General features: G+C 38.0%; 4 protein-coding genes across 5 annotated transcripts; all 4 read right to left on the bottom strand.

Annotated features, from left to right (window-relative positions):
• Positions 1–43,699: 43,699 nt before the first annotated feature.
• On the bottom strand, positions 43,700–44,008 carry LOC142172142 (secreted RxLR effector protein 161-like). Its single transcript, XM_075235925.1, has 2 exons — positions 43,857–44,008; positions 43,700–43,805 (listed from the first exon to the last, which is right to left on the bottom strand). Exons 1-2 carry the CDS (start codon positions 44,006–44,008, stop codon positions 43,700–43,702), a joined length of 258 nt encoding a protein of 85 aa, XP_075092026.1.
• Positions 44,009–44,047: 39 nt separating this feature from the next.
• On the bottom strand, positions 44,048–51,515 carry LOC107784790 (uncharacterized). Its single transcript, XM_075235924.1, has 8 exons — positions 51,420–51,515; positions 46,199–48,227; positions 45,964–46,078; positions 45,622–45,771; positions 45,171–45,376; positions 44,750–45,066; positions 44,528–44,623; positions 44,048–44,398 (listed from the first exon to the last, which is right to left on the bottom strand). Exons 2-8 carry the CDS (start codon positions 47,214–47,216, stop codon positions 44,048–44,050), a joined length of 2,253 nt encoding a protein of 750 aa, XP_075092025.1. The 5' UTR covers positions 47,217–48,227; positions 51,420–51,515.
• On the bottom strand, positions 47,268–47,888 carry LOC107784793 (uncharacterized). The gene has a single exon (XM_075235923.1). It carries the CDS (start codon positions 47,886–47,888, stop codon positions 47,268–47,270), a length of 621 nt encoding a protein of 206 aa, XP_075092024.1.
• An 8,940-nt stretch (positions 51,516–60,455) lies between the features above and the next one.
• On the bottom strand, positions 60,456–61,570 carry LOC107784792 (uncharacterized). Of its 2 annotated transcripts, none has more exons than XR_012701013.1 (3): positions 61,232–61,570; positions 61,060–61,142; positions 60,456–60,828 (listed from the first exon to the last, which is right to left on the bottom strand). XR_012701013.1 is itself a non-coding variant. In XM_016605974.2 (3 exons), exons 1-3 carry the CDS (start codon positions 61,381–61,383, stop codon positions 60,658–60,660), a joined length of 375 nt encoding a protein of 124 aa, XP_016461460.1. In that variant the 5' UTR covers positions 61,384–61,570; the 3' UTR covers positions 60,456–60,657. The 2 variants fall into 2 exon arrangements, 1 of the variants encoding a protein (XP_016461460.1); XM_016605974.2 differs by having other exon boundaries at positions 61,060–61,111.
• Between the last annotated feature and the right edge of the window lie 10,519 nt (positions 61,571–72,089).

The following is a 72,089-nucleotide window of genomic DNA, read 5'->3' as shown; positions in this document are numbered from 1 at the left end:
GTTGGGAGCTTTTGCGTACTAGCTTGTATCAAATGAGAACCTTGTAAATTAGTCTTGTCATCCTTTCTTTGTCTTAATTTAGAATAGAATTAGATCGAAAGGGATTGAAAGAAAAAACAAACGACAGAATGGACGAAATGAATTTAGACAAGAGGTATCCCTTTCGGGGAAAGGAAAGAAGGACTTATCTGGAGTGTATGTGAACTTTAATGAACATGGCATGCCTCTTGGACTGGATGCCCGATCTGTGCGATTCGTCCAACTCTCAGAAATCCATCATAACTTATACCTCAAGATTTGAGAAACCTTGCCTAGCACTGTGTCCATGTCAGTGACCAATTATCCTCTTTTTCGATCAGTGGTGCCCTTTGCGGGGTTTCACCCGCTAACCTCTCTCATTTCTCTTTTCACCATAGTCTTGTAGTGCTCTTTGCGAGTTTTCACTAACGAGACTCTCTCATTTTTAATTTCTCTGCTTACCATCGCCTCACGGTGCCCGTGTGGGTTTTCACCGATAAGACTCTCTCATTTTATTTCTCTCATTTTGTCACATCAAATTCAAGTCACTGTATTCTCCAATTTTGGACATCTTTACCGATTGATCGGAAGGACTTGAACAAGATTTGGGTAGAAAGAATTTGAATTGAATTACAACATTGGAACCTTTTGGGCGAAACCATCGCCGAACCATTATAAATTCTGCCCCGGTTTCATTTTTGAGGAAATTTGGATTTTTATTTTGGTGTGACTGAACCCGAGAGTCAGGCTGCCTACATATCCTTTCGGAATCAAGTCGAATGTAGTTCAAGGAAACATTTTGTTTTTGTTTTGTTTTTGTTTTGATTGATTGATTTTTTTTTAAATTGAACTTTCAAGTTCCAAGGAGGGTGATCAAAGAAGAATAACCGACTCAAAGGGTTTGCAAAAAGTTGATAGTGTTTGGGCAACGAGAATGAAAGCCTTCGTCATCCCGATCGGAGAAATAAATTTCTTACACTGCCAAAAATAAAACATATTATATAATGCAAGATGTAACATAAAAAAAAACTTATGAAAAAATCAAACAGAAAATCTAATTAAAATAAATAAAGCATTCACTACTTATTTAGTTTTAAAAGTACATAGTTCTCGAGGAAAACCTCTTTCAATCTAAGAGGTGAAGTTAAATGCTCATTTTATAGTGAAAAGCTTATCATACAACACGGATAAGTGTTATGGTTGTTAATATAGTTCTAATTGTTAATTTTATCGGAAACTAAAATGGGATGCTAAATCCATTACAGTGTAAATATTCTATAAAATTAAGAGGCAGCGTATAACTGTTAATCTGGTCATTGTTTTTAGTTATTGTGTTTCCTTTGAAGTCTAAGAGACCAAAAGATTTAAGGGAAGATAAATGCTGCTAAACAATTTTTACAATAATCTCGTGCGTAATTGTTTTTTCTTCAGCATATGGAAATTGAATGCCAAGTGAAACAAACTTTTAAGTAACACATTTGATAGACCGATGAAAGAAAATCCCCTTCTAAAATTAAAAAAATGTATTTCGGAACTTTTTTGCAACTTTACCTCACATTTAGCTACTACGTAACATTGAAAAATTATATTATAAGCAAACAAACATACCATATGATGAGAGGCTTCATATTCCTATTTCAAAATTGGTTAAGACCACTACTTTTTTTCTTCTTCTAATGAAACATATATTGTATCAAAATATTAATGCTATAAAGTCAACATAAAATTATCTTTCCAGTTCCAGATTGTGCGTGTTGATTAACATCAAGACCTTTGCAAAAGAGAAAAATAGCCATATGTTGAATAGCAAATGAATTCTCAAAACCATAGGCATAGTAAACCTCATCATATGATGTGAACAATTCTTGTTCCATCCCATGGCTCTTTGGTGCTGCAAGCTGGCCATGACTGATACCCATGCAATATATTAAAGAGAGACTGAATGAAAAGATTTGAGGATAATAGCTTTTAGGGACTGTTGCTTTATCCAAAAAGTGCTGAGATATACTATATCGCAGAGTTCAGGAACCCAATATGAGAGAGGCAGAGAACTACTGTGATGACCCAAAAGGTCATCTTATGTTTTAGAACTCGAATCTGCTCTCTTAAGCATTAAAAATCTCATTTTTATCCTCCTCGATTTGTGTGCATAGTCTGGGTATGTTTCCGAAAAGCTTTCATGTTGAAAATTGATGAAAATAAGAATTTATGACTTAAAAGTTGATTTTTGTTGACTTCGGTCAACATTTTTAGTAAAAGGGCCCGGATCTGTGTTTTGACGGTCCTGGTGAGTCCGTATCGAATTATGGGACCTGGGCATATGCCCGGATTCGAATTCGGAGGTCCCTAGTCCCTTACAGAGTTTGCCTACAACAACAATTACCAGTCGAGCATTCAGATGGCTCTCTATGAGGCATTATATGGTAGGCGGTGTCGGTCGCCAGTTGGGTGGTTCGAGCCGGGAGAGGCTCGGTTGTTGGGCACAGACTCAGTATAGGATGCCTTGGATAAGGTTAAGATTATTCAGGATCGACTTCGCATAGCTCAGTCCAGGCAGAAGAGTTATGCCGACCGTAAAGTTCGTGATGTTGCATTCATGGTCGGAGAGAGAGTGTTACTTCGGGTATCACCCATGAAGGGTGTAATGAGGTTCGGAAAGAAGGGCAAGTTGAGCCCTAGGTATATAGGACCTTTTGAGATTCTAGAGAGAGTGGAAGATATGGCTTACAGGCTTGCGTTGCCACCTAGTTTAGCAGTTGTTAATCCGGTATTCCATGTGTCCATGCTTCGAAAGTATCACGGCGATCCGTCCCATGTGTTAGATTTCAGCCCTGTCCGGTTGGACAAGGATTTGACTTACGAGAAGGAGCCGGTGGAAATTCTAGCCCGACAAGTTCGTCAGTTAAGATCAAAGAGTTACCCTTCAGTTCGAGTGCAGTGGAGAGGTCAGCCTATTGAGGCAGCTACTTGGGAGTCCGAGTCCAATATGAGGAGTAGATATCCCCACCTTTTCACCAGCCCATGTACTTTTCTATGTCCGTTTGAGGACGAACGGTTGTTTTAGAGGTGGAGAATGTGATGACCCAAAAGGTCATCTTATGTTTTAGAACTCGAATCTACGCTCTTAAGCCGTAAAAATCTCATTTTTACCCTCCTCAATTTGTGTGCATAGTCCGAGCATGTTTCCGGAAAGCTTTCATGTTGAAAATTGATGAAAATAAGAATTTATGCCTTAAAAGTTGATTTTTGTTGACTTCGATCAACATTTTTGGTAAACGGGCTCGGATCCGTATTTTGACGGTCCCGGTGGGTCCGTATCAAATTATGGGTCCTGGGTCCTTAGCTATAGTTATGAATTTTTGATGAAAATTAAAAGTCTGAAAATTAATTATTTTTAAGAATTGATTAATGTTTAGCATTGTTAGTGCCGGGTCCATATTCTCGTTTCGGACTCCGGTACAGGTTCATTATAATATTTAAGACTTGCCTGTGAAATTTGGTGAGAAATAGAGTTGATTTGACGTGATTCGGACGTCGAGTTGAGAAGATATGAATTTTAAAGTGTTCTTGAGAATTTTATTTGATTTGGTGCTAAATTCGAAGTTCTAGGTGTTATTTTGGCGATTTGATCACGCGAGCAAGTTCGTATGATATTTTTAGACTTGTGTGCATGTTTGGTTTGGATCCCCGAGGGCTCGGGTGAGTTTCGGGTAGGGCCACGAGATGTTTTGGACTTTGAAAATCTGGTATTTTGCTGCAGCAGATGTTCTCGCAGGTCCTTCTTCGCATTCGCAAAGGTATTCTCGCGAACACGAAGAGTAAACTGGGCAGCTGGAGTTTTCTTCTTCGCGAACATGAAGGCTTGGTCGCGAACGCGAAGCGATGGGGGTGTTACCCTTCGCGAACGCGACCAGCTCCTCGCGAACGCATAATGTTAGGCACACCTGGGGGAGGGTTGGTCGTTCCTTCATCGTGAACGCGAGCAATGTCTCGCAAACGCGAAGGCCAGAGGGAGTAACCATCGTGAACGCGAGCAGGGTCTCGTGAACGCGAGCAGGGTCTCGCGAACGCGATGCACACTGTCACCCAGTGCATAAAACATAATCAAACACGGGTTTAAGCCATTTCTTCAACATTTTTCAAAAACAAAACGGGTAGAGGCGATTTTCAATAGTCATTTTCTTCCCCAAAGTATTGGTAAGTGATTCTAAACCATTTTCTTTCAATTACCCATTACATTGCTTGAATTATCAACCTAAAATCTAGAGTTTTCATGGTAGAATTAGGGGTTAGGGTAGAAACTAGGGATTTCAAAAATTTGAGGATTTAGACCCCAATTTGAGGTTGGATTCCTAAACTAATTACATATTCGGGCTCGGGGGTGAATGGGTAAAAGGATTTTGATCCGAACCTCAGGTTTTGACCAAGCGGGCCCGGGGTCGATTTTTTGACTTTTTGGAGGAAATTTTGGAAAATTTAAATTATGAAATATAATTGATTCCTTTAGGAATATTTGATATTATTGAGTCATTGTTTAATAGATACGATTGGTTTGGAGGTGAATTCTAAAGGAAAAGTTATGATTAAGAATTATACGATGTATAGGTGAGGTGACGAGCATCTATGCGTCGTTTTCAAGTTATAGCATACGAGTGAAATTCTATTCTTGTCTATTTTATAGCCTTAAATTCTACTATCCATGCTTAGCAGGTTATTTGAAATGTTGGGTGACTCATATCTGATTTCACTGAGATTTGGTAACTTTCGAATATTGATTCAAGGTTGAGATTACATTGTGCTATTGATTATGAGTAAAATATTGGTTTCTTTGTGATACTCTTATCTATCCGTTGTTATTGATTCTGTGATTGGTGAGAAGGAGTGTAAAGCACGAAGGGTGATGTCGTGCATGCATTATTTATATTGTGAGGAAGAGTGTAAAGCACGAAGGGTGATGTCGTATATATTATGAGAGATTTAAAGCATGAAAGGTGATGCCGTGTATATTATGAGAGGATTAATGCACGAAGGGTGATGCCGTGCCGTGCCGTTCTATTTATTTATTTGGTGAGATTGAGAGTAAATGCACGAAGGGTGATGCCGTGCCGTTCTATTTATTTATTTGGTGAGGTTGAGAGTAAAAGCACAAAGGGTGATGCCGTGCAGTTTTCGTTTGCTGTTTTATTTGCTCAATTCGTTTAAGGATTTTCGGTTTAATTCTGTCTTTTCATTATTTTCACTCTTTATATTGTATTTCCCCATTGTATGTCCCCTTCCCATTATTTCTGCGTTATTTCTTTATTTACTGTTGTTGCCACTAGCATGATTATACTGTTCAAGTTATATGTGGGTGTCTTGTCCTAGTCTTGTCACTACTTCGCCGAGGTTAGGCTCGACACTTACCAGTACATGGGGTCGGTTGTACTAATGATGCACTCTGCACTTTCTGTGCAGATTTTGGTACCGGCTCAGGTTGATCGAGATTTTGCTATTGGTCCGCTGTCCGGAGACTCAAAGGTAGATCTGTCGGCGTTTACAGACCTTGAAGTCCCCGTCTATCTTTTATGTCCTACTATTTCCTTTCATTCAGACAGTTGTATTTCTTTCAGACAGTTGTATTTCTTTCAGACTATTACTTGTAGTAAATTCTAGAATGCTCGTGAATTGTGACTCCAGATCCAAGTGGTAGTAATTATTACAGTTTTATAATATTCCGCACTTATTATATTTCATCTTAGTTAACTATTGTTATTTACTGAATGGAAATAAGGAATTGGTTTAACAATTTTCTAACATTGGCTTGCCTAGCAAGTGAAATGTTAGGCGCCATCACGGTCCCGTCGGTGGGAAATTTCGGGTCGTGACAGTTGGTATCAGAGTACTAGGTTGCCTAGGTGTCACGATTCATGAGCAAACTTAGTAGAGTCTGGAGAATCTGTACGGAGACGTCTGTGCTTATCTTCCAGAGGCTATGAAGTTTAGGAACAAGTTTCACTTATATTCGTTTCCGTCGTGCGATTTTGCTTTCTCAATACTAATTGAACTCTTCTACTCATATTCTCTCAAAGATGGCGAGAACACGTACCGCTTCCTCAGCTGAGCAGCAGCCAGAGCCTCCAGTGGCAGCTCCTACGCGAGGCAGAGGTCGAGGCCGAGGCCGTGCCTGAGGCCGAGGCAGGGGCAGGGCTCAGCCTAGAGCCCGAGCAGCAGCCCCAGCAGTAGAGCCTCAGATAGAGATTGACGAGGAGGTTCTAGCCCAGACTGTTCCTGCCGGACCAGCTCAGGTTCTGGAGGGGTTCATTGCTTCCCCAGTACTTAAGGACGTTTTGGTCCGTTTGGTGGGCCTTATGGAGAGTGTGGCCCAGACTAGCGCATTTCCCATGGCACCAACAGTCTCACAGGCTGGAGGAGGAGCCCAGACTCCTACCACTCCCGTTCCAGAATAGATAGCTCCACAGTATCAGGCTCCAGCAGCTCAGCCAGTCGGTTTAGTTCAGCCGGTTATTGCGGCACAGGTCGGAGATGGGCCAGCTATGTCTTTTGAGGCTTTACGGAGATTAGACAGGTTTATCAAGCTCTTTCCTATTCACTTCAGTGGTGATCCTTCAGAGGATCCCCAGGAGTATCTTGACAGCTGTCACGAGGTTTTACGGAACATGGGTATAGTGGAGACCAATGGGGTCGATTTTACTGCATTTCAGATGACTGGTTCCGCCAAGAAATGGTGGAGAGATTACTTGTTGACCAGACCAGCTGGGTCGCCTGCTCTTACTTGGGACCAGTTCTCTCAGCTCTTCATAGAGAAGTTTCTGCCTATCACATTGAGAGAGGAGTGTCGCCGTCAGTTTGAGCGTCTCCAGCATGGCAGTATGACTGTTACTCAGTATGAGACCCGTTTTGTGGATTTGGCCCATCATGTTATTCTTCTGCTTCCCACTGAGAGAGAGAGATGGTGAGGAGGTTTATTGATGGACTTGCTCAGTCTATCAGATTGCAGATGGCTAAGGAGACTAGGAGTGAGATTTCTTTTCAGGCGGCTGCTAATGTCGCTAGACGAGTTGAAATGGTTCTTACTCAGGGAGGTCAAGGGTCTGACAAGAGACCTCGTCATTCCGGTGAGTTCAGCGGTGCCTTATCTAGAGGCAGGAGTACTTTTGGCCATCCTCCCAGGATGTTTCATTTAGCGCTCCATGCATCCCACGGCGCCTCAGGTGGTCGTGGTCCTTAGATGCATTATTTCGCCCAGCTAGCCTACATTGCACCACCAGCTCCTATTAGTGCACCTCCACTCCAGAGTTATCAGGGTGGTTATTCAGGTCAACAGGGTCAATTTCAGGGCCAGCAGTCACAGCAGCCGAGGTTATGTTATACTTGTGGTGATCCGAGGCACATTGCTAGATTTTGCCCTCGGGCAACGGGCAACTCACAGCATCAGAGTTCTCATGCCATGGTTACGGCACCAGTTGCTGCACCACCTGCTCAGCCAGCCAGGGGCAGGGGTCAGGCAACCAGAGGTAGGGGTCAGGCCGTTAGAGGTTGAGATCAACCAGCTAGAGGCCGTCCCAGGGACGTAGTTCAAGGTAGTGGGGCCTAGCCCCGGTGTTATGCTTTCCCAGCCAGGCCTGAGGCTGAGTCATCAGACGCTGTTATCATAGGTATTGTTTCAGTTTGCAGTAGAGATGCTTCAGTTCTATTTGATCCAGGATCTACTTACTCCTATGTGTGATCCTATTTTGCTTCCTATTTGGTTGTGCCCCGTGATTCTTTAAGTGCTCCTGTGTATGTGTCCACACCAGTAGGAGATGTTATTATTGTATATTGTGTTTATTGTTCGTGTGTGGTCACCATTGGGAGACTTGAGACTCGTATAGATCTCCTACTTCTCGACATGGTTGATTTTGATGTCATATTGGGTATGGATTGGCTGTCACCTTATCATGCTATATTAGATTGTCACACCAAGACGGTGACCTTAGCCTTGTAGGGTTATCACTTATGTGAAGGCTCGACATATGGTCGAGAAGGGGTGTCTAGCTTATTTGCCAAATGTCCGCGATTCTAGTGTGGAGGTTCCTTCCAAAGATTCGGTGTTGGTTGTTCGTGAGTTTCTAGAGGTATTTCATGCAGACCTGCCGAGGATGCTACCCGAAAGGGATATTGATTTTTGCATTGATTTGGCTCTGGGCACTCAGCCTATTTCCATTCCGCCATACCACATGGCCCCGCCAGAGTTAAAAGAATTGAAGGAGTAGTTGCAAGATTTGCTTGATAAGGGCTTCATTAGACCTAGTGTCTCGTTCTGGGGTGCACCTGTGTTGTTTGTGAAGAAGAAAGATGGATCGATGAGGATGTGTATAGATTATCGGTAGTTGAACAAAGTCACCATCAAGAACAGTATCCATTTCCGAGAATTGATGATTTATTTGATCAGCTGCAGGGTTCCATGGTGTTTTCAAAGATTGATTTGAGATTTAGCTACCATCAGTTGAGGATTAGGGCATCCGATGTTCCTAAGACAGCTTTTCGGACTCGGTATGGGCATTATGAGTCTCTAGTGATGTCATTTGGGCTGACAAATGCCCCAGCAACATTCATAGATTTGATGAACAGGGTGTTCAAACCCCACTTGGATTCCTTTGTGGTTGTGTTTATTGATGATATCTTGATCTACTCCCACAGTCGAGAGGAGCATGAGCAGCACCTTCGAATCATTTTTCAGACTCTAAAAGACAGCCAATTATATGTTAAGTTCTCAAAATTCGAGTTTTGGTTGAGTTCGGTTGCTTTCTTGGGTCACGTTGTATCAGCAGAGGGTGTTCAGGTGGATCCTAAGAAGATTGAGGCAGTTCAGAACTGGCCTAGACCCACATCAGCTACAGAGATCCGTAGTTTTCTGGGTTTGGCGGGCTATTGCCGTCGATTTGTGGAGGGGTTTTCATCCATAGCAGCCCCCATTGACCAGATTGACCCAGAAGGGTGCCTCGTTCAGGTGGTCAGACGAGTGTGAAGCGAGCTTTCAGAAGCTCAAGACTGCTTTAACTACGGCACCGGTATTGGTGTTACCCACAGGTTCAGTATCTTATATAGTATATTGTGACGCATCCCGTATTGGTTTGGGTGCGGTATTGATGCAGGGTGGCAAGGTTATTGCATATGTTTCGCGGTAGCTAAAGGTTCACAAGAAGAATTACCCTGTTCATGATCTAGAGTTGGCAGCTATTGTTCACGCACTAAAGATTTGGAGGCACTATCTTTATGGCGTGTCATGTGAGGTATTCACTGATCATCAGAGCTTGCAGTATTTGTTCAAGCAGAAGGACCTCAATTTGAGGCAGAGAAGGTGGTTGGAGCTATTGAAAGATTATGATATCACCATATGGTATCATCCCGGGAAGGCCAATGTGGTGGCCGATGCTTTGAGTAGAAAATCATCTAGTATGGGTAGCCTTGCATATATTCCAGTTGGTGAGAGACCCCTTGCATTGGATGTTCAGGCCTTGGCCAACCAGTTCGCGAGGTTGGATGTTTATGAGCCCAGCCGTGTTCTAGCTTGTACGATTGGTCGGTCTTCTTTGTTTGAGCGCATCAGAGATCGGCAGGATGACGATCCTCATTTACTTGTCCTTAGAGACACAGTGCGGCACGGTGGTGCCAATCAGGTTACTGTTGGAGATGACGGAGTTTTGAGGATGAAGGGACGTATTTGTGCCTAATGTGGATGGGCTTTGTGAGTTGATTCTTGAGGAGTCCCACAGTTTTCGGTATTCTATTCATCCGGGCGCCACCAAGATGTATCAGGACTTGAGGCAGCATTATTGGTGGAGGCGAATGAAGAAGGACATAGTTGCCTATGTAGCTCGGTGCCTAAATTGCCAGCAGGTAAAGTGCGAGCATCAGGGACCTGGTGGTTTACTTCAGAGGTTAGAAATTCCTGAGTGGAAGTGGGAGAGTATCACTATGGATTTTGTTGTTGGACTCCCACGGACTCAGAAGAAGTTCGATGCAGTTTGGGTCATTGTGGATAGGCTGACCAAGTCAGCGCACTTCATTCCTGTGGCAGTTACCTATTCCTCGGAGCGGTTAGCAGAGATTTATATTCGGGAGATTGTCCGTCTTCACGGTGTGCCCGTGTCTATCATTTCTGATCGAGGTATGCAGTTTACCTCGCACTTTTGGAGGGCAGTATAGCATGAGTTGGGTACGCGGGTTGAGTTGAGCACAACATTCCATCCTCAGACGGGTGGGCAGTCCGAGCGTACTATTCAGATCTTGGACGATATGCTCTGCGCTTGTGTCATAGACTTTGGAGGTTTTTGGGATCAGTTCTTGCCCCTTATAGAGTTTTCCTACAACAACAGTTACCAGTCGAGCATTCAGATGGCTCCCTATGAGGCATTATATGGTAGGCGGTGTCAGTCGCCAGTTGGATGGTTCGAGCCGGGAGAGGCTCAGTTGTTGGGCACAGACTCAGTACAGGATGCCTTGGATAAGGTCAAGATTATTCAGGATCGACTTCGCATAGCTAAGTCCAGGCAGAAGCGTTATGCTGACCGTAAAGTTCGTGATGTTGCATTCATGGTCGGAGAGAGAGTGTTACTTCGGGTATCACCCATAAAGGGTGTAATGAGGTTCGGAAAGAAGGGCAAGTTGATCCCTAGGTATATCAGACCTTTTGAGATTCTAGAGAGAATGGGAGAGATGGCTTACATGCTTGCGTTGCCACCTAGTTTAGCAGTTGTTCATCCGGTATTCCATGTGTCCATGCTTCGAAAGTATCACGGTGATCTGTCCCATATGTTAGATTTCAGCTCTGTCCAGTTGGACAAGGATTTGACTTACAAGGAGGAGCCGATGGCAATTCTAGCCCAGCAAGTTCGCTAGTTGAGATCAAAGAGTTACACTTCAGTTCGAGTGCAGTGGAGAGGTCAGTCTATTGAAGCAGTTACTTGGGAGTCTGAGTCCGATATGCGGAGTAGATATCCCCACCTTTTCACCAGCCCAGGTACTTTTCTATGTCCGTTCGAGGACAAATGGTTGTTTTAGAGGTGGAGAATGTGATGACCCAAAATGTCATCTTAAGTTTTAGAACTCGAATATGCGCTCTTAAGCCTTACAAATCTGATCTTTATCCTTCTCGATTTGCGTGCATAGTCCGGGCATGTTTCCGGAAAGCTTTCATGTTGAAAATTGAGGAAAATAAGAATTTATACCTTAAAGGTTGATAATTATTGACTTCGGTCAATATTTTTGGTAAACGGGCCCGGATCCGTATTTTGACGGTCCCTGTGGGTCCGTATCGAATTATGGGACTTGGGCTTATGCCCGGAATCGAATTCAGAGGTCCCTAGCTCAAGTTATGAATTTTTGATGAAAATTAAAAGTTTGAAAATTAATTGTTCTGAAGAATTGATTGATATTGGCATTGTTAGTGTTGGGTCTGTATTCTGGTTCCGGAGTTCGGTACATGTTCATTATAATATTTAAGACTTGCCTGTGAAATTTGGTGAGAAACAGAGTTGATTTGACGTGATTCAGACTTCCAGTTGAGAAGATATGAATTTTAAAGTGTTCTTGAGAATTTCATTTGATTTGGTGCTAAATTCGAAGTTCTAGGTGTTATTTTGGCGATTTGATCACGCGACCAAGTTCGTATGATATTTTTAGACTTGTGTGCATGTTTGGTTTGGAGCTCCGAGGGCTCGGGTGAGTTTCGGGTAGGTCACGGAATATTTTGGACTTTGAAAATCTGGTATTTTGCTGCAGCAGGTGTTCTGGCAAGTCCTTCTTCGCGTTCGCGAAGGTATTCTCGCGAACGCGAAGAGTAAACTGGGCAGCTGAAGTTTTCTTCTTCGCGAACACGAAGGCTTGGTCGCGAACGCGAAGCGATGAGGGTGTTACCCTTCCTCCTCGCGACCAGTTCCTCGCGAACGCGTAGTGTTAGGCATACCTGGGGGAAGGTTGGTCGTTCCTTCATCACGAACGCGAGCAATGTCTCGCGAACGCGAAGACCAGTGGGAGTAACCATCGCGAACGAGGGCAGAGTCTCGCGAACGCGAAGGCTTGACTGCCAATACCCTTCGCGAACGCGACAGTGGCCTCGCGAACGCGATGTACACTGTCGCCCAGTGCAAAAAATAGAATCAAACACGGGTTTAAGCCATTTCTTCAACATTGTTCAAGAACCAAACGGGTAGAAGCGATTATCAAGAGTCATTTTCTTCCCCAAAGTGTTGGTAAGTATCTAGACCATTTTCTTTCAATTACCCATTACATTTCTTGAATTATCAACCTAAAATCTAGAGTTTTCATGGTAGAATTAGGGGTTATGGTAGAAACTAGGAATTTCGAAAATTTGAGGATTTAGACCCCAATTTGAGGTCGAATTCCAAAACTAATTACATATTCGGGCTCGGGGTTGAATGTATAAAAGGATTTTGGTCCGAACCTCGGATTTTGACCAAGTGGGCCCGGGGTCGATTTTTCGACTTTTTGGAAGAAAATTTGGGAAATTTAAATTATGAAATATAATTGATTCCTTTAGCAATATTTGATATTATTAAGTCATTTTTGAATAGATACGAGTGGTTTGGAGGTGAATTCGAAAGAAAAAGTTGTGATTGAGAATTAAGTGGCCTTCGGAGCGAGGTAAGTGCCGTGTCTAACTTTGGCTTGAGGGAATAGGTATTATCTGCTCATTTGCTACGTGTTTGGTCGTTAAATACGATGTATAAGTGAGGTGACGAGCATCTATGCGTCGTTGTCGAGTCAAAGCATGCAAGTGAAATTCTATTCTTGTCTATTTTGTAGACTTAAATTCTACTATCCATGCTTAGCGGGTTATTTGAAATGTTGGGTGACTCACATCTGGTTTCACTAAGATTTGGTAACTTTCGAATATTGATTCAAGGTTGAAATTACATTGTGCTATTGATTATGGGTAAAATACTGGTTTCTTTGAGATACTATTATCTATCCGTTGTTATTGATTCTATGATTGTTAAGGAGGAGTGTAAAGCACGAAAGGTGATGCCGTGCATGTATTATTTATATTGTGAGGAAGAGTGTAAAGCACGAAGGGTGATGCCGTGTATATTATGAGAGGTTTAATGCACGAAGGGTGATGCCGTGTCGTTCTATTTATTTATTTGGTGAGTTGAGAGTAAATGCACGAAGGGTGATGCCGTGTCGTTCTATTTATTTATTTGGTGAGGTTGAGAGTAAAAGCACGAAGGGTGATGCCGTACAGTTTTTCTTTGCTGTTTTATTTGCTCAATTCGTCTAAGGATTTTTGATTTTGTCTTTTTATTATTCTCACTCTTTATATTGTATTTCCCCATTGTATGTCCCCTTCCCATTATTTCTGCGTTGTTGCTTTATTTACTATTATTGCCACTAGCATGATTATACTGTTCAGGTTATATGTGGGTGTCTTGTCCTAGCCTCGTCACTACTTTGCCGAGGTTAGGCTCGACACTTACCAGTACATGGGGTCGGTTGTACTGATGCTGCACTCTGCACTTTCTATGCAGATTTTGGTACCGACTCAGGTTGATCGAGATTTTGCTATTGGTCTGCTGTCCGGAGACTCAAGGTAGATCTGTCGGCGTTCACAGACCTTGAAGTCCCTGTCTATCTTTTATGTCCTACTGTTTCCTTTCATTCAGACAACTGTATTTCTTTCAGACTATTACTTGTAGTAAATTCTAGAATGCTCGTGAATTGTGACTCCAGATCCGGGTGGTAGTAATTATTACAGTTTTATAATATTTCGCACTTATTATATTTCATCTTAGTTAACTATTGTTATTTACTGAATGGAAATAAGGAATTGGTTTAACGATTTTCTAACGTTAGCTTGCCTAGCAAGTGAAATGTTAGGCGCCATCACGGTCCCGTCGGTGGGAAATTTCGGATCGTGACAACTACCAAAAGTTGTTGATACAATAAAATAACTTCATGCTTAAGAGATGAACAATGATTTATGTACTAAAGGACACCTTGAAACATTTCATAAGGTTTCAATCATGTACCTCAATCTTCATTGGTCTCGGCAGTTTCACTTTAGTCATTGCTATTTGCAACTCCTCTACAACTTACATACGATACAGAGAATTCTTATAAACATAAAATCACTTTTAAAACTGTAAATACTTGCAAATATAAGAATTCATACGCATTAAAAATTTTATCCCACAATTACAAGTGTCTACAGGAAGATAAAGAAACAATCGTCATATTAGAGTTAGGTACTCAAATAATAGAGCCATAGTAGATGGATTCTGCACCGACGGTTCACAAATATTTCAGAAAAATAATCAACCACATAGTCATTCGCAAAGTATTATATTATTTTACACATATACTGTAACTTGCAAGTTAAGCCATTCTCTTTCAATAAAAGAAAATTCAATTCACATTCAAGTTCTTCATAAAAAATGACATAGTAATTCGTGAAGCAATCAAGATAATGAAATAGCATTCAAACTTCAAAAATATTCAAATACTACTGTCGCAAATTTTGGGGTAACCAAACTCTGTTTTAATTAGCAAAAACATTATTTAACAAATGAACTCACTAACATAGTATTCGATAGTTTTCAAATCAATGATCATAGGCAGAAAATGAGAAATTTACTGCTAAAAATTAAAACAGACAAGCATCCTAACAAATCATATATTTTCAATTAAGTTTTTTCAAGGAAAAATGCCTCCATCTCTCATTACTGATCTAAAAAAGAACATGACTCAGCATGAGTAATGTCAGTAAATGCACATTAAAAGAGATCAATCATGTTTCCAAATTGGATGGTACACCGAAAATCAAAATTCTAAGTTGATACCCTTGAAACGCCAATATAATGCCCATTTTAGCTATTCGATAATATTGGTCTTACAAATCATTACAAGAATGATATTTTTATATTACTCATTTGACAAAGCATAATTTTTATTACAATAAACCAACTGTAATGCAAACGTCATTTAATAGGCAGAAAATCACTATAAAATACTTATGAATTCTCTCTCAAAATTGAGTTAATATGTTAAATGAATAAAAAGATGTAATCTCCAGATTAATCATCATTTAACAAATGAAATAAACACATCAGAAAATGCATTAGTGTAACATAATCAGCCACTGTCACATTAGATTTTCAATAGGCAGAAGCAAAGCCGAAAGAGATGAACAGAACCAGTGGAAGAAGCAGAGATGCAAAGGGAACACAACCGATTATCGAAAATCAGTCTTAAAGGATAAAAGAAAAGTAAAATAGTTATTATTATTATTATATTAGGCACTGGTATATACCTAAAATATTCTTCCCATTCTTAACAATTGACAGAATAATACCTTGACCAAGATTTTCCTATCACTATATTGTCCCTTATAAACTTCTACACCCTTCCGTTATTGTTTTCTTCTTTAGTTGGGAACTGCCGTTGTTACACTATTTTTTCTGAATTTTCACCGCCGCATAGTTAAAGAAAATTATTCGATCCATAACCAACATAAAAATATGCTGCAAAATGAGGGAAGAAATACACTATTTAGCCTCTTTTTTTAATATTTCTCTACCCCTATTCAGCATGTCTTTTCTCTTCAGCAAAAGTTCATAGCAAACAAAAAAGGAAAAAAACTGCAATTTACCTTACCATCATCTTTACACATCAGATTTTTCCTCCTCTTATATCTTCTCCTGAATTCTCAACCAATTTAAGGCCTGAGAGAGAGATATATGAAGATAAAGACTCTGTTCATTGTTGATTTATGTCCGCTGGAATTTAAGGCGTGAGAATTATTTTGAAACGGTTTCCTGAGAATTTTGAGAGAGTGGTGCCTTTTCTGTAACCGAGCCTTTAGTTTTTGGCGGAATAATAATCGATTTAATATGTGAAACGGGAAAGCCCTAAAAAGTAAAAACTGAGATAATGCCCATTTCTTGTTCAATGACAGATGCCACGTCACTTTTAAGGGCCCTCTTTATATATATATATATATATATATATATATATATATATATATATATATATATATATACTTTAATGTAATAATTTTGTAAGACTTAGTTAAATTTGATTACTTTTTCGTTATAAGAAATAGTTTAGTAACTTTAATGTAATAATTAAAGTAAAAGTTAGCTTAGTGAATATCTACGAAATTATAACTCAATAGACGTGCACTCCATTGGTTTCAGTTAATGATTTGTACTGATACTGCCTATTTAATTAAATTGGAGGGTAAATGTGTTAAGTTGATCAATACAATGACCAAAATCAAACTAAAACAGTAATTTATGAGACAAAAACGGAATAAAACAACTGAAGTTCAAGGACCGAAATCACAATTATTTAAAAAACGGAGAATTAAAACGGTCGCTCGCCCTAATCAAGAAAACATCATTCTCCATCCGAAATAAATCCTACTTTGGACTAGGATACTCGATAGTTATATATATGTAATCCATAGTTTGATAATAAAAAAAGACGGAGAAAGTTGTTCTCTTTTCTCATCAATGGTACAAATTATTGCTTAAGACATCAATTTTTATTGTGTACGTGGATAAAAGAGATATGAAATACGATGTCCCAAAAGAATTATCGTCTATTTCCATGTTCGACCAATTCTTCAAGGAAATGAAACACAAGATGGGAGGGTTTTTTAGTTCGTTCACTACTAACAATATTCAGCAATAATGATTGTCTATGCTTGACACAACTCTTATTTATTTTCTAACTCTTTCTATCTTTTGTGACACTAGTAAACTCAAGAATACAGTGTTTGTTCTAAAAACTAGAAATATATAGAAATATGTATTAAGTTGCGTGATCCTTCCTTCTGTCTTTCAATTCTTCTTATAGTTATGACTTGTGATCTTGCGAATTGTGATCTTCTCTTGAAATAGCCGTTGCAAATTGACCATTGATTGAGGCAAGAATATTCTGAGAGATTTTACCCAAGGGTTGTTTACCCGTAAAACGATACAGTTGAATTTATGATATTTATAAACAAGCGAATCGATTTGATCCCAAAATGATAAATAAATTAAATAAAATGCAAGACTTAGCGTTAAAATCGAGATAAGACAACAAATAACTTGATTTCGGGAGCAAGGCTTCCGAAAACAGCAATAAAAATATCAATAAATAGAAAATAGAGTATTATTGAGCTTAGAATAATGTGCAGCGTAAGTTTGTCAGATATTTCGTGTCCTACAATGGTTGTTAAAGTCACTATTTATAGCTACACCTAGGGAACAAAGTGTTAGGATCAAGCCCCTTAAATGACATTATGGGGGCCATTGATGAATGTGTAACGGCAGGCTATGAATGCCAAAATTCTCTGTAATGGATTGTTTATTTAATACTGAAGAATATTTTTCATTGAATGTCATCGGATGGCAAACATTCGTTTGTCTTCGTTAGCAATATTCCATTCGGGGTCTTCCTGGTGCCAACCAAAGTTGTTGCCCCCGGTCTTGATTTTTTCTTGTCTCGCCTTCCGTCTTTCTCCGGTTCCATGTGCCGCTCTATAATCCGAGTATTTAATACAAACCGATTTTACCCTATATAAGGGTTGCCTCTGAATCCAGCTCACTAGAAAGGCTCGATTCAATGATCTTCTTTCCTTCTTGCATTCCTGATTTTCAGGAGTAATTTGCGACACATCTTGATTGATCTTTGATCACTCTAACCTTCAAAATCTTCTGATTTCTTTCTCCATAGACTCTCCTTAATTTGTGAACTGATTGCTCATCCTTTATTTGTTTTAGACATCGCCAAGAGCAGCTGCATTTGATCTTTTTTCCTTTTGATGTCTTCAACATTTGCATAACTTTCCTGATTTCTTGCAATAATTAGAGTTGGTTAAATTTGTACTATTATCATTATTAAAATTTAGATTTAACAATCTCCTCCTTTTTATGATGACAATCAAAAGGAGTAATCATAGTAGATGACATTTCCCTTTTAGTGAAGGCTCCCCCTGAGTATGTGCACTCCTGAATTTTGATGTTGATGTTGCTTCCCCCTAAGTTGCTGCTCCGCTTTTCTCTAATATTTCTTCCCCTTTGACATCAATCAAAAAGGGAGAAAAATTCAAGTAGAAATGCAAGTATTATAGCATAGTAGATAACATGTAACAATGCAGATAATGAGCACATATAGCATAGCAGATATTATGCCTTCAACTGAGGCATAGGAAAATGGTTCTTACAGATCAGTGCAAAATAAACAGTACCAAAAAAATATTGTTTTGTCATACACACACATAATGGACCTCAGTTCTTCCCTAGAAAGTACTTCAAGGTATTGATCACTTTGGTGCAGAAAGAGTCACATGAGGTTTCAACTTCTTTGTGAGCCTGTCCATTTTCTCTCTCATGGAGTTGAAAGCCCTGATTCCTTGTTCTCATGTCCATCCTGAGCTTGGCCACATATGTACATGTTTCTTTGGTGACATCCCTGATCTTATCCACATGTTCTTTATTGGCAATGAGCATGGTCTTTACTCCATTTAATCCTTACTTAATTTGCTGTAAGTTGTTGGCAGCAGTCGGCTGAGTCTCTAGTGGTTCAGTAGGTGGCTCAACCTGCACTAGAGTACCTACAATCTTGGCATGCCTTACCCATCCATCTTCACTTAATGTGTAGTCCATCATAGCAAAAACTGCCTTATTATAGGTACTTGAGATGATTTTGGGAGGAAAAGGTGCCAAATCAACCTTCATTACTTCTAGAATGTGAGAGATTCGATAATACAGAACAAAAATACTTTCAAGCATGTACTGACGAATCCACACAAACCAATCAAGTCTTTTGTTGTTCACAAGATAATACAGAACAAAAATATCCCTAGTGGTTAAAGTGCTGAAAGATCCAGTCCTAGGAAGAAGGGTGGTTACAATCATGTGAGCTAATACACGATGTTCAAGCTTAAACTCTTGGGACCAATATCAGGGGATTTTCAGACAAGATAGTTTTTGCCTCATCTAGTGTTACTTCGAAATCTTTTGGCCAAGAATTTTGAACAAACATATCATAACTAACTTAGCAGAAAATATCTTCTCAAATTGATACGTATCAAGCACAATACGAGTACCTAAGACCATTGACTCCAAGTCATCTTTGTCATTCACAAATAAATTTGCATAGAACATCCTTACAGGTTCTTCATACATAGTGTTTCCAATAGTGTCAAACAGAGAAGAAAGGCGTTGAAAATCAAAAATTGAGACAACATCACGGTGAATATCCTTCATAAGAGAGAGACTTATAGTACGCCCATAAGACATAGATTTTGACTTATAGGATTCAAACCTCGATTTTTCAGTTGGACCGTAGAAGTTCAACTTGTCCTTAGGCCCAAATTCAGTGCTTTCTACTTTCCCATTTTTGCATGCAGACCTTTGGGGGGTTTGATCCATGGGTCTCTTGCCGGTTATTCTTGGGCTTAATGTTTGATCCTCCGATGAGTCACTACTCTCATTGTCAATTTTTAGAGGATCAGAATCAAGAGATGACTCAAGATCGATAGTTTCTTCAGGATTTTGAGTTTTTTGGAACCGTCTGCTTTGCCTTGTGATAGTGGACGAGGAGAGGTTTTCCTTATCCATGATATTAAGGTTAGGTGAGAAGTGAGGGAGAAAGAGAGAAGAGGGGTACTTAATAAGTCACTTAGGAGATTGAAGGGTTGCATTGGTTAGAGGAAGGGTTAGGAACAGAAGCGAAGTGACAGTTCTGAGGAGTTGCTTCGGCGGCACAAATGAAAAGTAATAATTACAATCACATCGAATTAATGAAGGCAATCACTTATCAAACATATTAAAGGAAGTAAAATAGCTTGCAAATTTTGAAAACAAAAAAACTTTTTACATAATAGGCAAAACTCTTCTAAAAGAGGTTTGTAAATATATCAGCAAGTTGAGACTACAACAACAACAACAATAACAACCCAGTATAATCCCACTAGTGAGGTATGAGGAGGGTAGTTTGTACACAGACCTTACCCCTACCCTGGGGTAGAGAGGCTGTTTCCGATAGACCCTCGGCTCCCTCCCTCCAAGAACTCCCTACCTTGCTCATGGGGTGACTCGAACTCACAACCTCTTGGTTGGAAGTGGAGGGTGCTCACAACTAGAGCAACCCACTCTTGTCGTGCAAGTTGAGACTAGTATTAATGAATTCTAGTTCTATATCACCTTTAGCAACATGACCACTAATAAAATGATGCTTAATTTCTATATGTTTTGCCCTGGAATGATGCACAAAATATTTTGATAAACAAATAGCATTGGTGTTGTCACAATCCAAAATCCCACCACAGGCGTCGTGATGGCACCTAGTCTCTAAGACCAGGTAAGCGAATTTTCATTATATTTCGAAGCCATTGTTTTTTTGAATATGAATTAAAAAGGTAATCAAAACCAACAGCGGAACAAATATGAATATAACAACCTACCAAGACTGGTAGTACTGAGTCACGAACTCTAACTGAATACATGAAATTATCTCGAGGAGCGAATATACAGTACTGATCGAATAAGAAATTAACAGTACAATAAAATGGAAAGACTCCAAGGGATTGCGATGACCAAGCAGTCCTACCTTGAATCCTTGCGATCATACTCTAATCTCTGTCTGAATCTGATATCTTCAATACCTGGCTCTACACAAAAATGTGCAGAAGTATAGTATTAGTACACCACGGTCAGTACCCAGTAAGTATCAAGACTAACCTCAGTGGAGTAGTGACGAGGTACATTCAAGACACTCACTAGTCAAATAATCTATGCAATATAGCATACAAAAAATAATAGAAAACAAATAGCAGTAATAGCAACACCAATCAACTAGTGATTTAAACAGCAAAGCAACAGGAACACCATAAATATTACTCAAACGAATAATAAATATTGGTACAACCAATTAATCAAGTCCTTTCAATATACATCTTTTACATATAAGTTTTTCAATAAAAGTCTCTAGAATATAATCCTTTTCAATAAATATATTTCAAATATACTTTCTTCAAATAAATATCCTTCCATTAAAATTCTTTTACATAAATATCTTTCGAATATAATTCTTTCAAATAAATATCTTTCGAATATAATTCTTTCAACTAAATATCCCTCAAATATAATTCTTCCAAGTAAATATCTTTCAAATATACTTCTTTCAAGTAAATATCTTTCTAATATAATTCTTTCAAATAGATATCTTTCTAATATAATTCTTTCAAAGAAAAGTCACCATGTGACAACTCATTTAACTTTCCTGGCGTGAGAAATATATTCAACATATCACATCAAATGGCACGGCAATACCTTCGTGCACTTGTCTCATTCTCACCCAATATATATATGTATAGATTAAATTAATTGGCACGGTAATACCCTTCGTGCATTTATATCTTTCTCACCGTGCATATATATAACAATACCAACTAGGTGGAAGAAATGCTAATAACAATAAAAGAAATAAAGTGGAGGCACACAGGAAGCAACAACGACTACAAGTCACATAGAAAACATAGGTGCACAATAACATCTCAAGATAAATGTATGAATGTATACACAACAAAACGATATCACAATATAATGTATGTCTCTCGTCCTCGCCTGCACGGAAACACCCTTCGTGCCATGAATATAGGATAATATCAAAATAATTACACGGCATCACCCTTTGTGCTTTTACTCCCATCCTCACCTGATAATATAAATGAAATGGCACGGCATCACCCTTCGTGCTTTTACTCTCATCCTCACCTGATAATATAAATGAAATGGCACGGCATCACCATTCGTGCTTTACACTCTCAATGGCACGGCATCACCCTTCGTGCTTTACACTCTCAAATGGCACGACATCACCCTTCGTGCTTTACACTCTCAAATGGCACGACATCACCCTTCGTGCTTTACACTCTTCCTTACCAAGCACATGTATATCATTAACAAGCAAGGTAGGAGGCATAAATAACATCAAGGAGAGTGTTTAAACCACAACACAATACAACAATTCATATCACAATTTGCCACTAACCACAATCAAATGTAGCAGAATCAATAGATTTTTCAACATATAGCCCAAGGCTCCACACAACGTATATAAAACCTCAAAACAATCAACAGAGGTGAAAAATACTCTGTATAGGGCAACACCTTCATTAATCCAAATTCTTGATAATTATATTAACTCCTCAATTTAAACTTATTTAATAACTATTTGCAGATAATGATTCCCTCATGAATTTAATTCCAAGAAAAATACCAAATCAACAAATACACGGAATTCACATAAAATCCAAGTAACAATAACACCAAATTATTATATAAAATACAAACTTGACAAATAAGGAATGAGGTGTGATAATTCAAGGATTTACTAATGCCAACAATTATCCAATTTAATACATAAAAATGCCAAAAACTTTAAACCAATAACATTTGCACATATAAGCCCGAGTACATACTCGTCACTTCGCGTGCACGGCTTCCAATCACATAATTTCCACATAAAACTCAATGCCTAAGGGGTAATTCCCCCACTCGAGGTTAGACAAGATACTTACCTTTTTGAAGTTATGCCGATATTCCAAAATCGCCTTCTTGCTTGAATTGACCTCCGGACACCTCAAATCTATCCAAATTAATTGTACCACTTCATTAAAATATATCGGAAACAATTCAGGATAATAAAGTACCAACTTAAAATTTTATTCTAAAAAGTCAGCATAGGGCCCACCCCTCGGAACCCGACAAAAGTTTTACGAAATCTGAACACCCATTCCGATACGAGTTCAACCATACCAAAATTATCAAATTCCGATAACGGATCACCCTTCAAATCTTAAATTAAAGTCTAGAGGATTTCAACCATTTTCAACCCAATTCACTAATTTAGTGATAAAAACAATAATAGATTCATGTAATTTAACCAAAATCAAGTTAGGAATTCTTACCCCAATGTTTCCTTGAAAAACTCTCGAAAAATCGCCTCACCCGAGCTTCCTTGGTCCAAAAATGGAATAATGAGATGAGTTTAGACTTTATTCTGCTGCCCAGGGATTTGTTCTTCGCATTCGCGGCCCTTCCATCGCGTTCGCGAAGAACAAATTCTCAAACAGCCATTTTCAAACTCTTCTCAGATAGCCTCTAGTATAATGATCATAACCTTTTGTACGCAACTCCACATGAAAAATGGTTTAACTTTCTGGAAACTAGACTCAAAGAACTATAACTTTCATATGTTGCTCATCTCCTTATTCCTTATAGATTGCGAGATATAAGCTTCTAAAGTTAGCCCTATGCAACAAAGATTTCCAAACTCTTCCCAGACAGCCTGTAGTTTATTCATTATAACTTTTTATATAAAACTCCAAATGACATATGGTTTACCTTTCTGAAAACAAGACACAAGGACTACAACTTTTGTTTTTGGATCATCTCCAAATTCCTTATAAATTGCAAGATATGAGCCTCCAAAATCAAACCATTGCAACAGAGATTTTCTTCTTCGCGAACGCGAGAGTCTCTTCGCGAACGCGATGAACATAATCCTAGAAGCCAAATCCTTCTTCGCGAACGCTAGAGGCTCCTTGCGAACGCGTAGAACAACACCAGATATCAGAAAATTAGCATTCAAAGTAGCACAAAATGATCCGAAACACACCCGAGGCCCTCGGGACCTCAAGCAAACATACCAACGCGCCCCATAACATCATACGAACTTAGTCGAAACTTCAAATTACCTTCAACAACAACCAAAACACGAATTACACACGGGTTCAAGCCTAATGAACTTAGAAATTTCTGAATTCCACAAACGACTCCGAAACCTACCAAACCACGTCCGAATGACCTCAAATTTTGCACACAAGTCAGAAATGACACAATGAAGCTATTCCAATTTCCAAAATCGGATTCCGACCCCGATATCAAAAAGTTAACCCCCCGGTCAAACTTTTCAAAAATTCATCTTTCGCCATTTCAAGCCTAATTCCACTACAGACCTCCAAATAATTTTCCGGACAAGCTCCTAAGTCTATAATCACCATATAGAGCTATTGACATCATCAAAAATCCATTCCGGAGTTATTTGCTCAAAAGTCAACTCTCCGGTCAACTCTTTACATTTAAGCTTCTAAATAAGGATTGTTCTTTCAATTTAATTCCGAATCTTCAGTAATTCAAACTCGACCACACCCGCGGGTCATAATACATATTTTGAAACTGCTCGAGACCTTAAGTCACTGAACGAGGCGTTACTTCTTAAAACAACAAGTCGGGTCTTTACATTCTCCATCTCTTAAACAAGCGTTCATCCTCGAACGTGCTAAGAATTATTCTGAGGTTACCAAATTGATGAATTTACTTTTACACATATACTCCCGGTTGATACCACATAACCGCATTTGAGATAAGCCCGACAACACCATCTCAATTGAGATTATTTCTTTTATCCATATTGGTAAACTTTAAGACCAATTTCTTACACTCCAAACATTTCCAAAAAGCCTGATTTTTACAACAACGCACGGTATTAGTCTCAACTGGCTATAGCAACTCGTGCCTACGCACACATTAATTTTTTTGATAGTGTTGAAGTACTTCAAATTTTTTCTGGGGTGTTACATTCTCCCCCGCTTAGGATCATTCGCCCTCAAACACATAACATAACTTATCTCTTCTTTTGCACGTCTCAATCCCCCAAATTTTACTAACTCCAAAATATTTCAGAAATTTTGGCAGAGTCTCCCCTGTAATTGGACCTATCCACCTGCCAGAGTAACACCAAAACAACTCCTAACAACATATCCGCAACCCAACAAAATACCACAAGGTATATATCAGTAACACCAATCTCAGCATTACAAGCCTGCATTATCATAATGATATCAGGACATGAAGCACTTCCTATGTATGCCCATCACCACATCTCTGGTCTTAAAAGCTGTTTATAATTAATTCCAGCATCATCAATTAATCTCATATTAAACAACACCTCGTTTCGAATTTTCACAACACTGACAACAGAATGTGAGGCATGAAGACCTCATAACTATTTACCCGACTTAATGAGTCACATTTAACGCCACCTGAACACTCACCTCATAGGCTAAAACTCAATGTTTACAGCACGAAAATGGCTAAATATGCACAGAAAAATATACAAGAATTATCAAATGAGCCTAACAGGCATGACTCCCTATTAATACTATAGTACAAATTAAATTTCACAAAATTTAAACTCATAAAATTTTTATCACAAGGACCTCGTCCTCACATAACTTCCACCGCGGCTCGTAGCCCAGTTTAAATATTTCATCTTATATAAAAATGCGAGGATCTCGTCCTCAACTCCGAATTACAAGTATTTTGCACATTGTGCCAACTGAAATTTTCAATTTCCTTTCTTTCTTCTTTTCAATAAATTTCGTAAACACATAATAAACCCCCATACCGGTAGGGCACAAAATTCATAAACAAAATTGGAATCAATTATTCCGAAACACATAAAACCCACTGTAGTGAATAATAAAAATTACTTTTGGACTTATAGCTCTCAATGGTGCACAAAAATAAAAATGACAGACACGGGCTCACATCTTCAAATCTCACCCATAAGCGGAGCATAATAGAAGAACTCACCTCAATATTCAGAACCGAATTAAATTAAGGGAAAATATCCTTTTATAACAGAATCAGGATCGTACCTGTAATGACACCATCTGGTGTATCGGCCTCAGCCAAAATCATAGCGATTACATTAACGGGTCGGGCCTCCACCTCTTAGGCGCCCTCTACCCGCCTGTCCTCCACCTCTAACTGACCATGCAGTTGTAGTATTAACTGGAAAAACCACTGAAAGAACCCCGTGCCGATGGTGCATTAAAAGAACTTACTGTAGCACACTGAATATTTTGAAATTGTTGTTGTGACCCCGCTGGTACTGAAATGTAGAATTATTAAGGACGCAGGAATACCGCAAGCCCCAACATCATCCCATACAAATCTCACCCCTTAATCATATACAAGTTTCGGAGAACCTTTCATTACCACGTAAATACATTTCAGGCCAAAACTGATATAACACATGACCCCGCAATCTGATCGTTGATAGTGGACTCCCCTCACTTGGCGCGAAGCCATAGGACACATGCGGATGATCCACAATACTAACATTCACCGGTCATAAGACACCTCACGCCATTTATTTGGCGCATGTCACCCGCGTGACAGTTAAACTCGCTTTCTCCAGTGCCTTGGCTGCCAATATGTAACCTTCGCTAAATAGAAATCCCATACGAACTACATAGTCTCTAATACCACCAACTATCTTCATATCTACATCCACCTCGTGACCCTACCACGATTGTGACGATTAGGCAATTAATTAAACCTTCTTAAGATCATACTTATCAACCAGATGTCAGAACCTGTTGCACCCCCATGTGCACAACTGAATAATCTCTAAATACTTCTGCATTCTCGATCTGGATGACACGTTGTAACAATAGTTGAACAAACCTGCACCCTTATAACCCCTCTGTAGTATCACAAACCGTTGGCGCATAGTTGATACCGAGTGCGCAATTTCATAAACGAGTGGATGCAAAAGAACATAAAATATATTCTTCAAGCTGAATAAATGCCACACGATAAGAAATGAAAGAAGTGAATTCCTCCTACTAGCTCTGTAGCCTCTCGAAGATAAGTACAGACGTCTCCGTACCGATCCGCAAGACTCTACTAAACTCGTTCGTGACTCGTAGAACCTATGAACCTAGGGCTCTGATACCAACTTGTCACGACCCAAAATCCCACCACAGGCGTCGTGATGGCACCTAGTCTCTAAGACTAGGTAAGCCGATTTTCATTACATTTCAAAGCCATTTTTTTAAATATGAATTAAATAGGTAATCAAAACCAACAGCGGAACAAATATGAATATAATAACCTCCCAAGACTGGTAGTACTGAGTCACGAACTCTAACTGAATACATGAAATTATCTCGAGGAGCGAATATACAGTACTGATCGAATAAGAAATTAACATTACAATAAAATGAAAAGATTCCAAGGGACTGCGATGGCCAAGCAGTCCTACCTTGAATCCTTGCGATCATACTCTAATCTCTGCCTGAATCCGATATCTTCAATACATGGCTCTGCACAAAAATGTGCAGAAGTGTAGTATGAGTACACCACGGTCGGCACCCAGTAAATATCAAGACTAACCTCAGTGGAGTAGTGACGAGGTACAGTCAAGACACTCACTAGTCAAATAATTTGTGTAATATAGCATATAAAAATAATAGAAAAGAATAAAAGTGATAGCAACACCAATCAACTAGTGATTTAAACAGCAAAGCAACATAAATATTACTCAAACGAATAATAAACATTGGTACAACCAATTAATCAAGTCCCTTCAATATACATCTTTTACCTATAAGTTTTTCAATAAAAGTCTCTAGAATATAATCCTTTTCAATAAATATATTTCGAATATAATTTCTTCAAATAAATATCCTTCCATTAAAATTCTTTCACATAAATATCTTTCGAATATAAATCTTTCAAATAAATATCTTTCGAATATAATTCTTTCAAGTAAATATCTTTCAAATATACTTATTTCAAGTAAATATCTTTCTAATATAATTCTTTCAAATAGATATCTTTCTAATATAATTCTTTCAAATAAAAGTCACCATGTGACACCTCATTTAACTTTCCTGGCGTGAGAAATATATTCAACATATCACATCAAATGGCACGGCAATACCTTCGTGCACTTGTCTCATTCTCACCCAATATATATATGTGTAGATTAAATTAATTGGCACGGTAATACCTTTCGTGTATTTATATCTTTCTCACCGTGCATATATATAACAATACCAACTAGGTGGGAGAAATGCCAATAACAATAAAATAAATAGAGTGGAGGCACACAGGAAGCAACAACGACTACAAGTCACATAGAAAACATAGGTGCACAATAACATCTCAAGATAAAGGTATGAATGTATACACAACAAAACGATATCACAATATAATATATGTCTCCCGTCCTCGCCTGCACGGAAACACCCTTCGTGCCATGAATATATGATAATATCAAAATAATTGCACGGCATCACCCTTCGTGCTTTTACTCTCATCCTCACCTGATAATACAAATGAAATCGCACGGCATCACCCTTCATGCTTTTACTCTCATCCTCACCTGATAATATAAATGAAATGGCACGGCATCATCCTTCGTGCTTTATACTCTCAATGGCATGGCATCACCCTTCGTGCTTTACACTCTCAAATGGCACGGCATCACCCTTCGTGCTTTATACTCTCAAATGGCACGGCATCACCCTTCGTGCTTTACACTCTCAAATGGTACGACATCACCTTTTGTGCTTTACACTCTTCCTTACCAAGCACATGCATATCATTAACAAGCAAGGTAGGAAGCATAAATAATATCAAGGAGAGTGTTTAAACCACATCACAATACAATAATTCATATCACAATTTGCCACTAGCCACAACCAAATTCTAAATATGTAGCAGAATCAATATATTTCTCAACAAATAGCCCAAGGCTCCACACAACGTATATAAAATCTCAAAACAATCAACAGAGGTGGTAAATACTCAGTATAGGAAAACGCCTTCATTAATCCAAATTCTTGATAATTATATTAACTCCTCAATTTAAACTTATTTAATAAATATTTGCAGATAATGATTCCCTCATGAATTTAATTCCAAGAAAAATATCAAATCAACAAACACACAGAATTCACATAAATCCAATGTCACGACCCAAAATCCCACCACAAGCGTCGTGATGGCACCTAGTCTCTAAGACTAGGTAAGCAGATTTCCATTATATTTCGAAGCCATTTTTTATTATAAACGAAACCAACAACGGAAATAATTATAACAACCTCCCAAGACTGGTAGTACTGAGTCACGAACTCTAACATAATACATGAAATGATCTCAATGATCGAAAAATCTATACTGTTTGATTAAAAATTAACAGTACAATGAAATGAACTGACTCCAAGGGACTGCGACGACCAAGTAGCTCTACCTTGAATCCTTGCGATTACACTCTAACTTTGTCCAGGTCCGATACCTCCAATACCTGGCTCTGCACAAAAATGTGCAGAAGTGTAGTATGAGTACACCACGGTCGGTACCCAGTAAGTATCAAGACTAACCTCAGTGGAGTAGAGATGAGGTACAGTCAAGACACTCACTAGTCAAATAACCTGTACAATATAGCGGTATACAATAGTACTGGAATACATCTCAGGGCGAATCTCATTTCGGAGAACCTTTCAATACCACATAAATACATCTCAGGCCGAATCTCATATAACATATGACCCCTCAATCTGATCGTTGATAGTGGACTCCCTCATTTGGTGCGGAGCTATATGACACATTCCGATGATCCACAATACTAACCTTCATCGCTCGTAGGACACCGGTCATAAGACACCTTAAGCCATTTATTTGGCGCATGTCATCCTCATGACAGGTAAACTCGCTTCCTCCAGTGCCTTGTTTGCGTATGTACCCTTCGCTAAATAGAAATCCCATACTAACTACATAGTCTCTAATACCGCCAACTATTTTAGATCTACATCCACCTCGTGAACCTATCACAATTGTGATGATTAGGCAATTAATTAAACCTTCTTATCAATCAGATGTCAGAACCTACTGCACCTCAATGTACACAACTGAATGATCTCTCAATACTTTCGCATCCTCGATCTGGACGACGCGTTGTAATAATGGTTGAGCAACACTGGCTCCCATATAACCCCTCTATAGTATCACGAACCGTTGGCGCATAGTTGATACCGAGTGCGCAATTTCATACACGAGTGGATGCAAAAGGAACATAAGATATATGCTTCAAGCCGAATAAATGTCGCACGATAAGGAATGAAAGAAGTGAAATTTTCTAACAGTTCTGTAGCCTCTGGAAAATAAGTACAGACGTCTCCGTACCGATCCGCAAGACTCTACGAAACTCGTCCGTGACTCGTAGAACCTATGAACCTAGAGCTCTGATACCAACTTGTCACGACCCAAAATCTCACCACAAGCGTCGTGATGGCACCTAGTCTCTAAGACTAGGTAAGCCGATTTCCATTACATTTCGAAACCATTATGTTTTATAAACGAAACCAACAATGGAAATAATTATAACAACCTCCCAAGACTGGTAGTACTGAGTCACGAACTCTAACATAATACATGAAATGATCTCAATGATCAAATACTCAATACTATTTGATTAAAAATTAACAGTACAATGAAATGAACTGACTCCAAGGGACTGTGACGACCAAGCAACTCTACCTTGAATCCTTGCGATCACACTCTAACTCTGTCCAGGTCCGATACCTCCAATACCTGGCTCTGCAGAAAAATGTGCAGAAGTGTAGTATGAGTACAACATGGTCGGTACCCAGTAAGTATCAAGACTAACCTCAGTGGAGTAGAGACGAGGTACAGTCAAGACACTCACTAGTCAAATAACCTGTACAATATAGCAGTATACAATAGTACTGGAAAATAACTAGCAATGATAACAACAAACTCAACCAGTGATATAACAACAAGGCAATAAGAACATCATAATTATTACTCAGGCTAATAAGGAACACAAGTACAATCAACAACAAGTCAAGTCCTTCAAATGTAAATCCTTCACATATTATTCTTTAAGATAATTATCTTTCGAATATACTTCTTTTGAATAATTATCTTTCAAATATAATTCTTTTCAATAAATATATTTTCAAGTAAAAGTCACCATGTGACACTTCATTTCACAATTATAAAAATTACGGGTCTCAGCCCACTTTCATATGTTCCACGGCACCTCGTGCCCATATTTCTATCACCATCACACCAACAACTCACGGGTCAATAATAGAATCATCATATTTTTCTCCGGCACATCATGCCCATATTATTTTCATAGTTGCACGGACAACTCACGTACCAAAATATCAATGTATATAAGATCTGCATGATCAATTTATTTTCAATAAAGTAAGGTTAAAAATCTTTAAATCAAGTAAGAAATCAACAAAAAGATAAGTTTATTTTAGAAATTGTTTGAGTAAGGAAAAATGACATTTCCATTAAAATAAAGCATCAGCTAAACTACTGATTTGGATATAGAATTTATTAGATTAAACATACTAGAAATTTTTCTTTTATTTAAAACAACTCAATCATCAAAAACAAGTACAACCGAAAAATATAAATCCTCAAAATCTTGTACGAAAAAGTCAAGGTCAACACAATACATCAAGAAATACAAAACACTTAATATTAAGTCAAATAATACATCACGAAAAACACAAGAATTTACAAATTACGGAAAAATAAAATAACCAAAGGCAAGTGCATCCATAGAAAATATCAACAAAAGGGCACTCCCGAAGTACCGCCTCATAGTCCCAAAAGTAAATATGCAAGACAGGGAGGGGATCTCCCCGAATACCGTTCTGTAGTCCCAAAGTAAATGTGTAAGGGAATCTCCCGGAATACCGTTCCGTAGTCCCAAAGTAAATGTGCAGGGGAATCTCCCGGAATACCGTTCCGTAGTCCCAAAGTAAATGTGCAGGGGAATCTCCCGGTATACCGTTCCGTAGTCCCAAAGTAAATATGATTTCAACAACTGCACATCAAGTGCTCACATCTCACAACTTGCCACAGAAATCAACAATACATCATTTTCCACAATAAGGAGCCCATGGCTCGACCATAATGTGTACAAAATCTTAACAAAATATATTTCACATAAATTCAAGGTGGCAATCACACCAAATCATCATATAGAAATAATTTCAACAAACAAGGATCTAGGCATAACAAATAGAGGATTTAATAAGTGCCAATAATTTCCAATTTAATACATAAAGGCATCTAAGGATTTTTAATCAATGAAATTCGCACATATAAACCAAGTACGTACTCGTCACCTCGCGTACATGGTTTTCAATTACACAATTTGCACATAAGACTCAATGCCTAAGGGAAAATTCCCCCACTCGAGGTTAAGCAAGACACTTACCTTTTTGAAGTTAGACCGATATTCCAAAATCGCCTTCTTGCTTGAATTGACCTCCGGACGGCTCCAATCTTTCTTGAGCCTTCCTTACATTACTACGAGGTTTCGAAAATTCTAGCAACTTCAATCTATTTAGAAGCATAACAAAAGTGAACCATAATTAGGACGATTTTCATGGTTTCGGCTCATTTGAGCATTTTATCAAATACTAGGTGTGCAAATTTGGTTACAAGGTTCTTTTACAAGATTTCCTTCATTCCAAAACCCAATCTTTACTTATTTGATCTCAACAATCTTCCGCAAACCTTATTGGTACAAGCATATATACATAATACTCTTACACCCAAGAATCATACTCCCAATCACAAATCTTTTACCCCAAACTCGAAATTGAAGACTAGGGGTTGAATCTTACCTCTTTGATGAAGATCTTGTTATTAGCTTCCTTGATTCTTGAAGATTGGATTATTAGAATGTTAGGTTCCCTCATTCTCTCTCTAAAATGCTCTTACCTCTCTCTAAAACCCTCAGAAAAACATCCCAAAATAAGCCCCAAAGCCTATTTATTAAAATGGGGTCGGGTTATGAAAATAGAAAAATTAACCCTCCGAAAGCAGGTCTGCGGTCGCATAATGGATCGCAGAATGGGTATGCGGGCCGCAAAATTGATCGCAAAATCGGTGCCTAGAACTGGGCTCTTCTGGTCCATTCTGCGACCAGTTTTGCGGTCGCAGAAGCAGTTTTGTGATCGCATAACGATTTTGAGATCGCAGAATTGGTCGCAGAATTGCATTTCTTTCCAGCCTTTGGTAATTTGGTCATAACTGCTTGTAGGAATGTCCGAATGATGAACGTTTTAAAGTGTTGGAAACAAGACACATAGACCTTTCTTTTTATAGGTAATACACCATGTAATTCTTCATAGCAAGAGAGGTATGATTGTTTAAAATTAGGTCTTGTGCGAACTCACTTGAAACCTTAGTCTATTATGAAATTTTTAACTTCAACATTCGATGCCGAAACCTATCGAATCAAGTCCGATTGACCTCAAATTTTGCACACAAGTCATAAGTGATATAACGGACCTATTCCAATTTCCAGAATCAGATTCCGACCTCGTTATCAAAAATTCAACCTTCGATCGAACTTTTCGAAAATCTTCTATTTTCCAACTTTTGCCAAAACGCGTCGAATTATCCTACGGACTTCCAAATCCAAATACGAACACGTGCCTAGTCCAAAATCACATACGAAGATGTTGACATCATCAAAATTCTATTTCGGGGTCGTTTGCTCAAAAGTCAACTCTTTGGTCAACTCTTTCTATTTAAGCTTCAAAATGAGAATTTCTCTTTCAATTAAATTCTAAATCTTCCGAAAATCAAACTCGACCACACCCGCGGGTCATAATACATATTATGAAGTTGCTCGGGACCTTAAGTCGTCGAATGGGGCGTAAATTCTTAAAATGACAAGTCGGTTCGTTACATTCGCCACCTCTTAAACATACGTTCGTCCTCGAACGTGCCAAGAATCTTTCTGAGGACTTTAAATTACTGAGTGTATTCTTACACATATACTTGTGGGTGATTCTACATTCCTGCAATTTAACACGGGTCCGATGACACCATCTCAATTGAGATTATTTCTTTTCTCCATTCTTATAAGCTTTAAAGCAAATTCCCTAACTCTCCAATCATTTCTAAAAGGCCTGATTTTCACTTCGACACACGGTATTAGTCTCAACTGGCTATAGTAACTCGTGTCTACGCACACATAAACTTTTTTGATAGTATTGAAGTACTTCAAAAAACAAAATCCGGGTTGCTACATTCTTCCCCACTTAGGATTATTCGCCCTCAAACACATAACATATTTATCTCTTTCTTTGCAAATCTCAATCCTCCTAATTCCCAAATTTTTTTGAAATTTCGGCAGCGTCCCCCCGTAATTGGGCCTATCCACCTGCCAGACTAACACCAAAACCACTCCTAATAACACATCCACAACACAACAAAATACCAAAAGGTATATATCAATGACACCAATCTCAGCATTACAAGCACTGCATTATCATAATGATATCAGGACATGAAGCACATCATACGTATGCTCATCACCACATCTCTGGTCTTAAAAGTTGTTCATAATTAATTCCAGCACCATCAATTAATCTCATATTCACTATCACCTCATTTCGAATTTTTAAAATATTGACAACAGAATGTGAGGCATGAAGACCTCATGATTGCTTACTCGGATTGATGAGTCACATTTAACGTCACCTGGGCACTCATCTCATAGGTTAAAACTCAATGTTTACAGCACGAAAATGGCTTAATATGCAGAGAAAATATACAAGAATTATCAGATAATCCTAACAGGCATGACTCCCTATTAATATTATTGTACAATTAAATTTCACAAAGGGAGAATTTTAAACTCGTAAATATTTCACCACTAGGACCTCGTCCTTATATAGCTTCCACCGCGGCTTATAGCCCGGTTTAAATATTTCACATCATATAAAAATGCGAGGATCTCGTCCTCAACTCCGAATCACAAGTATTTTGCACATTGAGCCGACTGAAATTTTCAATTTCCTTTCTTTTTTCTTTTCAATATATTTCATAAATAATTTTCACAACATATAATGAACCCTCATACAAGTAGGGCATATAATTCATAAAATTGAAATCAATTATTTCGAAATCACATCAAACTCACAGTAGTGAGAAATAAAAAGTCACGTTTGGACTTATAGCCCTCAATTATGTACAAAATAAAAATAATAGATACGGGCTAACATCATCAAACCTCCCAATAGGGGTACACATGTGAGTGGTTCACAAATTTTCGAAGCTTACCCATAAGCAGAGCATAATAGGAGGACTCACCTCAATATTCGGATCCGAATCAAACTAAGGTAAAATATTCTTTTATAACCAATCGGGATCATACCTGTAATGATACCATTTAGTGTATCGGCCTCAGCCAAAACATATCGATTATATTAACAGGTCGGGCCTCCACCTCTTAGGCGCCCACTACCCGTCCGTCTATCACCTCTAACTAAGTGTGCATATGGAGTATTAACTGGAATAAAGCTTGTAGCTGGAGTGCTCTGATGAAATCCACCCCTCCCAAGTCTGGGACAATCTCTCATGATGTGCCTAGTGTCACCACACTCATAACAACCCATCTGAGGGTTCGGCTGCTCACACTGAGTCTGTGTCGGATAACTGGAATAACCATTATATGAACCCCGTGCTGGTGGTGCATTAAAGAACTTACTGGAATACCCCGAGTATTCTGAAATTATTTTCATGACCCCGTTGATACTGAAATGTAGAATTATTAACGACACGGGGATACCGCAAGTCCCAGCATCATCCCATACAAATCTCAGCTCTTAATCATATACAGGTTTCGGAGAATCTTTCAATACCACATAAATACATCTCAGGCCGAATCTCATATAACACATGACCCCTCAATCTAATCGTTGATAGTGGACTCCCTCATTTGGTGCGGAGCCATATGACACATTCCGATGATCCACAATACTAACCTTCATCGCTTGTAGGACACCGGTCATAAGACACCTCAAGCCATTTATTTGGCGCATGTCATCCTCATGATAGGTAAACTCGCTTCCTCCAGTGCCTTGGTTGCGTATGTGCCCTTCGCTAAATAGAAATCCCATACTAACTACATAGTCTCTAATACCACCAACTATTTCAGATCTACATCCACCTCGTGACCCTATCACAATTGTGATGATTAGGCAATTAATTAAACCTTCTTAATATCATACTTATCAACCAGATGTCAGAACCTGTTGCACCTCAATGTACACAACTGAATGATCTCTCAATACTTTTGCATCCTCGATCTGGACAACGCGTTGTAATAATGGTTGAGCAACCCTGGCTCCCTTATAACCCCTCTATAGTATCACGAACCGTTGGCGCATAGTTGATACCGAGTGCGCAATTTCATATACGAGTGGATGCAAAAGGAATATAAGATATATGTTCAAGCCGAATAAATGCCGCACGATAAGGAATGAAAGAAGTGAAATTTTCTAACAGTTTTGTAGCCTCTCGAAGATAAGTACAGACGTCTCCGTACCGATCCGCAAGACTCTACTAAACTCGTTCGTGACTCGTAGAACCTATGAACCTAGAGCTCTGATACCAACTTGTCACGACCCAAAATCCCACCACAAGCGTCCTGATGGCACCTAGTCTCTAAGACTAGGTAAGCCGATTTTCATTACATTTCGAAGCCATTTTTTTTATAAACAAAAACAACAACGGAAATAAATATAACAACCTCCCAAGACTGGTAGTACTGAGTCACGAACTCTAACATAATACATGAAATGATCTCAATGATCGAATAATCAATATTGTTTGATTAAAAATTAACAGTATAATGAAATGAACTGACTCCAAGGGACTGCGACGACCAAGCAACTCTACCTTGAATCCTTGCGATCACACTCTAACTTTGTCCAGGTCTGATACCTCCAATACCTGGCTCTGCACAAAAATGTGCAGAAGTATAGTATGAGTACACCACGGTCGGTACCTAGTAAGTATTAAGACTAACCTCAGTGGAGTAGAGACGGGGTACAGTCAAGACACTCACTAGTCAAATAACCTGTACAATATAGCAGTATACAATAGTACTGGAAAACAACTAGCAATGATAACAACAAACTCAACTAGTGACATAACAACAAGGCAATAAGAACATCATAATTATTACTTAGGAGAATAAGGAACACAAGTACAATCAACAAGTCAAGTCCTTCAAATATAAATCCTTCACATATTATTCTTTAAGATAAATATCTTTCGAATATACTTCTTTTGAATAATTATCTTTCAAATATAATTCTTTTCAATAAATATATTTTCAAGTAAAAGTTACCATGTAACACCTCATTTCACAATCATAAAAATTACGGGTCTCAGCCCACTTTCATATGTTCCACGGCACCTCGTGCCCATATTTCTATCACCGTCACACCGACAACTCACGTGTCAATAATAAAATCATCATATTTTTCTCTAGAACCTCATGCCCACATAATTTTCACAACTGCACGGACAACTCACGTACCAAAATATCAATGTATATAAGATCCGCATGATCAATTTATTTTCAATAAAGTAAGGTTAAAAGTCTTTAAATCAAGTAAGAAATCAACAAAAAGATAAGTTTATTTTAGAAATTGTTTGAGTGAGGAAAATGACATTTCCATTAAAATAAAGCATCAGCTAAACTACTGATTTGGATATAGAATTTATTAGATTAAACATACTAGAAATTTTTCTTTTATTTAAAACAACTCAATCATCAAAAACAAGTACAACCGAAAAATACAAATCCTCAAAGTCTTGTACGAAAAAGTCAAGATCAACACAATACACCAATGAATACAAAACACTTAATATTAAGTCAAATAATACATCACGAAAAATACAAAAATTTATAAATTACGGAAAAATAAAATAACCAAAGGCAAATGCATCCATAGAAAATATCAACAAAAGGGCACTCCCGAAGTACCGCCTCGTAGTCCCAAAAGTAAATATGCAAGACAGGGAGGGGATCTCCTAGAATATCGTTCCGTAGTCCCAAAGTAAATGTGCAGGGGAATCTCCCGGAATACCGTTCCATAGTCCCAAAGTAAATGTGCAGGGGAATCTCCCGGAATACCATTCTGTAGTCCCAAAGTAAATATGATTTCAACAACTGCACATCAAGTGCTCACATCTCACAACTTGCCACAGAAATCAACAATACATCATTTTCCACAATAAGGAGCCCATGGCTCGACCATAATGTGTACAAAATCTTAACAAACTATATTTCACATAAATTCAAGGTGGCAATCACACCAAATCATCATATAGAAATAATTTCAACAAACAAGGATCTAGGCATAATAAATAGAGGATTTAATAAGTGCCAATAATTTCCAATTTAATACATAAAGGCATCTAAGGATTTTTAATCAATGAAATTCGCACATATAAACCAAGTACGTACTCGTCACCTCGCGTACATGGTTTTCAATTACACAATTTGCACATAAGACTCAATGCCTAAGGGAAAATTCCCCCACTCGAGGTTAAGCAAGACACTTACCTTTTTGAAGTTAGGCCGATATTCCAAAATCGCCTTCTTGCTTGAATTGACCTCCGGACGGCTCCAATCTTTCTTGAGCCTTCCTTACATTACTACGAGGTTCCGAAAATTCTAGCAACTTCAATCTATTTAGAAGCATAAAAAAAGTGAACCATAATTACGAAGCTTTTCATGGTTTCGGCTCATTTGAGCATTTTATCAAACACTAGGTGTGCAAATTTGGTTACAAGGTTCTTTTACAAGATTTCCTTCATTCCAAAACCCAATCTTTACTTATTTGATCTCAACAATCTTCCCGCAAACCTTATTGGTACAAGCATATATACATAATACTCTTACACCCAAGAATCATACTCCCAATCACAAATCTTTTACCCCCAAACTCGAAATTGAAGACTAGGGGTTGAATCTTACCTCTTTGATGAAGATCTTGTTATTAGCTTCCTTGATTCTTGAAGATTGGATTATTAGAATGTTAGGTTCCCTCCTTCTCTCTCTAAAATTCTCTTACTTATCTCTAAAACCCTCAAAAAAATACCCCAAAATAAGCCCCAAAGCCTATTTATTAAAATGGGGTCGGGTTATGAAAATAAAAAAATTAACCCTCCGAAAGCAGGTCTGCGGTCGCATAATGGACCGCAGAATGGGTATGCGGGCTGCAAAATTGATCGCAAAATCGGTGCCCAGAACTGGGCTCTTCTGGTCCATTCTGCGACCAGTTTTGCGATCGCAGAAGCAGTTTTGCGATCGCCTAACGATTTTGAGATCGCAGAATTGGTCGCAGATTTGCATCTTTTTCCAGCCTTTGGTAATTTGGTCATAACTGCTTGTAGGAATGTCCGAATGATGAACGGTTTGAAGTGTTGGAAACAAGACACATAGACCTTTCTTTTTATAGTTAATACACCATGTAACTCTTCATAGCAAGAGAGGTATGATTGTTTAAAGTTAGGTCTTGTGCGAACTCAATCGAAACCTTAGTCTATTATGAAATTTCCAACTTCAACATTCGATGCCGAAACCTATCGAATCAAGTCCGATTGACCTCAAATTTTGCACACAAGTCATAAGTGATATAACAGACCTATTCTAATTTCCAAAATCAGATTCAGACCTCGTTATCAAAAATTCAACCTTCGATCGAACTTTTCAAAAATCTTCTATTTTCCAACTTTTGCCAAAACGCGTCGAATTATCCTACGGACTTCCAAATCCAAATACGAACACGTGCCTAGTCCAAAATCACATACGAAGATGTTGACATCATCAAAATTCTATTCCGAGGTCGTTTGCTCAAAAGTCAACTCTTTGGTCAACTCTTTCTATTTAAGCTTCAAAATGAGAATTTCTCTTTCAATTAAATTCTAAATCTTCCGAAAATCAAACTCGACCACACCCGCGAGTCATTACACATATTATGAAGTTGCCCCGGGACCTTAAGTCGTCGAATGGGGCGTAAATTCTTAAAGCGACAAGTCAGGTCGTTACATCCAAGTAACAATAACACCAAATTATTATATAAAATACAAACTTGACAAATAAGGAATGAGGCGTGATAATTCAAGGATTTACTAATGCCAACAATTATCCAATTTAATAGATAAAAATGCCAAAATCTTTAAACAAATAAAATTTGTACATATAAGCCCGAGTACGTACTCGTCACCTCGCGTACACGGCTTCCAATCACACAATTTTCACATAAGACCTAATGCCTAAGGGGTAATTCTCCCACTCGAGGTTAGGTAAGATACTTACCTTTTTGAAGTTATGCCGATATTCCAAAATCGCTTTCTTGCTTGAATTGACCTCCGGACACCTCAAATCTATCCAAATTAATTGTACCACTTCATTAAAATATATCGGAAACAATTCCGGATAATAAAACACCAACTTAAAATTTTATTCTAAAAAGTCAGCGCGGGGCCCGCCCCTCGGAACCCGGTAAAAGTTTTACGAAATCCGAACACCCATTCCGATACGAGTTCAACCATACCAAAATTATCAAATTCCGATAACGGATCGCCCTTCAAATCTTAAATTAAAGTCTAGAGGATTTCTACCATTTTCAACCCAATTCACTAACTTAGTGATAAAAACAACAATAGATTCATGTAATTTAACCAAAATCAAGTTAGGAATTCTTACTCCAATGTTTTCCTTGAAAAACTCTCGAAACATCGCCTCACCCGAGCTTCCTTGGTCCAAAAATGGAATAGTGAGACGATTTTGGACTTTATTATGCTGCCCAGGGATTTGTTCTTCGCGTTCGCGACCCTTCCATCGCGTTCGCGATGAACAAATTCTCCAACAACCATTTTCAAACTCTTCTCAGACAGCCTCTAGTATAATAGTCATAACATTTTGTACAAAACTCCAAATGACAAATGGTTTAACTTTATGGAAACTAGACTCAAAGGACTATAACTTTCATATGTTGCTCATCTCCTCATTCCTTGTAGATTGCGAGATATAAGCTTCCAAAGTTAGCCATATGCAACAGAGATTTCCAAACTCTTCCCAGACAGCCATCATAACTTTTGGTACACAACTCCAAATGACAAACGGTTTACCTATCTGAAAACAAGACACAAAGGGCTACAACTTTCGGTTGGATCATCTCCAAATTCCTTATAGATTGCAAGTTATGAGCCTCCAAAGTCAAACCATTGCAACAGAGATTTCCTTCTTCGCGAACGCGAAGAACAAAATCCCAGAAGCCAAATCTTTCTTCGCGAACGCGAGAGGCTCCTCGCGAACGCGAAGAACAACACCAGATATCAGAAAATCAGCATCCAAAGTAGCCCAAAATGATCCGAAACACACCCAAAACACACCTGAGGCCCTCGGGACCTCATCCAAACATACCAACGCGTCCCATAACATCATACGAACTTTGTTGAACCTTCAAATAACCTTTAACAACACCAAAAATACGAATTACACACGGGTTCAAGCCTAATGAACTTAGAAATTTTTGAATTCCACAAACGACGTCGAAACCTACCAAACCACGTCCGAATGACCTCAAATTTTGCACACAAGTCAGAAATGACACAATGAAGCTATTCTAATTTCCAGCATCGGATTCCGACCCCGATATCAAAAAGTCACCCCTCCCCCCGGTCAAACTTTTCAAAAATTCATCTTTCGCCATTTCAAGCCTAATTCCACTACAGACCTCCAAATAATTTTTCGGACACGCTCCTAAGTCTATAATCACCATACGGAGCTATTGACATCATCAAAATGTCATTTCGGAGTCGTTTGCTTAAAAGTCAACTCTCTGGTCAACTCTTTTCATTTAAGCTTCTAAATAAGGATTGTTCTTTTAATTTAATTCCGAATCTTCAGTAATTCAAACTCGACCACACCCCGCGGGTCATAATACATATTGCAAAGCTGCTCGAGACCTTAAGTCACCGAACGGGGCGTAAATTCTTAAAACGACAAGTCGGGTCGTTACAGGTGTTATCATACAAAATGGGAAGTAAGATTAAGATCATAGTCAAGAAGTTGAAGCATAATCCAAAGAATTTGAGTGCAACAGCTTCCAACAACTAAATATTCTGTTCCGTAGTCGATAATGCAACGCAATTTTATTTCTTGCTTTACCAAAAAATCAATGCATTTCCCAGTAATTGATAAGTACCATTTGTGCTTTTTCTGTCACTTCTATCATCTGCAACGTCTGCATCTGAAAATCCTTTTAGATCATAATTTTTAGAATGAGGATACCATAAACCTAACTCAGTGGTGCTAATAAGATATCTAATGATATTTTACCGCAGTCAGATGTGATTCCTTTGGAGCCGACTAAAATCTTGCATATTTGCAAACACTGAACATTTATCTTCTTCTAGAATTGTTGACGGGCTCATGGGAGTTCCACTAGGCTTTGTATTTTCCATACCAAACCTTTTAATAAGATCCGTTGTGTATTTGGTTTGGATAATGAAGATTGTCACACCCCTTTTTTTCTTCACCTTACCCCTTTAAATGGATAAAAGATTTGAAAAGCTTAAAAGGGTTTTCAATTTGAAAATGACAACAGATATTTGTTTGAAAGGGAGTTTCTCATAGTCGCCACTTGACATGAATCTCGGTGTGCCAAGTCACCGTTTAAAAATAATTTTCCGTTAATTTTTTTTTGACTCTAAAACATAGTCTGCACCAGAAATTCAAGTAAGGGGGTTCATTTGACTCGGGGAGAAGGTGTTAGGCATTCCCCGAGTCCCGTAACTAGTACGGTTGCATACTTGATATGGTTGGATTTAAAGAATACTCAGATTGAGGTAGAAACACACAAAAGCGAAAATAAATACAAAAGAGGCTCGAGATCGTCCCCACCTAATAAAAGAAAAATAAGAGAAAAGAAAAGAAAGTACTAAAAGAAAATATATTAAAAATTTGAATCTATCCTACACTGCTTTCTTCATGATACTCGTCACGGCCTCCAAATACAAGTACTACGGGCCATTCCTCGGATGAATTAATTAACTAAGGGGGCGACCTCTCACCTTAAATAAAAGAAAAGAAAAGGCCTAAAGTTTGCTTACCCTAGTGTGGTCGACCTAAACATGCTCTTAGCGATTACGAAAGAAAATTAAAATTTAACTAAAATAAACAAAGACATTTCATGCTCATGTTCAACTTCATTTCATTTATGATTCCACACCCCCACGACCCAACATCATCATCCAAATAAGATATGTGCACAAAATGAGAGGTATGACATTCAGAACAAACAAAAACACGAAAGAAAGTAAAAGACGATGAAAATGGCTAGGCAAATAAAAAGCAACTCAAAACATAACCCACAATACTTACTGCATGTAAGGAAATGGGAAAATGTGTTGAGAAGCTCTAGTTATGGAGGAACTGAAGATTCTAGAAGGTGAGAGAGGAAGAGGAAGACTGGAAATGAAACTCTTTGTTATTAACCTTCAAAGACAGAGAAAATGAATAGTTGTACAATCACTTAGTCGGTTATACTATTTATACAAATCAGCTAACTACAATTAGTATATAAATAGCTGGGACCCACAGTACTTAACACTCCCCCTCAAGCTGAGGGATGAAATACATCTTTCATGGCCAATTTGCCTACTAGATACTCATGTTGTGGCTTGCACAAACTCTTAGTTAACAGATCTGCTAGTTGTTCTGTTGTTCTGATGTGTAGTGTTTGAATTAAGCCTTGTACAGTCCTTTCCCTCACAAAATGGCAATCAATTTCAATGTGTTTGGTTCTTTCATGAAAGATGGGATGAGCAGCAATTTGTATAGCAACTTTACTATCACAATGAAGCTGTATATGTTGCTCTATATCAGTCCCCAATTCCTTGAAGAGTCCTGTTAGCCACACCAACTCTGCTACAGTAGAAGCCATACTTCAAAATTCAGCATCAACAGAGCTTTTAGATACAGTTCCTTGTTTCTTGGACTTCCAAGATATAAGTGCTCCACCAAATTTTACTGCATAACCATTCACTGACCTCCTGGTCACCACACAGGCACCCCAATCAGAGTCACAATATACAACTAACTACTTGCATTCTTTAGCAGGCATGAACAGTCCAAGGCCAAGTGCAACCTTGATATGCCTTACTACTCTTAAGGCAGCTTCCATGTGAGATAGCTTAGGTGCATCCATGTATTGGCTGAGTACTTGAACCACAAAGGCAATGTCAGGCCTTGTCATGGTCAAGTACAACAGTCTGCCAACTATCCTCTGATAACTTCATTTTTCTTCAAGTTCCTTGTCCACTGTAGCATTGGCATCTGGTATTTCCTTGTCAAATTCAATGGATGTGAGCTTATGATTGAATTCAAGAGGTGTGGCTGCTGGCTTACCTCCTACTAGACCAAGCTCTGACACAAGTTCAAGAGCATATTTCCTTTGACACATTACTATGCCTTCTTGAGATCTAGAGAACTCAATGCCAAGAAAGTATTTGAGTTCACCAAGGTATTTCATCTTAAATCTCTCTTGCAATCTTTTCCTGACCTGTTTGATTAGTGCTAGACTACTTCCAATTACGAGGAGATCATCCACATAAACTAGGATAACAACCAGTCCTAAGTCTACTTTCTGTGTAAAAAGAGAGTAATCATAGTGAGATTGAACAAAGCCCATATCCACTAAAGCTTCAGTTAATTTTAAATTCCATTGTCTAGGAGCCCGTTTCAACCCATACAGTGACTTATGGAGTTTTTATACCTGATGACACTCCCCTTGGCTTAAAAAGCCATCAGGAACATGCATGTACACTTCCTCTAGAAGATCTCCTTGAAGGAAAGCATTATGAACATACATCTGAAACACATACTAACCAGAAGCAGCAGCTAAGGCAACTATAGCTCTGACAGTAACCATTTTAGCCACTGGAGAAAAGGTTTATGTATAGTCCAAACCTTCCTGTTGACTATAGCCTTTAGCTACCAGTCTGGCTTTGTACCTTTCCACTTCACTAGAAGATTTGTACTTGACTTTAAATACCCATTTGCAGCTTATAGGAACCTTCCCGGGAGGCAAAGAGACAATGGACCAAGTATTATTTTCTTTAAGAGTAGTGATCTTAGCCTTCATAGCCTCAACCCACTTAGGGTCTTGGCTGGCTTTTGCAAAGGATCTAGGTTCCACAATGGCTGAGAATGCAGCCAAAGAAGATCTGTAGCTAGGTGACAGATGATCATATGCCACATGATTGTTCATAGGATAAGGACAAACTGACTTCTTTGGTGGAACTACATAGTCAGCTAGCCACACAGGAGGTTTAGTGAGTCTTGAAGACTTTCTGAGTGGCATAGAAGGGGAGATGGTTCGCAAGCTGAAGTGGTAGGAAACACTGGTGAGAACAAACGAGAGTGACTGGGAGAGTGAGATGCTGAACTGGGGTCAGCAACATCAGTATTGTTAAGAGTTGGAGATCCTGCTGGTGAGGAAGTAGCATCAGGAACAACAGCTGACTGAGTTGGCTGTTCTACAAGCTCCAGTACATGGAACAAAAGTGATGCACCTGAAGACATATGTTTGAATGGGAACACTTCTTCTTTGAAGACAGTGTCCCTACTGACAAAAAATCTTTTTGAGCACAAAACATGGAGAACATAACCCTTTTGTGAGGATGAGTAGCTCATATGCACAACAGGAATTGCTCTGGGAAAGAATTTATCACCTTTCCTCACCTGGGTAGCATAACACAGACTTCCAAAGACCCTCAGATATTGCAGGGAAGGACTCCTTTGGAAGAGTTTGTCAAAGGGAGATTTGACTTATAGCACAATAGTAGGCAATCTATTCAGAAGATATACTGCAGTAGAGACACACTCTCCCCAGAACCTGAGAGGTAAGTGAGCTTGAAATCTGAGAGCTCTGGCCATATCCAAAATGGACCTGTGTTTTCTTTCAACAGTTCCATTCTGTTGAGGAGTATATATGCAAAAGGTTTGATGTATAATGCCCTGATTTTTCAATAAGGTCTATAGTTGATCATTAAGAAATTCTGTTCCATTGTCAGTTCTTAAGCATTTAAGCTTGCTATCAAACTGTGTGGATATTAGTGCTACAAAGTTTTTCAATACTTCAACAATATCTAACGCAGTAAGAAAAGCCAAGTGTATTTTGAGTAATCATCTACCATAGTTAAGAAATACCTTTTTCCATCTTGAGTAGGTACTTTATAAGGCTCCCAAACATCACCATGAACCATATCAAAAGAAGATTTAGAGTAAGAGGAGCTAACAGGAAAGGGTAGTCTTGATTGCTTGGCTATATGACATACAATACAGTGATGTTGGCTAAAATGTATGTCATGCAAAACTTTCACAGACTTCAAAATCATCAAGGGAGCATGACCTAACCTCTGATGCTATAAGGAGGATACAGTACATGACTTATTATCTGCTAGGTTACTACCTTTTTTTATGTCATCTGAAATAGTATTTACAGTTGAAGTAGAAAGAGATACTAGTTGAGAGGAAACTTGTTGATTGAACACTTGTCTGTCATCTTCCTTGAGGATATACAAACCAAGCTCTTCCTTACCAATCCCCAATGCCTTCCTACTTGAGAGTTCCTGAAAGACACAGAAGTCAGGGTAAAATGCTGCAAGACATCTCAAATCCTTTATGAGTTTAGACACTGAGAGGAGATTGTACTTAAACTCTGGAATGTGAAGGATGTTCTGAACTTTCTTATTCTTGAAGAAAGAACAACCAACATGAGTGATAGACACCTGTTCTCCAGTTGGTAAGTGAACCTTACTCCTAGCATCCTCTAGTATTTCATCATACTTCTCTAGTAGATTCAAACTATGAACCATATGGTTTGTGGCACATGTGTCTACTATCCAATTATTATGCACTAAATTGGTCATGAATGCATGTACAGTACATGTTGGCCCTGCAACAACAACATTGGCTGCAGATTCAACCTCATTGTCCTTGTTCAACATATGCAGGATTTGTTGGTATTGTTCCTGAGTGAAAAAGTGAGCTGGAGCTGGAGTAGTTGTCACATGATGTCCCTGTCCTTGTGGCTCTGAAATACCAGAATTAACAGCACTATTGGCTTGACCATGTGGAGCTCCCCCTCTTCTCTTGTTCTTGAAATCAGATGGATAACCATGAAGTTTGAAGCAATTCTCTCTGGTGTGACCCTTGTATTTCCAATAATCACACCAGACTGCAGTTTTACCAGCTGAGTTCCTAGGTTTGTAACTTGCATTTGATTTGTTTGAACTGATATTAGACTGTCCTCCACCATTGTAACCTCCAGTATACATCTTGTTACTCATCATTGCAACTTCATTGCTTTCAGCATAAACACATTTTCCACTAATCCTCTGACTTTCTACATTTACTATCATAGCATAGGCCTGATTCAGATTTGGTAAGGGTCGAGTCATAAACACTTGATTCTTTGCATTCTCATAGGATTCATTTAATCCAGTGAGGAACTAATATAGCTTCTGTATCTGGTAATGTTCTACATGTTTCCTTGATTCAGCACAGCCACAAGAGGGTGGTGGTGTTAGTGTTTCATACTCATCCCAGAGTTCTCTCAGTTTAGGATAGTATACTAAGACAGAGGATATGCCTTGAGTCAATGTGGCAATTTCTTTGTGCAAATAACAAGCCCTAGATGCATTATCCTTATCAAATCTCTCCTTGAGGTCTTCCCAAACAGTGTGTGCATCGGAGGCATAGATCATAGAGCTGATCAAACTAGGTGAAACTGTGTTCATTATCCAAGCAAGTACAATAGCATTGCATCTATCCCACAATTCATGCAAGCTAACATCATATCTAGTCTTTCTACAAGTGCCTAGAACAAAGCCTAATTTATTTTTGCCATGCAAAATAATTTTCATAGATCTACTCCAAATTGAATAATTTTCTGAACCTTGAAGTTGAATAGAAGTGAGTACAGAACCTTGAAGTTGAATAGAAGTGAGTACAGAACCTTGAGTATCGGAAGGATGAATGTAAAGAGGATGATTGTGATCAATCAGCTCTGTAGTTGGCGTAGACATTGAAGCCGCAAATGGAGAATCACTAGCTTCTTCATTGATCGCCATTGTAGCTGAGACAAATTGCTTCTGAGAAATAAACTTTAAATTTGTTGATTTCTTACGAAATTAGTCTTGATCCGACCGAGATTCAACCAGATAATTTAGAATTCCCAAACCCTAGAATGAGTGAGAAGTCTTCTGTGTTGAAGAAATATCTCGATCGATTGATGAGATTGAAAAACTACCAATGCAATCGAATTACTCCAGTTCTATTACAGTCGAGCTTAGAGAAACGAGCACCGAACTCTGATACCATGTTGAGAAGCTCTAGCTATGGAGGAACTGAAGATTCTAGAAGGTGAGAGAGGAAGAAAAAGACTGGAAATGAAGCTCTTTGTTATTAACCTGCAAAGACAGAGAAAATGAATAGTTGTACAATCACTTAGTCGGTTATATTATTTATACAAATCAGCTAACTACAATTAGTATACAAATAGTTGGGACCCACAGTACTTAACAAAATTCCCCAACAGAGACTTTCTCTTAATGTCCTACTAACCCAAGGCAAGAAAATGATCATAACATGTTAAGCAAATCCTTTCTCTATACAAAAATCAGCAAGTACGAGGCTTTGACTCCAAGATTCAAACGAGAAAACAACGACAATAATCGAATAGGAATCGTAAACCCGGACCGAAAAATCCTAATTTATCCCAAAAATCCTCTCCTCCCCTCAAAGTATTGTCCCCACTCCCTTTCTCAATGATGCCTCTACCTCCCTCAAATGTGTGTGTGCACAGGAGATATATATCACTTGGAGAAGAAGAAAGAAATTTTGCTGGCTCAAAATCATATGGTCCCCCTAGTAAAAATACCGTGTCCTTTTTTATGAGGGTCACAAAAATGCCAAAATCAGAATTGGGATGAAGAATAAAATTTGTTATGGAAGAGATTCTCTCAATTGGAAGGTGGTCACGTGAATAGCAGAAAAAAGTGGGAAGATGGGATCGCTTCCAATTTCCTCTCTTGCTTTTGTTTTGCTTTTCTATTCTGACTAGTGAGGGTTAGCCCGTACGTTGCACATGCCCAATCACAGTGAGGTCAAACCTTTATAATGCTCTAGGTAGTCATGGTTTGTCTTCGCACACTTAACAAGTTCTGCTAGGATGCTTTTCGACCGTCATAATTATATATTATCAGGACATAATTTTTGTCTACATACAAGAATGTGATTTAAGAGTATTTAGCAATATGATTCACTGTTTTCACTATCCATCCGACTTTTTTATATCTTGAACCAACCATCAAATATGCTGCTACTGTTGCAGGCACTAAGGTGGCCTCTAGCAGCTTGTCAATCAGCTGCATTGTCTTCTGCTCTGTCATAAATATGAATTAGGCATGTCAATGATTCACATTTGAGAATATTGTTAGTCCGCCAATATTGCTGTATTTGTAAATAATAATTCTGTAAAATATAAGTTATCGTAATGAAACAGTAATTAATTCGAGCTCACTGAATTCACAGTGTTTCCTTAAGGAATTTAATCCCCTCCTAGTACCCAAGGTTATGGATTATTTCCTCCCAGGATAGAACGAATCACACACTGGTGTAGCGGTACTTCAAACCCCAGTGTTTCAGCGAACACAAAGTTCGGTAGCAAATCACACTTACAGTTGCTTTGTTTGAAGTTAAAACAATGCAGAACAAAGGAGTAGAAACTCAGAAAATCGTATGGAAATGCTGAGAGGAAGGAGTGCAATGTATAGCCAAAGTTGAGCGTTTTCAGTTTTTTTGGTGTATTTCGTTTGGTGTTGTGTGTCTTTCTTCAACAGCTGTTGCACATATTTATAGCAGTCAGCTTTAAAGATGAACGACCATCCACCCTCCATTGTGAAGCATGCACTAGCTTATTTGTGGAGCAAGCATTTGGCCATGGTGGGAAGAGCATTAGGCGGCCTGCTATTGCAGGTGGTGGTCAATACACGGATTGGATAAATTTGGTCCAAAAAATCCAAATCCAAATCCGAGCGACGACGACGACGGCGCGAGGCTTGCTTTCTTCTTAACTCTTTAAGAGCTACAAGAAGAGCAATTATATATATACCCACCAAAAATCTTTTCCTCTTCCAATATGGGACAATGTCTCATTGTCAAGAGGGAGAAACTTAAAATTTTACTCAAAAATTTTATTTTCCCTCCATTTCCCATTCACCCTCATTTTAAGACTATTTCATCTTAAATAACAAAAACCTCAACAAATATAATATGCTCAAACAAAATCATTGATATCCAATGGCCACACAAGATCTCTAGACGCTAACTGTAACATACTGTAGTTATAGACTCAAGCCTAACCACAAAACCAGAAAGAAGTTTGCATTATGCATTATGCGTTAACCATTAATGTATCAGGTTACCATCAAATTCAAATGCGAGCTAGAAGAGCATAATTATTTCACCGAGTTCCTAGGGAGCATTTCGAAAGAAACTGATGAGACATATTTATGAGGATTGACTGTCATTATTTGATTGTCAACTACAATGCTAACCAATTCCTTTCATCTCTGCCAAGCCTTTCCAGTAGAATCAATTCTGTTAGTTTCATCTTTTTTGCCTAAGGGAGGAAGAGTACTTTTCAGTTTTCATGGATATTACGCCAAACTTGTCATATTAAATAATCTGTGCTAGTTTTATGTTATCTACATGGTAAAAGCAAAGGAGTACATGAAAAATTCAGTCAAGCATAAGAATATATATACAATTGAAAAATTAAACAGGAAGCATGAGATGAACTCTTGCATTTTGTACAATATGTATTTAGTGCGACGATAAATCTGACTCTGGAGTTGGCATCTCAAAAACATCTCCCGGTCTCATGAAATTCAACTACTATGATCTGTTAAAATATTACTTTTAGTTTAGGCAACACAATTTGACTTGTCAAAACTTTAGTTCTTTTTATTCGATAGCAGATTTAACAAGGAATAACCCTTAACAATACTTTTGTAATGGTTATATCAGTATTGAATAGAAGAAATTTTTGTAGTGATCACCTTTAGCTAATGTTTGAATTAGCTAATATTTGGTAACAATTGGTAGTACTTCTCATTACAGAAGTTACACTCATTAGAAAAAAATTATCTTTTAATCTATTTTACCTTTAATTAAACCATGCATCTCACGGATTACACAGATAAGCCACATTTGGGAACATCATATGCTAAACCATTTTGGTCAGCTAAAGTCAACCAGCTCTAAAAGCTTCCTAATTACCCGAACCATGCCTCGTACCAAAATTCGTGCAAAAACAATCCAATAATTACAAATTTTCACATAGAGAATATGTTTGTATCCCTCATTTCAAAAAGATAAGCACATAAATACAAATCTTTTTCCAAAACCACCAATCGCCATTCCACACCACCCCAGAAGATGAAAACAGAAAATCACAGGCCAACAACTTTAGACAATTTAAATAATTTCAATTCATTAGAAGTCCGGATTCTGGAAGTAAAACTAAGAATAGTAAACGCGTGCAGATCCAAACAAAAGGTTCGATAAATAAAGGAAAAAATCAGGAAAATAAAACTGACCGTCTAAATTAAGTAGCTCGACATGGAAGACTGAAAAAGACGAAGGAGATCTTAAGAAAGTATTATGAAGAAAGAAAACTATGTGTGTGTGTGAGTGTTATGAATAAAGAAGACATTGAGTTTGATCTAACTCGGAGAATTTGATTTGAGAATGAACACAACAAACTCAAATAATTCAGTTCTCTAAGGACATGTAAATGCTAAGGGTAAATGGGATAGCACGTGTCTGACACATGTAATTATACAGTTCAGTGGCAAATCAAAATAGTTGGTTTTTGTAGTTATCCGGCAATATCCAATCAGTTAGCAACTCTCCGAATCTAATTCCCAAAGTTACCCCTACAATCCGGAGCTCCTCTGCTTAGCGGCTTCTATAATAGTAGTAATTTCGTTCTTTCCCTTTTTGTTTCTTTCTTCTTTTTGTTTTTGTTTTTGTTTTTGATAATGAAAAAAAATATAGAAAAACAAAGAAGCTCAAAAATACCAATAGCTAAAATCCTAGTACGTGACTTCTTCCTTTCTTCTTTTTGTTTTCTTCTTCTTCTTTTTTTTCATTTTTGTTAAAACTAAATAACTTAAAAATTGCTAGACAAAATACTAATTAGCTAGAATAGAGGAAAATATTTTTGTACTTTTTATTTTTTAAAATAAAATAAAGCAAAAAAATTTAAATAGTCAAAATAGCGATATTAGGCCTAAAACCAACATCTAAGCACTAAAAAGGTGAAAATTTTTGGGGAGGGTAAAAAATTACATGTCTACAATTCCTAACACAAAGAGATACACATTTAAAACTAATTTGTATATAATTGATAAATTGTATATGGCCATGTAATTAAGTTAAAACTTGATTAGCAAGAGTAATAAAGTTTCATATGTAGTATAGGAAGGTAAAGAATGTAAAAATAATTATTAATTTATATGCACTGATAACATAAAATTTTACTTAAAATATCAAGTTATTAAAATAGTTATGGATAGTTTATTAGACGATGCTACCTTTCATTCAAAATAAATGCTTCTAAGTTTTTGACACGTGCATTAAGAGAATTATTTAATAACATTAATATAAGTATTATTTAACTAAGTTATTCTTTATATCTTCTTAAATTACTCTTTATATATACTCATATTTTGTAGATCAAGTATTAGTTCAAAGAAAATTTTGGAAAAATATTAATTAATGCCTTTTTTGATTTTTTAAAGTCATAATTACTTTTGCCAAATTAATTTAGCTCAAATAAAATATATTTTTTATCGTAGGGAGTCCATGAAAGCTACTAAATGTACTGGTAAGACACCATAATGCCATATATATATATATATATATATATATATATATATATATATATATATATATATATATATATATATATATGTATGTATATATATACACACACACACACAAATACACCTTTTAAAGTTATTTAAATATTAATTAGGAAAATAACTTTACAAGCAAGGTCATTACTTATTTTTCTTTTTCACATTATGTTAGACTCTATTTTGCTTTACTATTTTATTTTTATAAGATTTTGAGAGATGGGTATTGCTAAAGTTAGATTAATATTAATTTACAGTGATAGAAATGAAAGATCAATTTTAATTTAAAACCATGAGCTTCCCAAGCTCACTCTCCTTCTCGGCGACTTCACCATTAAGGGCCTCCAGCTGAAGCCGACATTCTTCCAATTATCCACGCAGCTCGACCACTTGTTCTTGAAGGTCACTGCATTGGGCCTCCATGCCCCTGCTGACCTCGAGCTCCTTTTCCAAACTGCTCAACGTCCCTTCAAGGACGCTACACTTCTCGATGGCTTTCACCAGCTCATCATCCTTCTCCTTCAACTTATCATGAAGGGCATGCATATTACCGCCCTCACGAAATCGCCTGCGAAACTCTCGGTACTTGCCACGATACTCGAAGTACTTGTTTTTCAACCTCACAAAAATTTCTCTACGCTTCTCTGCCCCAAAAAACAAAGACAAAAAAGAGGAGAAGGACAAAACACCAAACACTTACCCTAAGAGCAAGATCGGCAATGCTCTTCGACAAAGTGACGTCATCCAGATCTTTGAGCGTCTTACCCTCTATTTCGGAACAAAGATGATAGAGAGCAGGGACTACGTTCTCTGTGTTCTTCAGCAAGTCACGATCCATAGGGATCACAATGGTCCTCGTAGACCCCTCCAACCTCATCCCAAGTTGGGTAAACCCTTCCTCCATCATCTTCAAGTCATCCGCATCAACGCCCGAACCCGATTCATCGCCCTCCTCAGCGACGCCTTTGCCTCTCTCGTTGGCCGGCAAGGAAGTATTAGCAGCTGGTCGGGAAGTCAGTGCCTCCTCTCACCTCGAAGTATCGAGAATGTCAACGGTCAGTCCTTCTGCCTACGTCACCATAGAAGGAATGTGCATACCCATGTCGGCTTCCGCCAACCTCGTAATCTCGGACACCGGCTCGATATCATCACCGATGATAATAGTATTCGTCTTGCACAACGAAAAGTCACCCACCATTAAGTCAACATCCCGGACAACCCAGTCGCCAGCATCTACAGATGTCCTCTTACAGGAAATCAAATCACATTCGCCAGGCACATGCTCATAGTCTTTATCCATAAGATGGTATAATGGAGAGGCTGAGATTTTCGCGGCCAAAACCCCACGGTCGAGGAAAGAGCAGGTCCGAACACTGCAATAAGAGGGACTGGGGCACGAGCAAAAACAACCGCAGTAGATGAATGCACCAGGGCACGAATAGAATGGGCTGCAATCAAGGATTGAGTGGAAGCCTAGGACGCAGTAACTTTTCTTTTTCGGAATGAGGGGGCGGGGGCTCTCGACCTCCTCAAAGATCCCCTAGCCGAAGCTTAGAAAAAACACAGGAAAAGGGGAAGATCAGCAAAGGTAAACAAAAAGGAAAGGAACTAAGACTTCGATAATAAAAGGGACTTACTAGGCGAAGGGAGAGCAGGCCCAAACCTCTTGAAGAAGCCACTCACGAATCCCCACGATGTGAGAGAGGAGCTGACCAACCCAGTCAAAAATGTCCTCGACCAAAGGAGGAGGTGAGTTTTTAGCTGCACGAGAAAGGGACCAGAGGTCAAAACCCACAAACCAAGCAAGGGAGAAAAGTCAGATACCTACAAACAAGGAAACTAGGTACTTACAAGTACAATTCCAAACCTCAGGAAAACCGTCGACGTTGGACACCACGTCCTCGGTTCTGGCATAGAAGAAGTTGAACCAAAATTGGCGTTTAGCTTTATCATCCATTTTTACCACCAAGCACTTGCCTCCTCGGTGGCGAAGATTCAACATTGTCCCCCTATAATAAGCTAGGTGCGAATAGGTGTATTAAATGCCGAAGTGTGAGTTCGACCTCGACCAGCTCGGCAAACTTGGTGATCATTCTTATGAGTTTGTAAACGTACAGCGTGAGCTGAGCTGGGCAAACACCGTAATAACGACAAAATTCCTCCGTCGGTGGAAGAAGATGGAGAGTATAGCCAACTTGGAAGGGATAGGCATAGAAGGCGCAGTACCATGACGGTGGACCTGCACCGTATCCCACCCAATCGGGATTAATTCGAGGTGGTTGGGAATGCCGAACTTATCCCTAAGCTCTCCAATACCTTCTCCGTCATCACCGACCGAAAGGCTTCAGGGTCAGCATCAGGTGATTTAGAGAAATCAGACCTAGTATCAGGGTTACGAGGGACTATTTTTGTTACATCTCATGTTTTTGTACGTAAATGTACATCGTAAGTCAATTGATGTAAGCTTGAAAATGAGATCCTCTTTGAAAGTATATAAGGTGATTTAACAATGTTACGTCCCATTTTCGCAAGCCTTTAAGAGTTATCATTCGGGGGAAAATATTTCTAAGGGGGCATGTTGTTACACCCCATACTTCAGATGTCACTATCATCATAGGATTATCTAATGTGAGCTCAAAAAGGACAAAGTCCTTCTACAAGGATAAGAAAGGTTTACCGAAGTCTTAAGTAAGTTAAGATGAATACGAGACCTGTTAATCATGATTTAAATGAGTTTAAAGTCATGATATGACTATATATGATGTTGGGATATGAAATATAAAGTTTGGGAAAAATCAGATTTAAGTTGCGGAAAAGCCGACTAAGGATTTGCCTTATAACAGAGCTTTTTAAAAATAAATTCCGTGTGCTATATGAGATTTTTTTGGACATATTATATACCAAATTGAAGGTCTTGAAATGTAGTTTCCAACTCTCTTAACCGTTCATTCATACGATATCCGGATAAAAAGCTATAAGCGTCTGAAGAAGGGTCAATCATAGGGTGCCAAGTAGCACCTTTTTGACTTTTTAAAAAATGGGATATTTACATCCCTTAGCTCGTCGCTTTCTCCATTTTTCCAAAAAGCACGCCCAAATAACACCTCTAACCTTACCCTTAAGCTCTCTACAGGTGCTTCAAATAAGATTATCATCCCGGACACGAAATCAAGTAGCGATAACATTAAAACGATCCCTACGACGTAAGTATCGCTATATCGTCTCTCTTTTTCTTTGTAGTTTGAGTTTTAGAATGTATTTAATAGTTAAGAATATGCCTAATTTCTATATTTAAGCTTTTAAATATCAAGAAAGGTTGATAAATTCGTTTTCTAATAGTTAGAACTCACGGGACGGTGTTCGGAAGCCGTGAGTTCGAGTTATTTAACTTGTAGTGGACTATTTTCTGGGCAATTTTGCGTTGCCTTTGGGCTGTCTATTTTGCTACTATTTCATGGAGTTTTGGAGGACAAATGGTGTGGAGAAACACCGCATAATGACGGAATGGTGGACTGATCATTCGTCATTACATGTTTTAGGTTATTTGACACTACTTTGGCTGTCGTTTTATGTATGAAGTGATTAGGGTGTGTGGAGCAAGGATGGTGCAGACCATGTGTTATGACCCAAAATTCACTAGTCGTGATGGCACCTAACCCAACTCGCTAAGTAAGCCAACTAATAACTATCCAATTCTACTAATATTAATAAGACAATTAAACAAAAGGAATTATCTAAATCTTATACATTCCTCCAAGGACTGGTAGTACAAATCATGAGCTTCTAAGAATAGAATTTACAAAGATGATATGAAGTAAATACATCTTCTATTTGAAAAGTACATAAACAGAGTTTTTATAAATCTAAGGCTACCATGAACAAGAGGCGGCTACAACAGGAACGCAGGTACATCTTCAAATCCGACAACCATCGAGCACAACAACAATAGCAGCCAACATCTGCACGCAATGTGCAGAAGTGTAGTATCAGTACAACCGACCCCATGTACTGAGTAAGTAACGAACCTAACCTTAGGTTGAAAGCAGTGACAAGCTGGAACATAGGTCGGTTCCAACACCAATAACCAATAGCAGTTCATAACAACGTAAAGCATATAAATAAAAAAGTAACTCAGAGATAAAAATGCTCAGCTTTTTCACATTTTTCCGAAAATAGTTCCACTTTTCAAGAATATCAGTGAAAACTCAAATCCTTTACCGAAATCATCGTAAAATATGAGATAGTTTGAAAGCTATAAATATTTTCAAAAATCCTTTCCACAATAAATTAGATGTTTCATTTTCTTTCCCGATAGCAAGTGTGAAATACTCACTATGGCCACATATCAATGTGTGTAAAAAGTCATGAATGACGTGATACCGTACACCATGAGGAAAAATGCATCTTTATGCCTATATGTCATGTGTGCATGCCAATGCCATGCATCTCAGAGATGAATCATGTACTCACACTTTCAGAGTACTCAATCTCACTGTCTTACACTTTTCACTTATCATGATCAACCACTCGGTACTGTATATGGCCCATACAGCCCAGAGAAATCCATCCCGGAACATATACAACACTGACTATAAGTCATCCAGTACCGAGGAAAAAAGGCAATCCAACCTTGTGGAAAAATCCAACTCCATATATCAAGTACTTCGGACAAATCCATGTCCAGGGAAATCCATCCCTCTATAATATCATCCGCATTCACTGGGGGTGTGTACAGACTCCGGAGGGGCTCCTACAACCCAAGCGCTATCATAAGCTAGATCCAGATATAAATCATTATAACATGCTGCGACGTGCAGCCCGATCCCAAAACTGTCACTCATAATCAGGCTCTCAGCCTCACTCAGTCATCAATCTCTCCAATTTCACTCACGGGCTCACAATGTCATGAAACTAGCCCGACAAGAATGATATGATGTATCAATAAATGACAACTGAGACTGAGATATGATATGAATGCATGAATATGACTGGGTACAAAATATCAATGAAATCAGTGAGATGACAGCAAGAAACGACCACTATGGGTCCAAACAATATCAGTATAAAGCTAAACAGGTTATCTAGCATGATTGACAGCTCAGTTACTTAATCACATGGTGATAACACAGATATCAACAAAATAGGGACACTAAACAGTGCCATGAAAACAACGGAGTCACAATTCACAGGGTGCATGCGCACACGCCCATCACCTATCATGTGCGTCACCTCATCATCAATCACATAGCACGTAATTCGGGTTTCATACCCTCAGCACTAAGTTTAGAAGAGTTACTTACCTCGAACAAGCCAATTCCAATACCGAGCAAGCCAAGCGATGCTCCAAAAATGCCATTCCGCGCGTTCCGACATCCGAACGGCTCGAAACTAATCAAAAACAACTCAAATACATCAAACGATGCTAAAGGAACTAATCCCAATCAAAAAAGGTCGAATCTTTACTCAAAAGCCCAAAATCGGCCAAAACGCCCAACCTAGGCCCGCACCTCGGAACCTGACAAAACTCACAAAATCTGACAACCGATTCAGTTACGAGTCCAACCATACTAGTTTCACTCAAATCCGACTCTGAATCGATGTTCAAAACTCAAAAATTCACTTTATTAAATTTTAGACAAAACCCCCAAATTTCACTTTGAAATCATCAAACAAATGCCAAAAACGAAGATGTATTCATGAAATATAACCAAAATCGAGTAGAATACTTACCCCAATCTATATGGTAAAACTCGCCTCCAAAAAGTGTCCAAATCCGAGCTCCTCAACTCAAAATATGACCAAATGAACAAACCTTCGATATTAAGTACTTTTGCCCAGCTGTTCTGCCTCGTTTTGCATGCCAAACGATCTCAAAACTTGCTTTTGATACCTCCAATAATTCTTTGTGAAATTTCAGTCAAGATAGAATTTTGAATCACTCCATTTGACCTTATAACGAAGAAGATATATTGGTTTCAATATTTGAAAATAGTACAGATTTTTAAATACGAAGTCAGTGGCAATTTCGTAATTAATCTGAAAAATATGGCAACCCAATTCTTAGTAAAATGATCATAAAATCCTAATACGATGTCCAAATTTGAAGATTCTTTTTGCTACGGATCCATAATTACGATACGGATCTAATTCTTCAACCAAAACAGAAATCGGAGCTCATTTTTTCAATGTGGTACCATTTATGCTTGAAAAAACAACGTCGAAACATAAGAAAAACGAGCGCAACACAATCCAATTCTATCCAAAACTCACCCGAGCCCCTCGTGACCCCGTACGAACATACCAACAAGTCCCATAACATAACACGGACTTACTCGAGACCTCAAATCACGCATAACAACATCGAAACGATGAAACACACCTCAAATCAAACTTAATAAACTTTTGAACTTTCGACTTCCAAAAACCCGCGCTGAAACATATCAAATCAATTCGGAATGAACTCAGATTTTGCACACAAGTCCTAATACATCATACGGAGCTACTCATGCCCCCAAACTACCGAGTGTAGTGCAAATACTCAAAACGACCGTTCGGGTCGTTACATTCTCCCCACTTAAACATACGTTCGTTCTCGAATGTGCCAAGAGTTGTTCCCAAGGCCATCAAACCGCCGTATAACTTTACCATGCACATACTCGGGGGTGATCCCACGTCACCTTATTTCAACTAGGCCCGACCACACCTCACAACTGAATATCATTACTCCATCCTTAGTCCATAAACCATAGTATCCAATTTCCAACACCCGGAGTTACTATAAGACCGGAACTTCTCATATACACACTGTATAAGTTTGAAAAAGGTGTATCAAGCCATAACCATGACCCACGACACAATCATAGGATATACCACACAACTCAAATACTCATAGCGATAACTTCCGATCGCAATAGCTGCTCGATAACCAACTCGACACGGTAATGAACCTCATATCAACTAAAATCTTGTTCTGAACCTTTGTACACTGCCAGTGATGAAAGAAACATGCAGATTTGGTTTGGCAGTTTAAATTTGTTGACAACTCAAATTCGGTTTGTGTTATCTTCTTTCCTTTTTCCTATTTTCCAATTCCAATTTAACTTTAGGGTTTAAGCAGTCCGCCTAAACAAAAAAAAATTATTAACTTTTATCTACATATCTTAAAGACTAGTATTAAGGGTCGTTTAGATATCGGAATAAGAATACTAATCCCAAAATAAAATTTGAAATTGTAAGTATGTCATGTTTGATTATAAATATTAGCTAATACCGATATAAATTTTATGCCAAAATGATGATATCCCAATCCATGTAATAATATGAAGCTGATTGGCACAAGGTACTTGACCTCTCTCTAGTCCCTTCTCTCTTATCACGTCCTATTTAGAATTAGTTTGGCAAATCTTTATCATTTCGATACTACACATGGATAACAAAAAATCGATCTTCTATTTGGAAAGAGAAGAATATATATACAAGGTTTCTTCAATGAAATAACTTTGTCCTAAATTCTCTAACTTTAAACAAAATCTCAGATGATGGACAAAAGTTTAGACAAAAGGAAGAAAAGAGTTCGAGGCATTAATTGCTCAAATTCGTAAGCATTTACCCAAAAACTAGTACTTAAGCGACAATATTATTAAGTTCAAGTCACTATAAAAGTTAAACATGTACATGTAATATTAAATTGAATCAAAACCAAAAGAAAAAAACTAATAAAAATCGTAATATTTACAGAAAGTTTGATCATGTGACAATCTAAGAGGGCACTCATGCAGTACCCACAAAAAAATAAAAAAAATAAAAAATAAAGCTTAAATCCCTTAAAAAGGGGTCTTGACTTCTTATACATCTTATCACTCTGCTTCTTAAAGTAAACAAAATTGTGAAAAAATTGGTAAACTCTGTGTAAGGCTCAAGCTGGAGAGACAGAGGTAAATCCAAATTTATCAGATAAATTAGTTCTTGTCAAAGGTGAAAAATACTCCATTTGCTGAATAAATCGCACGTCGTGAACCAAAGGATTATCTGTTCTCCCCGGAGGAGACCCCGAGTAATATAATGGCGATTTTCTTCCATCTCTTGTCTGCGTTCATACATTCTCTTGTTAAAAAAGCAAATAAGAGAGATCTCCTCGTATTCAGACATTTTAATTATAGAAAAGAAAACCAAACATCCCATTGATAAAGCAAATGTATATATCAAACAAAAAGAATTAGTCTATCAAAGTTCCCAAAAGCTTCCAGTTTCAAACTAAATCTTTACTCCTATATATGTATATATTTTCCTCTGGGGAATCTTGGCTTAGAGAACAAACCTTATCAGCAACGATGTTGAGAATCCCACTTCTTCCATCAAAATTCTTCTGGCTGATCACATGAATTTCCAAATATTATTTCTCTACAATACACCATTACATTATAAAGTAGAGAAAGAAAAATATAAAAATGTGAAAAATTGGACTAAAAATGGAATAAAAGAAGAAGTACCTATTATCGTTGTAATTCAGGGATTTGAGGAATTCAGGAATAGTTGAACCAGGTCTTCTAGGTTTAGGGCAAATAGGTGGCACATTATTTCCTCCATTGTTCAGCTTATTTTTCTCCTCAACAAAAATGCTCTTCACTGAAGAATGATGCATCTGTCGTCTACTAATTTAACATGTAAAGAAAAAGTGTAGTTCTACTAATTAAATGTCACAAGTACGAGAACTTGTGACAGTTTCTATAGCTGGTCCTGCTTATTTATACCTTTTCAGAAAATGGCAATGACACATTTTTTTTACCATAAGTTAACATTAGCCACAAGTTTATCTCAAAGACAGTGAAAAAAATAGAGATAAAATAGTGAAGTATACTGGGCTTATAGAAGTTAGTTATAGTGAAAGAGCGAAGAGGCCATTGCTTGGCCAAGATTTTACGTAGGGTAAGGTCTTTGACTAGAGTTTTTTTATTCCTATTTCTTCTCCATTTTATCATCTGGACAATAATTACTGGTCCAAGTGTTTAAGTTCCCAAGATTTTTGCGTTCATTATGTAACTCTCGGCTTATGTTTTAATAATTTGTTTCCATGTCATGCTTATATTACTGAAAAGAGCAGATTTCTCAAACTTCTACCGGCCAAATACCTATTTTGCCCTCTAAATTTTCAACCTTTATTTTTTTCACTTTTTTATATTATGACATTCTTATTTATTTTTAATCTTTATTATGAACTTATCTATAGAATAAATAAATAATTTTATAAAGTATAAAAAATAAAAAATTATTTTCAAGCATATATAATGTTGGAATAATAAAAGTCGGACATTGATGCAACTTAGCTTTGAGGAGTCATATCTAATTCTTATTTAGTGAGATGATCAAATTATTGGTACAACAGTATACTTGCATATGATTTATAGTAAATAATAAATATGACATAACAATAAATATATATCTTCCACGTCTTAATATGCTTTTAGTAGCATTAGCCTGTATGTGTTACTCTTGTTGATCATCTAATATGCTTTAAGTAACATTAGCCTGTCTTGATATTGTTATTAGATGAACAACAAGAGTAACACATATCTTAGAAGGTATAAATTCTGCATTTGATCATTTTCACATTAAAATTTTCATTATGAATTGATCAGGTCATGTGTGAGCGCCTAATTTTTTTACTATATTTTAATTTTTATCACCTTCTATTATGTAAATATTTTTAAAAATTTAATATATAATTTTTAACTTTGTTACACTTATATATATATAGGGGTAAAAATTAATAATAATTTAAAAAACTGGATAAGAAATTAAATTTTTTTTTAAAATTTCGGATGGGAATTAAAAAAAATAGGAAAAGTAGAAATATAGAATTAAAAAATAAAAGTAAAAGTAGGTGAAAATTATTTAATAAAAAGGTAAAAGAAAGTGAAAAATTAAAAAAAATAAAAGTATAAGAATGTAGAAATTTAAAAAAAAAAAAAAAGTAAAAGAAAGTTGGAATAAAAAAATAAAAGTAAATGTAGCTGAATTTTTTTTTTATAAAAAAAGTAAAAGTAAGTGAAAATTAAAAAAAGAAATGTAAAATAAGTGGAAAATAAAAAAAAAAGTAAAAAAGTGGGAATTTAAATATAATAAAATTTAAAAAGTGAGAAATTAAAAAATAAAAGTAAAGGAAAGTGGAGAATCTTTTTAAAAAATAATAAGAAGTGGGAATTCTTTTGAATTAAAAAAATAATAATAAAATTTAAAAAAATCTGAAAATTCCGAATATTTTTATATAAATAGAAGAGAAATGTGAAGAGAAAAAAAATGAGAGAAGGAGAAAAAAAAAATAGGGAGGAGGAAATTGAGAGAAATATTTTTGCTTATTCTACGCTAAGGGAATTTCTATTCGTGTCATTCTTTCTTCGGCTTTCTTTCGAAAAATCTAGCACTCCATCACCAAACTCTAACCCCGAAACCAACTGGAAACCAAGCTAAAAAGAACGACAAAAACGAGCCGAAAACCCAGCAAAACAGTCCCCTTTTGTACAGAAAACAACAACTCCAAAGTTGAGTCGTCGAGTTCGAGCTCCGTTTATCGATTTTGGTCGAGGCTCCATTTGCATCCTTGTCCATTATCCGAGTTTCAAAACAGTCTTGTAAATGTCCATTTCTCCCATCATTGTTTTGTTAAGATATTGTACTTAAATATATAATTTGATCTTATTTAGCTTCATGAAAATTGAAATGTTTTTTCTTCTGTATTAATTGTTACGTCTCATTAGCTTTGTTAAATTTTGCTACTTTCTTGTTTGATTAACATGAAGATTGATGAAAATATGATTTTTGGGTACGTAGTGAATGTTTGAACTTTGGGGATAAAATCCATGTCTGCTAGTTAAAATTAAAAAATGAGGTTTGGACTTTAAAAAAAAGATGATTGGGCCCGGTGGTTGGGCTTTGCTTAATGAAACATGTACTACTGCAATTGACTAATGGATAGTGGAGTAGCTTGATGAACTAGTAACTGGGCATACTCATTAATTGGCTTTAAAAAGCCAATTGTGCTATGATTAATTTTAAGTTATTTGGGCCAGAATAATTAAGAGCAAAAGCTGATCCTTTTCCACAATTGATTTCATAATTCATGGCCTCACTAATCTCAAATCTTAGGAGAATAAATAATATCCAAACCTCGTAGCTTGCTTTAGGCACGATTAATAATAAATTATTTTGATTATGGGTACGGTTCCCGTGGTATAGTCATGATACATAATTCTAAACTCAAGTGCGCGTTTCACGCGACTTGATCCCAACTTCAAATAATAAAAATCAATATGCTGTAGATCGCGAGTGCATTTCATGTGACGCGATTCGCAATATGTACAAAAACAAGCGAGCGCGCGACATCGCGACTTGTTTAAATAAATTTCATAATTGTTTAAAATAATTAAAAGCGGAACAGAATCATTAAGGAGATTAAGTTGAGAAATCAATTGAGGTAAAATATAACAACTATTAAAAATAGTAAATACTGAAATATACGGCAAGTTCTAACTTATAAGTCACACAAGGTAGCATGATATTAATTCTTTTATTTTAAATCACTATATTACTAACAACTCAGCAGGACAGGAGGTAATGACTCAACGTAGTAAATTCACTTTGAAAATCAGTTCGCCAGAATAATAGTATTAGGAAAAGAGCTCAGGAAATGACGGCAAGGCAATAAGTCAATGACAATAATTCAATCCTCAGAACACAGCGAAAACCAGAAGTACAGATTATCAAAGTCTCATATGAAGGAACTAAAGCCAATACAGTAAAATAGGGGATACCAAAATACAAGATATGTTGCGGCGCACAACCCGATCCCACCATATAATATCAATCTCATAAGTCACCCTTATTCTACTATATCAATTCATCCTTATTTCACCTGTTGCGGCGTGCAACCTGATCTCACCATATAATATCAATATCATAACAATAAACATAATATGTTGCGGCGCGCAACCCGATCCTACCGTACAATAACAATATCACAATATAAATATCCTCCCTTATTCCACCACCTTCCTTATTTCACCTATTGCGGTGTGTAACCCGATCCCCCGTACAATAATTTAAATCAACAACAACAATTCAATAACTCAATTTACAAGAATTTCTACAACCAAGAGTATGAGTACACGACAACAAGGGAACCACGTAAAAATCTAAGTAATACAACAACCTATACAAAATAACAGGACATGTAAGGCACATGATAACTAAGCAGGCAATCACAACACTTTGGACATGTAGCAGATGTGCACATAGTCGTAGAAGAACTCAACAATTAAGAGGTAACAAGACAATAAGGAAGGCAATGACTTCAACGAAGGCATATAAGGGTCAAATAACGAGTAAGAGGTAAATAAATGCTAACCATATCATATAGAGCATGTAAGAGTAGTCTAATAACGAGATACCACATGTTATGACAATTTAATTGTAAAGAGACTAGACAATCTAAACCGGTCAATACCACATATAGGTTGTATACCCACTCATCACCTTGCGTACACGGCTTTCACATAACAAGATAACACAATTAACTCAAATCCTAAGGGGTGGTTTCCCCCACACAAAGTTAGACAAGACATTTACCTCAATTCGGCCAATTCAATACTCAATTTAGCTTTTTCTTTACCAATTCACCATCGCTCGGCCCAATCTAGCCAAAGACGACTTAAATACATCAAACAAATGCAAGAGAAAACAATTTCAATTAACAAAGCTATGATCCTTATATAATTTGCAAAAAAAAAAAAAAGTCAACAAAAGTCAACTCCCCGGGCTTTCACCTCGGAACCCGATAAAATTTTAAAAAAACCGAATACCCATTCCGATATGAGTTCAACCATACAAAAATTATCAAGTTTCGACACCAATTCGTCCTTCAAATCATCATTTTTTATTTTTGAAAGATTTTACAATTTTCCCCAAATTTTCCTTTAGACTCTCATGAATTTGATGTTAAATCTAAGATATAATCACAGAATATAATTGAAAATTGATTAGAGACACTTACCCAATGATTTGATATGAAAATCTTCTCTCAAAATCGCCCACTCTCGGACCTAGGGTTCAAAATATGATAAAATGAAGCTAACTCCCGAAATGGGAGTCTTAATACCAGCCTCAGATGTCGCATTTGCGACATCTGGATCGCAATTGAGATGCTCGCAAATGTGACAAAAGTAAATGCGAAGGCTGGCCAGCTCTGTCAAAGTTTGTAAATGCGACATAAGACTCGCAAATACGAGCTCAGTGTTTTCGCAAAAGCGACTGATTATGCCGCAAATGCGGAGCTGCCTAATCGCAAATGCGATGAAGTAGTTCGCAAATGCGAACTCCCCTGCCCCAGCCCATCGTTGCAAATGTGAGAATGATCTCGCACATGCGATGAAATCCTCGCAAATGCGAGAACAGAGACACTAGCATAGCTGAACCTTCTTCCAACACTCCGAAACGCGTACGAAACTCATCCGAGCCCTCGGAGCTCCATGCCAAACATCCACGCAAGTCTAAAAACATAACACGAACTCGCTTTCGCAATCGAAACACCAAAATAACCTCTAGAACCACGAATCGGATGCCAAAACACATGAAAAATCACCATGAACTTCAAGAACTTCTAGAATCGCAATCAAGCGTCCGAACCATATCAAATCAGCTCCAAATGATACCAAATTTTGCAGGCAAGTCCCAAATGACATAACAGAGCTATTCTAACTCTCGGAATCGCATTCCGACCCTGATATTACCAAAGTCAACTCTCGGTCAAACGTCTCAAACTTACAAAACTTCAACTTTCCAATTTTCGCTGAAATGCTTCAAATTACCCTACGGACCTCCAAATCCAAATCCGGACGTACGCCTAAGTCCAAAATCACAACTCGAGCCTATCGGAACCATCGAAACTCCAATCCGAGGTCAAATACTCAAAAGTCAAATCTTGATCAATTTTTTCAACTTCAAGCTTCTCAAATGAAGTCACTTCTAAAAATCCTTTCCGAACTTCTCAAAAACCCGAACCGATGATGCACGCAAGTCATAATACACTATGTGAAGCTACTCTTGACCTCAAACTGCCGAACCAGACACAATTGCTCAAAACGATCGTTCGGGTCGTTACATCCTCCCCCACTTAAACATACGTTCGTCTTCGAACGTGCCCGGAGTCGTTCCAAAGCCATCAAACCACTGTATGAGCTCACCATACATACACCCGGGGTGATTCCCCATCACCCAAACCTATGTAGGACTGACAACGCAACTTAACTGAAGATTTCACTTCATCCTTAGTCCGTAGCCTTAGGGCAGAACCCACCCCTCAACATCTGAAACTTATCATAGGACCCGAATCTCGCATCATCACACCGTATAAACCTGATCAAGCTGAATCGAGCCACACTCCAACCCATAGTACATTCACATGATGTTCCACGCAACTCAAATGCCCGTAGTAATAACTTCTGACCACCATAGATGCTCAAACAACATTCTGGATGTCGGCAATACACTTCCCATTGAATAGAACCTTGTTCCGGACCTCCACAATGCTGCCCATTATAAAGAAACATGCGGGAACTCATAGCCGCCCATGAAGTCAACAAGTCAAAAAACACTCTCGTCCGTACACCAAGCAAGCAGCCCAAATGGCAACTTATCACTGAACCACACAGAATCTCACACAACACGGTTCGTATACCTAACCAGCAATAACTCAGTTATGTAATATAAATAGAAGGAAAGCAAGGTATGAGGATTATCTAACAAGTACAACATGCGTAACAACAAAAGTACATTTTCATTAAATCACCCGACAAAGGGAAAACAAAACACCAAATAAACACAAGGAAAGGGTATCCCACATAACATCCGTTGCGGCGTGCAGCCCGCTCCCAAATACTCATCAAGCCAAAGTGATCGGGTCACTGATCACATGAATATTGATATCAAGCACACTAGAGTGCACAAGTATAACTGTGGGAAAATGAATAGAATTAATAAAACATGAAAGAAAGCAAGCACAACTAAGGTGCAATGAGCAAATCAACACCACGAGGGCTATCTCGCCCACATCGCCATAAGGCCTGAACGGAATTACAACATGCGTGGAGAATAATCATACAACCTCACAGCCCATCACAGCATAAGAGAGTAGCACATAACATAGGCCAGAGGCACAAATGATATCTATTCTACCCGATAACATAACCGTGATATCAACTTCACAAGAGTACCCAAACCTGATCCGATATAAAGTACACATTCTTAATGAGCTTTCGAATAGCCCCCAAACCAAATCCTGATCATTCCCAAATAGGTAAATATCCTCCCAAAAGTCCATAGCAACCTATCAACAATTTATACCATCAGTTATCCCATTCTCAACATTCCTTCACAATTGCAAATAAGAAATAGTCCGCATATGAGGACATCCAGCCCCAAAACCTCATGAATACCAAACTTTCCATACCCGAACTCAACTACGCTACTCGAATGGCTGATACATCACTCACACCCCATCATCTTACTGAAGCATCCATATAGATTTTTCGTCCGCGTAACAAAACCTGAACCTCAAAGGCCTCAAAACCCATTAATCACCATGCCACTAGCCACGCACCCACAACCCAAAACTCAAGGTTCCTTCCTAAAATGCATGCTCTTCACACATGATATCCAATAATGCCAACATTCTATTAACTCTGATATCCATCCAGGAGAAAACCATAATGTACAACATATTCCTTATGCCCATAGCAGACCGCCGACTCAAGCCATTTCCGAAACCATCGAGAACTCTCCGAGATCCGCCGACACGCAACTAAGCCATTAGGACCGCATCTCCCCAACTCAACCAGGTCACACAAACCCTCCAACCCAAGAGTACTGCCACAAATGCCAGTAGAGAATTCCTATTCAAAAGGACCAATTACTTCCATTGCTATGCTGACCCAACACCACACAGCTGACCCATTTTTTCGGATACTCCTTGTTTTTCCTCTGGGTAATACTTTTCCCTATCGATATGCAACGATCCTAATCAAAGCCTAAATGCAGATAATCCTAGCACGAACTACGTAGCCCGGAAGCTCATAAACCACCGCATTTTCTCTGAAGCACCCTGTAATACCGCAACCAAGATGCCCACGCTGAATAGACCTTCTGTGAATCTGAAGTTGTTCCTCCGACCCCTTTTTGATACTGAAATATAGATCCATTAATGACCCAGAAACACTGTAAGCCCCAACATCATCCCATGCAAGATCTCAGATCTTAATCATACACAAATTTTGGGGAACCTTCCAATACCATATATACACATCTCAGGCCAATACTGATGTAAATCTGACTCTGCAATCTGAATGCCGCTAGTGGACTCCCCCACTTGGCGCAAAGCCATAGAAAACAACATCTGATGATCCGCAAAACTAACCCCCACAGCTCGTACAACACCAACCACAAGGTACTCCAAGTCATTTACTAAGCGCACGTCTATTCTCGTGACCGTCAAACTCGCTTCCTTCAATGCCTTGAATGATAACATGTACCTTTCACTGAGTAGAAATTCCATACAAACTACATAGTCTCCAATACCACCAACTATCTTCAATCAACATCTGCCTCGTGACCCCACCACGATCTCGATGACTAGTCAACCAATTAAACCTTCCCAAGCTCGTACTCATCAACCAGATGTCGGGAGCCGCTGCACCTCCATGTGAACAACTGAATAGTACTTCAATACCTCCGCATCTTCAGTCGGGATGACACGTTGAGATAATATTTGAGCATCTCTGGCTCCCTCGTAGCACATCTGCGACATCACAAACCGCTGGCGCATAACTGATACCGAGAGCGCAATACCATACATGAGGGAATGCAAAGGAATATAAGGTATATGATCGAGCTGAATCAATGTCGCACGACAAGGAATGAAAGAAGTGTAATTTTCTAATAGTTTTCGTAGCCTCTCGAAGATAAGTACAGATATCTCTGTACTGATCCGCAAGACTCTACTAAACCTGCTTATGACTCGTAGCACCTATGAACCTAGAGCTCTGATACCAACTTGTCACGATCCAAAATCCCTCCGAAGGAATCGTGATGGCACCTAGTCTCTAAAATTAGGTAAGTCTAACATTAACAGAAATAACGACAATATTTACTAACATCGAACAATTTCAAAATAGAAATCTCTGTACAATTTACAATCCCAAAACCGGTAGTATAAGTCATAAGCCTTTCTAGGAGTAGTTATACATAATGAATACATCACTGTTCCCGAACAAAAGGAAACAATGGAAATAAATATAATTAGAAGGTGACTTCGAAGCCTGCGAACGCCCGGCAGGTGTACCTGAAAGTCTCCAACCACACCAAGCATAAGTCTCAAAACCAACTCGATCCGAAGTACCTGGTTCTGCACAAAAAGATGTGCAGAAGTGTAGTATGAGTACACCACGGTGGTACCCAGTAATTATCAAGCCTAACCTCAGTAAAGTAGTGACGAGGCCAGGTCAACACACCTACCGAACATATAAACCTGAGCAGGATATGACATAAAGCTAACAAGATAGGGATATCGAAGTAATGCCAATAGCAGGAAGAAATCAAATTACAAACAGTAGTGACGATAAGGGGAAAACAGTAGTGACGAGAAATAACCAAGTAATTAAACGACAACATAGTTGGGATACAAATAAGTGTAAATGTGCTCAAGTAGGGAAACAATGTCAACTCGACCAATCAAATCATTTCTAATACACGATTCCAACAATCCCAGTTCTCGTAATCTTATACCATAAATCACAGCTTCCAAACCTTTAACACACCTGGCACCTTGTGCCCACTTCTTTCCATCTCACTTTGCACAGCAAAATCCACGTGCTATTTGGTACATAATATCCGTATCAAATGCTAATTAAGATATTCAAGAGATTCCGTTTATATAACATAAAGTAAATTTACAGTTTCTAGGCCAAATAGGAAATCAACGAGAAAGATGAGTTTATTTTAGAAATCATTTGAGTGAAAAAAAAATAACGTTTTCAAATAAAATACAACATTGAATAAGCTATTGCATTTAATATAGAATTTATTAAATTAAAACATAATAATAATTCCTTTTTTAAAGTAGAATAACAACCTCAAACAGGTTAAGGAGATTAAGTTGAGAAATCAATTGAGGTAAAATATAACAACTATTAGAAATAGTAAATACTGAAATATACAGTGAGTTCTAACTTATAAGTCACACAAGGTAGCATGATATTAATTCTTTCATTTTAAATCACTATATTACTAACAACTCAGCAGAGCAGGAGGTAATGACTTAACGTAGTAAATTCACTTTGAAAATCAGTTCGCCAGAATAATAGTATTAGGAAAACAGCTTAGGAAATGACGGCAAGGCAATAAGTCAATGACAATAATTCAATCCTCAGAACACAGCGAAAACCAGAAGTACAGATTATCAAAGTCTCGTACGAAGGAACTAAAGCCAATACAGTAAAACAGGGGATACCAAAATACAAGATATGTTGCGGCGCGCAACCCGATCCCACCATATAATATCAATCTCATAAGTTACCCTTATTCTACCATATCAATTCACCCTTATTTCACCTGTTACGGCGTGCAACCCGATCCCACCATATAATATCAATATCATAACAATAAATATAATATGTTGCGGTGCGCAACCCGATCCCACCGTACAATAACAATATCACAATATAAATATCCTCCCTTATTCCACCACCTCCCTTATTTCACCTGTTGCGGCGTGCAACCCGATCCCCCGTACAATAATTTAAATCAACAACAACAATTCAATAAATCAATTTACAAGATTTTCTACAACTAAGAGTATGAGTACACGGCAACAAGGGAACCACGTAAAAATCAAAGGAATACAACAACCTATACAAAATAACAGGACATGTAAGGCACGTGATAACTAAGCAGGCAATCACAACACTTTGGACATGTAGCAGATATGCACATAGTCATAGAAGAACTCAACAATTAAGAGGTAACAAGACAATAAGGAAGGCAATGACTTCAACGAAGGCATATAAGGGCCAAATAACGAGTAAGAGATAAATAAATGGTAACCACATCATATAGAGCATGTAAGAGTAGTCTAACAACGAGATACCATATGTTATGACAATTTAATCAAAAGCATGTAAAGAGACTAGACAATCTAAACCGGTCAATACTACATATAGGCTGTATACCCACTCGTCACCTTGCGTACACGACTTTCACATAACATGCTAACACAATTAACTCAAATCCTAAGGGGTGGTTTCC

This window comes from Nicotiana tabacum, chromosome 17, assembly GCF_000715075.1.
Source record: "Nicotiana tabacum cultivar K326 chromosome 17, ASM71507v2, whole genome shotgun sequence".
Lineage (NCBI taxonomy): Eukaryota > Viridiplantae > Streptophyta > Magnoliopsida > Solanales > Solanaceae > Nicotiana > Nicotiana tabacum.
Note: the sequence above shows the minus strand (reverse complement) of the source record. Positions and strands in the feature narration are given on the sequence as shown.

Excerpts from the sequence above, each read along its gene's own strand:
- LOC107784793 (XM_075235923.1), bottom strand. The coding sequence starts at position 47,888 with ATGGCGATCAATGAAGAAGCTAGTGATTCTCCATTTGCGGCTTCAATG.
- LOC107784790 (XM_075235924.1), bottom strand. The coding sequence starts at position 47,216 with ATGACTCGACCCTTACCAAATCTGAATCAGGCCTATGCTATGATAGTA. Across the intron at positions 46,079-46,198 it reads CCTAGCAGATAATAAGTCAT|CCAAGCAATCAAGACTACCC; the intron begins GTACTGTATCCT and ends TATGTCATATAG. Across the intron at positions 45,772-45,963 it reads CCTACTCAAGATGGAAAAAG|GGCATTATACATCAAACCTT; the intron begins GTATTTCTTAAC and ends TTGAAAAATCAG.
- LOC142172142 (XM_075235925.1), bottom strand. The coding sequence starts at position 44,008 with ATGACAAGGCCTGACATTGCCTTTGTGGTTCAAGTACTCAGCCAATAC. Across the intron at positions 43,806-43,856 it reads ATGCCTGCTAAAGAATGCAA|GAGGTCAGTGAATGGTTATG; the intron begins GTAGTTAGTTGT and ends TGTGGTGACCAG.
- LOC107784792 (XM_016605974.2), bottom strand. The coding sequence starts at position 61,383 with ATGCATCATTCTTCAGTGAAGAGCATTTTTGTTGAGGAGAAAAATAAG. Across the intron at positions 61,112-61,231 it reads CTGAATTACAACGATAATAG|CCAGAAGAATTTTGATGGAA; the intron begins GTACTTCTTCTT and ends TCATGTGATCAG. Across the intron at positions 60,829-61,059 it reads TCAACATCGTTGCTGATAAG|ACAAGAGATGGAAGAAAATC; the intron begins GTTTGTTCTCTA and ends GTATGAACGCAG.